The sequence below is a fragment of the Rhipicephalus sanguineus genome, chromosome 9 (genome assembly GCF_013339695.2).
Source record: "Rhipicephalus sanguineus isolate Rsan-2018 chromosome 9, BIME_Rsan_1.4, whole genome shotgun sequence".
NCBI lineage: Eukaryota > Metazoa > Arthropoda > Arachnida > Ixodida > Ixodidae > Rhipicephalus > Rhipicephalus sanguineus.
In genome coordinates this window covers 29,223,947-29,296,035 of record NC_051184.2, presented here as the reverse complement: position 1 = coordinate 29,296,035, position 72,089 = coordinate 29,223,947, and positions in this window count along the sequence as shown.

Here is a 72,089-nt window from a genome sequence, read left to right as displayed (position 1 = left end):
CCCTTTCTCTCTATTTCTCTCTCTCTTCCATTGCCGGTCGTCCTACTTTTCTTCTATCTAGATGCGTATGCTTTTCTCTGTTCATTTCGCTCCGTCCTGAACGTCTACCTTGTTTGCGAAAATTCTCTATGCAGATTTCATCACGCTCGCCACCGTCAACAACAAGAGAAGGCTTTGCAAATATTTCTGCTCATTCCGCCGGAACAAAACACGAAAAGAGGTTTTCTTTTTTTTTCTTGTCTTTGACCCCACCGTAGATTGCTTCGGGCGCACCCGTATGCTGAGGGGGCCTTGTTTTCGTTGGAAATGCATAATATATGAAGTTGGTCAACAGCTGCCGCGGCTCTGTTCGCTCTACGAATTTGCTCCGTTGTTTTGCGATACATGCGGACGAGAAATGAAGTTTTTCTTGTTGCGGTTAATGAGGTGGTCGGGGGAGGCAATGATTGATCGCCGGCGCTCGCAAAGTGGATCGCGACGTTTGAGAAATGTTCCCCAATGTAGTAGACCCAAAGTTAGCATTCATGATAACAGGTTACGCATGAGATTATTCTGTATAATAGTGTTCCATCTATGAGTTCTACTATTTATCTGCGTTACTACACGTTAGTATTTGTTAGTACAGTATTTGTTTTCCTTTTAACCTCCCTGCCTTTCTGCACCACGCTTCTCTCTGTCTCTTTCTAGAAGTTATTTTGTGGACTTGTTTGCTGCACCTGCGTTTGTATTAACCTGACTTATTTTGTTCGTTTAAGCTCACACAAGATGTAGTTTCAGTATATTTTGATATCTTGTTTTAGTTTGTTTGTTATCTAGTGTTATTACTTGTCGAAACTTCTTTCTTTCCTCTTAGCAAGTTGCTTTATCTTGATTTGTTTTATTTTTAATTAGCACAGGAGGTCCCCTTGCAGTCTAGAACTTTGGGTCTCCTGCTGTATATTATATTTCTGTGTAACATTTTCATCATTAAATGAATAAAATTCTTCTTCTATTCTCTGTTTCAACCTAAAAAAAATCACGCTATCTCCCGCTAAAGGGGACCCTGAGACGATGCGAAGCAGCATTTCGGCATGTAGAGCCCGCGTTTCAGAGGAGGAGTGGAGAGGGGAGGGGGAAGGAGAAGTGGAGAGGAGAGGGCAGATGGGAATTGGAGAGGAGGATGGTAGAGGAGGTGTGGAGAGGGAAAGGAGGTGTGTGGAGATGGCTTGCGCATGCGCAGTAAGGGGGGTCACGCCGCACACCACCACCGGATTGAACTCCGCTATAAGATGCTTCACATCTAAAAAAGATGTTGGCTCCGCCCTAAGAACGGCGCGCCTGCCATTCACGTATGAAAGACAGTCCTGGTTGCTGGTTTCTGCTCGAACCGGAAGTGCTTTTTCTCGGTAACGTAAATATTACGCATAATGAGAGTTAAAGGTTCGTCATTACTACCGAAAACACTACGTTTGGCTGAGCAGCATTGTTAGAATCCCTGGCGAAATTTACCGGGGCGTTCGAGTTTATGATCTAAAGCCAGTGACGCAAACGTGCGTCTGTGTGGAAAAGTCAACTGTCTGAATTGCTCGAGAAGTGTCTGACGTCACGAAAAGGATTAAGCGCTATTGGTTGGAACACTTATGCTAATTTTCTGTGGGAGGGACAGCGACGGCTGTGGGCGGAGCTTACATCTTTTTTTAGGTTGTAACCGACTATAACTTCTTTTTTTGTTTCTAATATCAGCAAAACGTTTTCTGAATGCGTTAAAACAAAAGATAATAATATAAAAACCGTTGCCGATCTGTAGACAATTCTACCTTAAACTAACACGCGAATGAACGGAGAGATTTCGCTGGCCCGGAATCCACCAGCCGTCGGCGAATTGCTGAGGTGCCAGTGACGTAAACGTGAGCGGACGGGTTGGTGGCGCGACCTGCTGGCGTAGGTTTCACTTAAAGAGGCACGTAGCTATTGCTGCAATAGCTCATATGTAAGCTGCTTCACCGGTGTGTAAATGTTCGGCAGTGGCTGTAATCTTGAGGGCATGTTGTATTTCGGATGTCTTCCTTTTGTTTTTACTCACAAACTTTCGTTAAGTCGAGTGTTTCTCAAAAATGCCAATAGCGCTTTTGTTTTCGCATCGCACAACCGCTGTCTATATACGTGCGTTGGTGACTGTACTTACTGTTTGTGTGTCCATCGTATATCATATATAGTCATCACCCGACACCTGGAGTAGCAAGCCAGGCGATCAACCTGTGTAACATCTCCGTGAATTTCATTAAATGTTAAATTAAATCTCTCTTTTGTTTCACATTAACACACTGCAGCGTGCAACCGCATTCACTCATCCGAGAGAATGCGGTTAACGGACACCTTCCTTTAAATGTATGTAATAGCGACGGGATCGTAGTTGTGGATGAACATACAAATGCATTTTGGGTGCCTCGGGACCGGTTGTCGATGAGTCCCGACTCAACACAACACACATTGTACGCCACAACCGATCTAACAACCGGTTTAACCGGTCTAACCGGTCAATAATAACAACCGGTCATCCACAAGCGGTACGCAATTTTTAAAAATCGCGCTGTACATTATCGGTTTCAAAACAGATGTACACGTTACAGGTCGCGTTTTACTTGCGAACCGCATTATACGGGCCTCCCGGAACTCGTTATGAGCTTTACTTTCGCGTGCATCGCTGAGCCTTCGCTTTATTTTCTTTATTCTTCGCCAGGAATGAGTTCGTCCCGTTATATATTATTCACGACGCTTGTGCTTCGCGCTTTCATCGGGCTTCCTTTTGCTGTAGCCCGCTTCTTTCTCGCGTCGCGAACTGAACCTTCAATTATTTATGAATGAGCAGTAAACGCTGCACTCGTTCGTGCATTACACGGTGTAGAAACAGGAAGGTACACACGGGATATTGATATGAAAAGTATAGGGGAGCGTTATGCATTGAGGGTAGCGCTCATTGAATGAGCTTCAAATGAGGTGCGCACGGCATTTTCTTTACAGCGAAAGCTGTTATGAGATCATTTCAGCGGCCGTTTTTGGCGCCGTAGTTGTAGGATGGAACGAGGTTCGAACATGGGCCCTCTGCGTGGGAGCTCAGCATTCAACCTCTGAGCCATGCCGGTGCTTGAAACTGCTTTGCAAAAAGGTCCTATACAGGCTTCATGTCGGGACGGAACCACATTAAGATATGCAATATACCGTAGTAGAAGAGTAAAATAAGCACCAAGCGTCGCACAACGCGAATTCTGTAACCAGGCGTCACACAATGCGAATTGCGCAACGAGTAGATTGTTGAATGCTTCCAACCCATTACAAAGGGATCCGCCATAATACTTCATCGTCATCAGGCACAGCATCAACAAAACGCATAATGCCTTACATGAGTTGAGCAGGTACCACGGCTCTCCGTAGAATGACGAAAAATGGCATAGTGCCTGCTTCCCTGCTTCTCAAAAATTACATTGATTTATAGCGTAGTGGGTTCCTCGCAAGTGCACTTGTATTGGTTGCCAAGGAAGCCCATAAGCGCATGATCCATTTCCTCGGGGTCTCAGTAAAGATCTTCGCCCCCCCCCCCCCCTCCTCGCGCTCCCACGTCAACGTATGTTATACAGCATGGCGGGAGAGGGAAATAGGCTTCCCAAGCAACGCTTAGCCGCGCTGCTGCTCTTGACAGGCAGCGCCATCTCTGGCAGAAAAAGAGAAACTGGGTGTTAGCAGCGCGCGTTTTCCCTTCTCTCCGCAGCGTTGCCGCTCGCTTTGCACGTGCAGAGCTCTCGCGGTGCACTTGCGCCGCCTCACAATGTACCGCTTGCAGTGCGGCTTCAAAAGGATTTTCAAGCTTGACTGGCACTTCCGAAAAGCGAACTTGAAAAGGAGAAAGGCTCGTCAATCACGTTGACGGTGAAGAGCAGACGATCGACGACAACGACGCCCGACTCAAAGCGAAATGCATTTCCCAAGTCGCTATTACACCGTGTAGGACGTATACCTCGAGGTAAGTCTCATTCTGTCATCTTAAAGATCAATAACGGTCCACATGCACTCCGAAATGAAGCCGTACACGCTATCGATGTTCTGCGGCGTGTACTACGAATCACATGATTGTTGTTTTGATATGGCATGCTTACAGTAGCAGCCGTGTACTTTCGTGAACAAACGTTTGCGGCGTGCGAAAAAAAGATTATACGGCCATGGCACTGCTTCCTGAGAAGGTTAGAGTCAAGTCCTCCGTGCCGCTGGAGAATCACCCGCCGATTAAACGCGAGGCAGCTAGCTGAGCTTTAACCACTGTGAAGCAAGATGAAATGCTCGCCTCGTTTTTTCGGCTCTCGCGTCATGCTTGCAGTCTCTTTTTATGATAACGACTTGACAGGCGTATAAAACCTGCTGCGTGAACGCGGCTAGAAAATCGCACAAAGTCAGAAGGTGGTTACTTCAAGGTTGCAATTGCAAAGCATGTATTAAGTGCCAGTTATATTTAGCGGCTTAAATATATATCACCCTAATAAAGTGACAAAAACAAAGCAAACCTGCAGAACGATGTCAAAGCTTGCTGCAAGTGCACAGACGTCCGTTCCGGCGTGATAAAGCCGCCTTCCCGACGCGTGAAATGCAGGCGCCGAACTTCTGACGATGTGCCGAGTTCAGTTGAATTCAACCAACCGCGCAATGCTAACGGTATAACGCGAATGTGAACGTTCAACAACGACTGGTAGGTCTCACGAACACGGGGAATCAAAACACAAAGTTGCTTCACCTACAACCGTAACTGGACTTTGACAATACGAGAAGACAGCGAGTAATAATTAATGTAGTCGCTGCGTGCATGCGCCGCGTTACTTACCGATTCAGGTAGTCGGAACGAACGAAAGCCATGAACTCAGACAGCCAACATAGAAGGCGAGACAGCGCTGTCAGCTATCCACGCTTGCCGCCTTTATTTCTCCTACGACACGCCCGGGAAACGATACAGTTTAACACGTGAATCGCGTGCCTTGGTGTTGTCTGCACTGTTGTGGCTGGCCGCTAAACCGCAATACTTCGGACCACGCTTGCGCTTCCGCGCGGTCGCTTCTGCCATCGCTGAAATGCGCAGCTTCGCACAGCAAGTAGCCACCATACAGCAAGCCTCTCGGTTCAACGTACCCAGCTGACGGCCCCCTAGTTAACCGCACCGAGAGAAGAACGCGTGCGCACGTGCGCTACCGCTACCGTGAAAGGGGCTGAGTCGGCCGCGCCGAAGGTTCAGAGCTTTCTGACAGAGCCGCAGCGCGGCTGGCGCGGCGCTGTCGTCGCGCCGCAAACTTGAGCTCGGGTTCCCTATAACGACCGGGCGTCACCCAATGCAAATTGCATAACTGGTGGACCGTTTAAAGCTTCCAACCCATTACAAAGGGCTGAGCCATAATTCTTCATCGTCATCAGTCGTCGCGTCAAGAAAGTGCACATAATGCCTTACAGACGTGTAGCTGGTGCCTCGCTTCTCCGCAGAATGACCAATAATGGCTTAGTAGGTGCTTCCCAAGTTCACAAAAATTGTGATTTATGGCGTAGTGGGTACCTTACTTGTATTTATGGCGTAGTGGATACTTGTATTATTAGCCCCAAGAGAGTTTATAGCGGGCTCTAGAAATGCCGCTCTTCCAGCTTTCGCTGTGACTGTGCTGCGGTTTCAGCGCAGGCCTGGCGTTTTTTCTTTATTTATTGTATTGTGTGTGTCTGAGGATGGCGATTTTATATACCCTACTTTTGAACTATTTTTTGATAATCAGACTTGTTCTGTAGATTACGAGTTATCTTATTCAGTATCTCTCATTTTCGGCGCGGATTATGGATATGAGCAAATCAAGTTTGTGCCCGATTGTTTCTTTTTTGCTTAATTTTGTTCGCCTCTCCTGACGTTGTTGAGTATTTTTGATCACTAATTCAATATAACCGTGTTGCAGAGCTCCGCGCCGGATTGTTTTTAAGCCCTCCTAAGTTTGTTAGAAGTTGTGCGACGCGGTGAGCTTCCCTGCGGCGCCAAAATGGTCGACTTTTCTCCCATTTTGCTTCCGGTGATATAGTTTTTTTTTTGTGTGTGTGGAGAAGTCTAGTATGTTGGCCTAGCAACGAACGAAGTCGTCAAACCAAGGCTGCTGTTAGATTAGCCGTTATCCGCTAGCATAGTGCTTTATGTTTAACACTATAGTTTGTTTTAAAGCGGTCTCTTTATGTGATGACGTCATCGGTGAGGCCGCTGTCTTCCTAACCACATTTTAGCAGAGTAATTAATCTTTACTTCGTCGATCTGGGTTCCGTCGGGGAACGCGGTGAAAATTGAAATAAAAAAAAGCAACAACAAAGCGAACAGCCTGTGGGAACACAAGGACAAAGTGTGCTAACAAGAAAAGAATGTAGATAAAAATTGTCGGCACAACGCGATGGAAGTCGCGTTGTGCCAACACAACGCGATTTTCTTAAAGGCCCCCTTGAGGGGGCCTTGAAGGAAATAAAAGCGAAGTGGAAGTCTATGGAAGTCTTGCATTAGTAGCTCAAAGGATGTTGGTTAAAACGACGATGATGCAATCCGGGCGAAGGCAAAAACTTCCAGTATACCTTATGCATTCGCCTAAGACGACTCTCAAGACTAAAGCCATCTTATTTTTTTTTCTTTTTCTTCTCAGTCATTGTACTGATACTGCCCCGCCAATCTCCGAAAGCTTTCTGCACCTAACGTGAATCTCCGTTGTCCCCGGGATCGGAGGCATCGCGAGGTTTCCGCAGCTCACCTTGTTTTGCACTCCCTCCGTGATCGGCGCACCTTTGACCAAGCGACAATGCCATGCGATGACCTCACGAATTTTCTCGATATGTGACGTCATGAGGACGTCTTATTGTGACGTCATCACGTGGTGATTTTTTTGCACCCTTCGTGTTGACGTCGACAGTCAAATTTCGCGTGTGATGAGGCATGTAAGGCTTTCGCCTTAAAGGTGATGTCACATGAATGACGAGATCCTCCGTTTCTTTCCTGCCTAGGTTGCTGCCATTGGTTTCTTCATGACACGTTTTAGACAAACGCACGAGGTTTCTCAGTGATTCATTCGTCGTACCGTTCCTCAACACTCCGCCGCGCACCATCGATCAGGGAGGACTATCTGCGCTCGTCCACCTTTGGGAGTGTTCACAGCGACTCCAGAAGGGATATTGCGTACCGAAATCCGCGTACACGCTCGCGACTTGACTCCTTTCTTTCTTTCAGTCGCTGCGCAATCCCGCTGAGGTACTTTCCTGGTTCACTATTTCTGGTCGAGCAAGCAGCGAACGTATATTAGGTGCCCTTGGATCTCTCTACGTCCTATGTTCCCTTCTATCTATCTCTCCCTCCTTCCTCTTTTCCCTCTCCTCCCACTCGCTCCTCTTACCTCCTTATGATACCGTTTCTCTTCCTCTCATCTCATTTCTCCGTCTCACTGGTTCATGCAATCTTTCTCTTACTTTCTCTCTCCCTGAACCCATCTATGTCTCACTCTTTCTTTCATTCCACCTCCTCTCTTTCCCCTCTCGCGCCTTTTACCTCCCTATAATACTATTCCTCTCGCTCTCACCTCATCTCTCTACCACTCTCACTGATTTCATCTCTCCCTTACTGTCTGTCTGTCTTCACCCATCTGTGCCGCTCTCTTTCTTTCTCTCTCGCATTCCTCCTCCTCCTCTTCATACCCTCTGATCCTTTCTGCCTGATCTCTCTAATACTCCTCTCTCTCTTCCTTTGATTCCATCTCTCTCCCTCTCTATCTGTTTCTCTGACCTGACCTCACTCATATTATACCTCTCCCTCAATCTGATCCTCCCAACCTCCCTCTGATACCACTTCTTTCGCTCTCAACTCATCTCTCTATCCCTATCACTGATACCATCTCTGTCTCTCCGAACCTATCTATGTCTATCTCTCTATTTTTCGCATTCCTCCTCCTTTCTCTGATCTTATCTGTCTCTCTTTCCCATCTCATCTCTTTCCCTCCCTCTAATCCTCCCTTCTCTCTCTATCTATCTATTTCTTTGACCTCACCTCTCTCATTATATCTCCCCCTCTTTCTGATCCTCCCACCCTTTTCATTTCCCCCTCTCGCTCCTTTTACCTCCCTATAATAATATTCATCTCACCCTCATCTCATCTCTCTATCTCTCGCTGATACCATCTCTCTGTTACCTTCTATGTCTCCGCACCCATCCATGTCTATCTCTCCCTCTCTCGCATTCCTCCTTCCTCTCTGATCCTGTCTGCCCCTCTGCAAGACTTTTCTGATTTCATCCCTTTCTCTCTCTAATCCTCCCTTCTCCCTCTTGCTTTGACTTTATCTCACTCTATCTGTTTCTGTGACCTAAGCCTTCTCTCAATATATCTCTCCCTCTCCCTATGCTTGATGCTCTCTCCCTTTACATCTCTAATCTCCTCGAGAAAAGAACCGCGAAAACGTGGGCAGCTCCTCTCGACACCGTCGCGGCCTTTAATATCGGCCTCGGGGCAACGCCGATAGCACGTACAGTGGCTCCTTTGGAACGAACTTCGTTCGGCCCGGCAAGCCAGGGGAGGTAAATACAGGCTCTCCTCTCTATTTTTTGCTTCTGAGCTGTTCGGCGACGAAAATTGCTCGTAAATGAAGCCGCCCGATGAACTGCGGAGCAAGACGCGTGATGGCCTTTTCGCGCGCCGGGCGTTTATAGTGTGGCCGTATGAATGAATGAACAAATGAATAAAGAAAAAAGGGCTGGTAACGTAATGTAGGAGAGCTTTAGCTTGTCTTTGTAATGTGTATGGACGTTTCATTCTGTTACTACGCAGTTACCGGGTAATAGGTGACGTCAGCGGGATGAAAAGGCGCCGTTGACTTACTCGAATCAAGTCAAAATGAGCTTCGTTCGAACAGTGAAAATAATGCGTGTTAGTTGTTGTACCAGGAGGCTATTTGGCTGGTACCCATTATTCCAATACGCGTACGTTATAATGGTCAACAACGTACATATTTACACGACGAATGAGGTGTTTTCTTTTTTTTTCGCTTAGTATTCTGTACATGATCAAGCATTCATTCGTTACTGCATTGGGATTACATGAGATTTGATGCACCTCTTGCATTGCTGAGTCGTTCACGACGAATAAATGGTTCTGTGACTGACAATTGTGTGTATGTACACACACACACACACACATATATATATATATATATATATATATATATATATATACTGGCGTTGGATAATTTTGGCTAAAAGAGGCTATACGATTGCTGGTGTTCACTACAATGCCGGCCAAATGTCTACTAGTGTTGCCGTGTATTGGGTAAACGATAAGTGCTGGCTAAGGTTGAATAATGCAGTATTGCTAACATATGCTATCTGCATTTATAACTGAGGAATTATCTTAAGTTAACCTCAGTCCAATGGTGCTCTTGCGTATGCGTACACAGCCGGCGTTGGTCTTTCTTTCTTTCTTTCTTTCTTTCTTTCTTTCTTTCTTTCTTTCTTTCTTTCTTTCTTTCTTTCTTTCTTTCTTTCTTCTATCTTTCTTTCTTTCTTTCTTTCTTTCTTTCTTTCTTTCTTTCTTTCTTTCTTTCTTTCTTTCTTTTCTGTCTTTCTTTCTTATTCACTTGATAGAAAGCTGCAAATTGGAAACCCTTGCCTAACTCTGCAAACAGTATCTTAGTAAATGTATCTTAGTAAAAAAAAATTCGGCAGATCCCACGTACCGTGGGAGTCGATGTTATGCGAAGCATGTGGCGGGTAGGTGACTGTGGCGTAACTTTTTTTACTGAGCGACACGTTACAAAATGACGCTAAAGATTTGTATATATTTTATACGCACACATATATATGTTGAAAAGCTGCATATGTGTTATATAAGCAGTTGTTTACGGTTGGGTAACGCTGCCAATGACAACGTGGGTATTACCAACACCAGAAGTGGTAAGCTGCTATGTAGTGCTTATACGTGTGCCGAGAACGCACGCGCGTTTCACGAACCCGTGTGCATGTGTGCAAGAAGTTCTTGACAGTTCTTGGACAAGGGCGTCATCACCGTGATCAGTGAGCACCAGCAGCTGGTCATGACTTGTTATAGGATCCGGTCGTGATCGTGGTGAAGAGGGGTCCATGTGTATTGAAGTATGTGGTATAGTAGAGCTGTTGGAATTCGTGGATGTCTCGGTCATTTCGTCGGCAAATTGTCTGTCGACAGAGCCGGCGACATGTCGGAACCTGAAGCCACCCTTCGCGTTGGTGAGGCATAGGCCGTCGAGGCTGGTAGGCCTGGATAGTGCTACGTAGACCAACATCAGTGGATGGTGTTTGTCCTATTAGTAGATTACCTGGGCGTATGTGGCCTACGTAGCCTAATCTACAAATGGCTGTCAATCAATCTGACAACATCCTCGGTCAGCATGAGGCCATCGCCCAGCCTCTTAAGAAATGAAGAGGACACTTCGTCGTTCTGGTGGACGAAGTGCGCTTTACGATGCGGTGATGTGGATATCATATGTAACTTTCGTTAATGTATTCCTCCGGGGTCGAGCAATGCTTCAATACAGCTTGCTGAATCATAGAAATACAAACGTAATGTTTATTAGACTGCTATAAAAGCGGAGCCAACGCTGGAACTACAGACGCCAATCTGATATGACGCCCGTATCGTAGGAGTACACATCGTAGGAGTATCATGTAGTGTTTATTGCTTTCTTGTAAAATTAGATAGCCAGCACCACAACCACAATTGACGTTCCACCGATATTACGCCTGTGTAGGCTGTTTTTCCAAACCAATTTATAGACCTGGCGTGGCTCAGTGGTAGAATACCCGATTGCCACGCAGAATGCTTGGGTTCGATTCATGCTGGGATCCTAATTTTCATTATTTCCATTCGTTGCGTCAACGCTGCCGATGTTGGTTTTACTTAACTCTCTAGCATTTAAGTTACCAATGTCTGTTCTCGCCGTTCCTGGGCAGATATAAACTGTCAATCACCTGTATGGCGCATACCCGTACACTGCGGCCCGTGGTAAACGGGTATGTGCCACACGTGTCTAGTGGAAAGGGTTTGACGACGTACGCGATAGGATTTTAACGTTATTTATGTCATGACCCGGTAGTCACATTCGTCAAATCCTCTTACCCTCCCATGCAAATTTTGGTCTACACCAAGTTAAGGAGGCGATCATGAGAGCACCCAGACGTAGGCGGCTAGATAGATAGATAGATAGATAGATAGATAGATAGATAGATAGATAGATACGTAGATAGAAACGCTCAAAGTGCCAGAGGTTCGCTAAGAAATGCTTCGCATTTAAAACACTTAGTAAATGCACTCTTTGCTTTCATACAGGGTGCTGAAGAAGCATAATGATATGCTTTCGCTTTAGAACATTAAAAAAAAAAAGACGTGTTTTCTCCCAAATTTCCAACGCCTCCTGGTAATTTGCTTTTCCTATCCAGCGTCCAAGTTTTCCAGAACCTCGGTTACGTCGATCCAATTACACGTCTTTATGCTTTTTGTCTTTCTAATCATAATAAGTTTATCTGGAATCTCATTACGACTGTCGTAATAAAAGTGAAATTCTCTCACATTAAGAGTCTTCCTAAACTATCGATGTCTACTTCTCATTTTTCAAGCGTATAGTTACGTTGTGAGTGTTGCGCGTAGTCGCCTATCCTCTTGTCCTTCATTTCCTTAATTTTTCTTATCATCTTTCTGTCGTTCTTTTTTTTTTTTTTTTTTTGCTCTAGCTTTGATTTTGTAAACTCGCTTCGGTTCGCTTGAAGGCGCAAATTCATTTTACCCTTTACGGCGTTGAAATCCAGTTTTCTCTCGCGCTGCTCTCTGCTTTTCGGTTATAAGTAGTTTGATGACGAGAGAGTTCTGTATAAAAGAAAAATTCTTCCACTGTACCATTATGCTTTCGGCTGCAATAAACAAACGAATAAATTTATAAAGATCCTGACAACAAACTTATCGAAATTCAGTTCAAATCAAAGATTTCTTTCTTTATGTTTGCGTCATATTGGTCTTCGCATGCATTTTGAATTGTGCAATACTTTTAACCGTAATGTAATGACTTTCAGTTAGAGTGCCCCGTGCTCATAACGCCGCTTCCATTGCCCCTGCTTGTCTCTTTCGCGGTGATCACTATTTTTATATTCAGCGATTATGCGTTTGTAACGGTGGAGCGCAAGCCGTTAGCCTATGGGCAGCCTACTGGGATGGATAATAACATTCTATTTTATTCTGTAACTACACATTACTGTAATCGCGTACCTTCGTAGAACACTGACGCGGCCGTGCAGAGCGGTACACTTCAGGTTGTTCAGAAGAGCGTGCGCCTTCGCCTTCCTGGCGATCGTGTTCTTCTCGTTTAATGATTAGTGGTTTGTCAGTGCAAACGATGTGCACTGCGAGTCCTCGTGCGTTGCCAGGATGTATTTGAATCTCGCTACGTCTTGTTACCGTGGCGAGTTCTTTCGTGTTTCGGCCAGGGTTTTGGTCTTTATCTATTCAAGAGCGAAGCCGTTTAAACTGTCGGTAACTTGTGCTCCGTCGTAAAAAAAAACACTATCATTATCGTGAAGCGAGACGCGCTCTCTTCATTTTCTTTACAGTTAAACTGTTTAAGCTATCGGCGACTTGTGCTACGTCGTGCAAAGCTCCTCAGGTGGGTCCGCGCCACAGGAATTGGGCAAGACCCGCTACCGTGTACAGCTAGGGGCTTTATGTACAGCAGGTGCGAGGGTCAAACGAAAACTAACACGTGAAACAGAGACGAGAAAGAAAGCGATAGAAAGAAAGAGGAAGAGAAAATTATAGAGAAATTATGGGAATAACGACAGAAGAACATAGACAGACAGAGAAAGAGAGCTAGGAAGAGACAGAAAGAAAGAAGAACCGAGAAATTGAGAGAGAGGGAGAGAAATAAGGAAAGGGAAGATAGAAAGAAAAAGTAATATAGAAAGAGCGAGGAAAAGAAAGAAATAGAATGAGAAAGAAGGAAATAGAAGCATATGCAAAAAATGTATACAAGAAACAGAGAGAAAGAGAAGAAAAAGAAAGAGAAAAATAAAGAAAAGAAAAGGAAGGCCGCCCCCAGCTCCGCTCTTCCTTCACGCTCGGCACCACTGGCGCGTAGCTGCCAGAATTTGTTTTTTTTTTTCCTTCAGGTGGGAGGCACGGCGCCGCTGTTGTTTTGCGATCTATTCGCTTTTCTGTGCTTGGCTCGGTGTGCAGCGGCATCTCTCTGTAAGACGCGTCCTCTGAATGTTCTTGCAAGGCACTACGCTTGCAATGTTTTTCATAGAGAGAGAGAGAGAGACGGGGGGGGGGGGATACAGAAAAAGCAGGGAGGTCAGCTGGACTATGCCCGGTTCGCTACCATGCTCGTGGGGAGGGTAATGAGGGTATAAGATAGAGAGAGAGAGAAAACGTGAGTGCAGGCAATTCACAACGCACACGCACAGTGAGGCGTATCTACATGTGAGAGAGAGAGAGAGAACAACTTTATTGTGGTCCGTTACAGACGTGGGGAAGAGCGTCCCCCGCGCCCACCCGGCTATTCCCACGTGGGGACTGACAGGTCTAGCCTGTGGGCCCTGTCGCGGGCGTATCGGACGGCCAGGATTTGGTCTCGATCCAATCCTCTTCAAAAACTGCATAAGGGCTGGTGTGGCTCTCTGGGCTGATAAGGTGCGAGGCCAGGCTCCCTTCAGTAAAAGGCCGATCAAGTCTCCTCAAGGCACACTGGAGAGTCCAGCGACGTTGGTCTAATTGGGGACAGCGTTACGCGAGGTGATCTGTAAGTCTCGACACAGGTGCAGTTATCGCACATTGGTGAATCCGCCATACCAATGCGATCGTTGAATGAGTTGGTGAACGTCTTCTCGATGGGAATCGATTCAAGTTTCTCCGCCATTTTTATCCTGATCGTGGCTCATCGTTCAACAAGTCGCGACTTGCCTATACCGTCCCCAAAGTGATACCGTGTAGAGGGACCGCGATGTCTCTAAAGATGTCACCACTTCGTGACATCGTGGAATCAAAGTGACACCGTGTTTAAGTGCTTCCTACTACATAGGAAGCTCTATGCTAGTTCGTCGTGCACTTAATGCAACCGTCTCAGTAACGCGTGGGCATAGCTGTGACTTGGTCACTGTTCCAACGTGGTGGGCTGGCTCTATGTACACCTCAGAGTGCTTGAACGTCATCCTAATAATCATCATCATAATCACCATCATCATCATCATCAGCAGCAGCAGCAGCCTGACTACCCCCACTGCAGCGCAAGTGCCTCTCCCATGTTTCGACAATGAACCCGGTCTTGTGCTTGCTGCTGCCACGTTATAGCCGCGAACGTCTTAATCTCATCTGTCCACCTAACTTTCTGTTTCCCCCTCGCGCGTTTGCCTTCTCTTCGAATGCAGTCCGTTACTCTTAATGACCAGCAGTTACCTTGCCTACGCGCTACATGCCTTGCCCATGTACATTTCTTCTTTTTGATCTCGACTAAGATGTCCTTAACACCCGTTTGTTCCCTGACCCGCTCTGCTCTCTCCTTGGCCCTCAAAAAAATAGTGTTCCTCACTTGCTGTCATGGCTACAAGCGGCGTTGACCAACACTCCCAGGTTCGCATGCACAAAAATACCCGATAAAGTGGACTGGAGGGCGACCGCCGCCGTAGCTCAATTGGCATAGGCATCGGGCGCGTTATCCGAAGGTTGCACGTTCGGTCCCTGCCGGCGGCAAGTTGTCTTTTCGTCCACTTTAAATTTACATAATTGCTACAATGCATTCAAATGACTACAAATAACGCCCCCTATACCTTCCTTGGCTTCGTTTTCTGTTGGTTTTCTTTAATGGGTTGTGTCTAACAAAGCAAAATGAGCCCTTAAAATTCCCATCTTTCGTTCCTTGTACCTTCAGGTTACACCTATAATTTCTTTTTCATAATACGCTGCGTCATCCCGTTTCCCCGTACCACCCTTTAGCATCGCAGAGACTTGGGTCCTTCGCAACTCAGCACAAAGGCAGTTACTGAGAACCGTTGCCTCTAACTCGGTTGCGGCGCTCAGCTTGACGTTGTAGTGTCGGAACTGGGATCCGAATCGAGGCCCCGTTAGGAACAGGCAGGTCAGTCTCGTACATCAAACTCAGTCTTGACAAGGCAAAAGTTACGAGTGATTCGGCCATCGTACGCGCAGGACGAGGCAAAGAACTGCAGCGCTAGGGGCAACGTACGCGAGATCGTAACCACGTTACCTGATCTCTCAGGCGTCAAAAAAAAAATTTTTTTTTTTTGACCGGAAGCGTCTTGACTTTATCCCCGTTTTCTGTTATCTAAGCGTGATCCTTCGCACGATCGTCCATCTGCTCTTGAGACAGGTTTCCACGAGCTCGTAAACCCCCTCGGGTCCCAGATTAAAGTATGGAACACCTCGCGTTCAGGACGATGAGCAACGAGGCCCCATCCATCACGCGTAGTACTCCAAACGATGAACGACGAAAAAAAGAAAGAAAGGAGGAAATAAAGAAAGAAAGAAGGGCGCCGAGAGTCAGCGTGTATTGGTTTGGTCGATGTATAGTTCCAACAACTACTCAGCCGCACACAAAACACACAAACCTAGTGTGTGTGTTACGCCCCCGCTCAAAGATGTCTGGAGTCGCTCGATCGCTTAACTAAGCCAACGGTATCGGATCCTGTAGCCTTGGTTTTTTTCCCCCTGGTATTTTGCTTCAGCGCATTGTTTTATCGAATACCTGTTTTCTTTTGTTTTTGTTTTTTTAATAAGCGCGAAAACATCTTCTGCGTCTACTCTTTTTCCATATTTTGTTATCCACAAAAGCTGAAAGGTCTACGAAAGCTGAAATATGCAAAGGTTGTTGAAAGTCGGCGCTTCGCAGTTGCTTGTCTGTTGCGGTGTTCTTACGTTGGTTATCTGCGTTTAATTGCACGTTCTGAGAACAGAGTCACCTAACGTCTTTTGTTATGAAGCTTCTTCCATATAGTTCTCGAAATAAAAGAGCGAGATAGAAAAGGTCGAAAATATTCTAAAGCTCAGCAGGTGCATAGGCGTTTATTATATTTCAGTGCACGTGAAACAATGAATCGTAGAAGGGAGAACGATAAGCAACTACGAAAAAGGGCGATCAATAATCGAAGGAAGTAGGGAACTCATACTCGCGTTGGCTGGAAGCGCTTGTTTTCTTTCTTTCTCGGCCTCTCTCGCTCATCGTGTAAACCCACCCACGAACGTCTTGCGGCTTGCCGAACGCGGCGGCAACAGCTCCTTCATCTTGCGTGAGAACAGCCGCGGCGGCGGTCCTTGTTCCGCGTCATATTTTATTCACGTCTCTCTCTCGAAACTACCCTGCGGTCGCTTCGCTTTGCGCGGCCGTCGCGAAGTCCCCTCCGAGCTGCTTCTTCTTCGCGGGCCTTTTTTTTTTTTTTTCGCGTTCGCAACGCCTTCTTCGGGAAGAAAAAAAAGCGTGACGCTATGCCATAATCGATGATGGCCGTGTTGCTTGCGCCACTCGCGCTTTTCGATGTCCCCGCGAAAGCCGTGACGAGAGACGGGAAAACTTTTACGGCGAAGCTGACGCCGTCGTCGCCGTCGTAGTAGTAGTAGTAGTAGTAGTAGTAGTAATAGTAGTAGTAGTACCATAATGAAAAAACCCAGCCAACGAAGCCAAGAAAGATAAAGGGAACGTTATTTGTAGTGCTTTAACTGTATTGTAGTAATTATGACGTAAATGTGTTCAAAGTTAGTAAAGTGGACGAAAAGACAACTTGCCGCCGGCAGGAGCCGAACCTACGACTTTCGGATAACGCGTCCCATGCTCTGCCGCTGGTGGGGACCGAACCTGCAACCTTTTGATAACGCGTCCCACGATCTGCTCTGTAGAGCATCGGTCTCTTTATCCGATGGTTGCGGGTTCCTTCCCTGCCAGTGACAAGTACGGTCTGTTCGCATACTTTGCTTTCTTCATCTTTATATCGTGATCACAACAACACAGCTAAAGCACTAAAAATAACGCGTCATTACCTTCCTTGGCTACGTTGTCTGTTTGTTTTATTAAGGTTGTGACTAAAAAAACAAAAAAAAGAAACAACGAGCCCTTGTATTCCCCGTCTTTCGTTCATTAGTATAGTAGTAGCAGTAGTAGTCGCGCAGGTCACGTGACCAGAAGGGGGGGGGGGGTGAATAAGGACGATGATGATGCTCGAAATGATAATGATTATGATGCTAAACGATGACGACGATTATGCACGTGATCTCGCTAGCCAGTCACGTACACTCGCGCGCCTATATATCCTCCCTATTCGGCGGTTTTCACGACGTAGAACTGCCTAGAATTTTTCCTTCGTAATTTTCTTCTAACGAAAGTATTGTCGTTGTTATTCGTCTATTTAGTCTCGTGGACGCGGCCGGGTTCGATTCCCGGCCTCGATGGCCGCACTTCCATCTGAGCGGAATGCAAGAAATTTACCGTTCTCGGGCGGCATGGGCATGACGCTTTCCTTAACGTATAAATTAGAACAACTGTAAATATGTCACTGGTGTTGGCTGCGTCCTGTCGCTAATTGCTTCCTATACAAAGTGAAGTTGTTCTTTTTCTTTATTATCACGTTGGACAATACGGACGCAACTGTGACTACATTCTCTAGCGGTAGCATTCGCGCAATTTGGCTTCGTAGCCTTCGCTTCATTGCCAAGAAAAGTTGTCCGCGAATCGGTTTTTTTTTATTGCGATAACAATTATATGGACAATCTCGGCGGGTTTTTGCCGTCGCCGTCATGTTTTGTATAAAGTGCGAGTCGATAAGATCGCCTCGCGTGTCGTGTGTTCGACGTGCGAGAAAAAGCACGCGAGCGCCGTTTTTGTATACTTGTGATCATTTTGTTTACTAAACCTGGCGACAACTTTCTGTGGCAGCACAGCCAAGACTACGCAACCGAATCACGCACTTTTTTTACTACGCTTCTCCATGTAGTCCGCGAACGCTAGCTTTTGTAGACTACGTAGCAGAAAAGAAAACATAAAAAGAAAAGAAATACGTATTACGTTCAAGATTGCTGGCATTGAAAGCAAGAATGATTATCCCATAAAGGATTTCTATTTTTGCTCTTTCGAGTTTTCAGGTTTTCTGGTGTCCATTTCGCGTTTTCCGACCCCACTAAACAACGATGGCGTCGTTCGGTTGCGACAGGTGCACATCGAAGCTTGTAAGCGAGCATAAGCGCCTGTTTGTTACGTCATCTGTGTTCATCGACCAGAAAGAAACGAAGACAGTGGTGCGTTGTGAATTATCTTGTTGATTTACCCATACTATCACCGAGAAAGAAGTGTGCAAGTGATACCACCAGCGCAAGTGGGTCTCTGATCGCGATAGCTACCTTGACGATGACGCCGGCGACCTGCAAGCCTTTAGCAAGAACAGCCACTTGAAAGCAAAACTGCGATTGGAAACAGTACGTAAAATAAGTGGCCCATTTCTCAAATATCGTTGCATACATGGTTGATATTTTGGTTGTCTGCTATTGCTGATACAATAATGCTGTAAATTGCGTACTGTAACACCGTGCCCGTCGGCATCTACGGCGGGAGGTGTTTTTGGCGCTTTGCGATGAGAGCGATTTACGGTGATCAAATAACCTGTGCACAGCTTCGCCTCGACAACAGGCGCATTCATGTCTATTATGCGTCTTACAGCGTTATTTTCAATGCGCAAAAAAATCATTCTTGACCACGGGAGCAAGTAGCGCGTTTCACACGCTCGTAATTACAAACGTGAGACGCCCGCTCCTTGACCGGTCGTGGCCGAGATATCTGCTGCCTCTCGATGCCTTCGCGTCCCCTGACAAAATAACGTGAGCGTCTCCAGAAAGTTCTTGCGCCTCGAAATGTAGGAAAACGACGATGTCGACTCTGTACGCACCGAAATTCAGGAAATGGCTTCTTGCCCTTGCGTAAGATTCCCAATTGCGCCGTTACTACTGGGCCATGCCTTTTTTATTTTTTTCTTCAAAAGTAAAACTGACCGCTTCGATAAAGGTGGTTCCTGCGTTCCTTCGAAATACAAAATATTTTATCGCTTTCCCAAAGAAGAAATGTAAACAATACTAAATGGTGCTCGCTTTACACGCGGACTTGAACCGCTAGCACATTAGCGATATATAATTTGATTTGCAGAAGAGCTCAGCAATGACTCCAGGTATTTGTGCTGCATCCATAATATATCAATGCTTGTGGTGGATTTTGATTACATCTGCCTATAAATTATCTGCATAAATTCCCAAATAACACCATAAGCCGTGAATATTCGTATGAAAACTCGCATGTTGGATGCGCTTGCGAAACCAAAACCGAAATCGCCGGCGAACGAACTACTTGGCGCAGGAACACATGTGCAGAAGCTCCGCCCACGTAGCTTTGGCTGTGCTGCCACAGAAAGTTGTCGCCAGGTATAAAACACGATTTCTTGTAAAGCCACGAGTTCTCTTCTTTCTGGCCACATGTCGTTGAGAAAATCTTCCGCTCAGGCCGGGTTGCTCATATTTCTCGAAACCGTGAACCTCTCTTTGAGTGAAAGAGTGGCGAAGAGTGCAAAGAGGCCGCTGTAAAGCCCGCCGTCCTTACTTGATAACTGCTTTGAAGTCAGTGATTGGGCGTTGGTCGCTGTTTATAACTGGATATAGACCGAGCGCTGGCGTTTGTTATGAATGACTGCTGAAGGCAGTCGCGATCGCCTGTCTTAAATTTGTTCGTCAGGTCGTCTTGTTGCACACTGATCGAGTCTGCTCCTGCTATCAAGATCATAATTCCGTGCTTGTGTTCAAAAAACAATTGGCTCATAGTTCTCCCTATACTCCGTTTCATACACCGGGTGCAACGCCGAGGAAGCTATGCAAAAAGTTCGGCCAGCAAGATGTGCGAGAACGCGCGTGCCAAGCTCTGCTTTCGTCGCTGTAAACTGAATCGCCCTCTCCGTAGGAGAGGAGAGGGCGATACATATCACGTACTGTCGCAGCGCATTTGTCTTTAGGGAGCCTTCATGTGTGCATGCCCCCTCCGTTTTTAAGACTGGTTACACACTACTACGACGGGGACGAACGGGTGCCGCTATAAGGAGCTTCGCCCCTAAAATCATTGGACTATTTCTTGGTGCGAACGCATCTGCTGCGAGAAGTCTCGGTGGCTTCCACAGCGTTCCACGCGATGTATCAAACGCAATGTACGAAGAGTGCACGGTGCTCTAAATCGTTCAGATTTCTTTTTTTTTTCAGTCAGCAGTTACTGTCAGCATCAGATAACATTGCCCATTGCGCAAAGTAGGCGAGTATGTACGGCAGCTAGCCAAGGAAGGCCGCCATACGAGACTTTTGAATTGACTCAGTAATTATCGTCGGCGTCGTCGTAACGCGTTACAAATACTGAGTAAGAGAATCCCCTGAAGGCATTGGCTTAAAAAATTAAACAAATAAATATCTCTGGGAAATTGAAGCGCGTGTCCGTTTCAAGCAAGTTTCCAATCTTCGGCGTGACTGCATTATAACGTGCAGCCGTCACAAGAAAAATGATAAATAAATAAATATGCAAATAAATAAATAAATAAATAAATAAATAAATAAATAAATAAATAAATAAAAAAAGAGTCGAGGCCAGTTACATTGTCGAACTACCGATGCGAAAGTGCGTCGCGGCAAGTTTGCGCCGTAGAGCAGGTTCCTTTCAAAACCACATATACGGGTGTTTTATTTATTATTTTTCTTTTCCTGCATGCATTGTTTATTTGCTGTCCCTTCATAGCTCTCAAACGGCGCTCATTTCCCGGGGCTCGATTTCGGCTGCCCCAAGTCCATAAACGGTTTCGAGATTTCCCCGCTACACTGCGTCGTTCAAGAGCGTACGATTTCCCATTAAAAAAAAATGAAAAACACGTGCTTGCTCATTCGATCGCGTATATGGAGGCCAGTCTTCACCTCGCACCCTTTACAGCACCGCGAGACATTTTGGTTTTGCATACCGAAACTGTAGTGACTGCACGCGGTATGGAACGCACGAAAATGGCCGCTGTACTCGTCGTGAGAAGATGTTTTTGTATCCTATTATTTCGGTCTTGTAGCGAGCACCGACTCCTACTGCATACTATAGCCTTTACGTTGTTTATTTTTATTTTTGGTTACCCCTCATCGGCACTCAAATTCTCGCCACGCCAGCACTTTCTTCGCGCCCATGCACAGGATCGTTTAGCTATAGTGAGCTCTTTTCTAATTTTTCTCGCAACCCAAAACCGACGACTCAGCGAAACACTCAGACAGCGAGCATACAAGCAAGCTAGTAGGCAAGAAAAGAAAACATAAGAAGAGCGTACAGAAAGCCTTGTACGAGGACTTCCATGAAAGTTGTTCTCACCCGACCAGAAACGGCGCGAAAGTTTTTTTCTTTTTTTCGTTGGTACGCGAGTCAGCACTGTAGAGTTGAGTCTTGTGGGAAAACGGCGCGTGTTCTCGAAGTGCGTGGACTTATAATGTGCGTGAGAAAGATTTTTCCTACTCTCTTCTCTTCTACTCGAATTTTCGTTGTTTCTGAGCTCGTGTTTGTCGATGTTTTCCTTTCTGTATCACGCTCTTTCCCGGCGGCGGACGGTAGCGTATCAACGCTCCTCGTCCACTACTTCTGCTTTTTGTGTTTTTTCTAGCAGACGACAACGTTACGGACACTTCTTAAGTTAGTGTTTTGCTTTTTGTCCTAGCAGACGACGCGCACTTTTGCCTAACAGACGACGGCTCTTCGCACTTTCCCGGTGTTTCGTATTTTTTTGGCCTCGTCTACATTGGCTGAAACCGAGAACTTTGTACTCCTCCGTCGTAATGGTTGCAAATAGAGGAGCGTTGATGTGACACAACTAGAAAGAAAAAAAAAAAAAACATATTGGCTCACTTTATTTTCTTTTTTTTTTGGTTTCGTGCTGTTCGCGTGGCTGTGTGAAAACACCCGTAGCATCAGCGAAGTATAATGAAGCGAACACGAATAAAACGTGAGAAGACGAGAGTTGATGCGCGTTACTCTCGCTGTAACGCACAAAAAAAAAAAAAAAGAAAGAAACAGAAAAAAAAAACACGAGGCGAGGAGTCGCCATTGCGGATGGTGATTGTGCATTACCATCGATACTTTATCATTATTTATTTTTTCGTTAGAGGCGTAGACCTCCTAGTATAGGGAATGGTGGTTCTGAATATAGAGGTATGGGCCGAACGCCAAATTTTTAAAAGTTTATTTTCACGCGTTTTTCTCGTCTTTTTCGTATTGAGACCTTCAGGAATATTCCGCTATGTCGTTTTGCTTTCGGCGATTTGTCGTTCGACGGGATGTGGCGGCGGTTCGATACGAGACATTTCTCGTAGCATTTCAATGGGATCAAAAATAAAACCACCGCTGATTATAGCGAACGAACTATTTAAAAACTTGACATCTTGGTCTTAACTCGAGATTCTTGATGTAAACAGGAAAAAGAAAGAACTAAGCAAATACGAACAACATGAAAGGTGCTACTTTATTTAATGTTCTGGGTCTTCATACTCAACTTGGGAACAGAATATCAACATGAACGAGGCGATGAATGTAAGAAATTCGCTACTCCGGTGACCTCTGATAAGCAGCGATCTGTCAACACGTCTATTTATTTACTATTTTAATAGAGAAGCTGTTCATAGTCGACCCTTCACCGGCACCGGCGGTGTAACGCCGGTCACGTGGCCTTGCGGTGTGGCGAGAGTGCGGCTGGTAGGAAGGGGGGAGTGCTGCGCCGTGTCGAAAGAGGCCTGGCGGAAAAAAGGAAGGTAGTGCTGCGCCGAGAGGGGCGAGAGTTAAGATTGGTGGAAAGGGGGAACCAGTGGGAATTGCTCCAAGAGGGGCGAGGTGAGGCTAGGTGGAAAGGGCGAACAAATCAGAACCGCGCCAAGAGGGCCGAGGGTGAGGCTCGGCGGAAAGAGCATCAGAACCAAGCTGTTTGCGAGAAGTAGGTCATTGAGGGGCTCTGTGCCGTATGAAGGTGGGTGTCGGTTCTTCGGGAGTTCGCTCTTCTAGAATGCCCAAGACTTCTTGTACTCCCGAGGAAGAAGCCGCCCGATGTAGGCAATAGTAATGCAATAACCTGAAGGAGAGGAATATGAGCTTCGCTGTTTCGGCGGCTTTCACTTGAGTGGAGCTGGCCGAATTTTTTGTCCCTGGTATATTGATATCGTAATGCACGAATTATTTTTTTCGTTTGTGATTTATTCACTAAACAAAGTGACGCGGTCCCTAATGCATTCGCCCGAGACGACTCGAAGGCGAAAGCTACGTTTTTCTTCTTGTTTTTCTCAGTCAATTATCGCCCCCTTCGCCTATTCAATCATTTATCCCACCCCACTCAATCACTAAAATAATTTCATTGTTACATTATCCGCAGTTTAACGTTATTTAGCTAACATTTGCCAGTGCTTGTAGCATGCGATTGCATACAGTAGTTACATCTGGTCGTTGACCTTCATGCCTCTTTAAACAATACGGACGCGACGGTCCCTGGAAAAGATTGTTTTTAAAAACACAAACAATACGCAACTCCAGCGCGGTGTCCTATGTTTAAATCCACATCCCTTCGATGTGAGATTTGCAAACTCTGCTAAAAAGAAGCCTAAGCAACGCCTCGCTTTCAGGTTCCGAGTTACGACTGTCCGTTGTAGGGGACTTTGTGGAGTTGTTGTCAGCGGCAAAGTTGTCCGAACCGTATTCCCAGTTCCCAGATGTCCCTGTGTGCGAGTGCAACTTTCCCTCTAATAGCGCCTCGTGTTTTGCTCGCACCTTTTTTTCTTTTCTTCTTCTTTTTTTTGTAATTCCTCTTCCTCTGCGCACTTCCCCTTTTCGTGATGGGAGGAAGTTGTCCCTCGTGTAGTAAGGGCACTGCGAGTAGAAGCCGATGCCGAACTTTCAGTTGGCGCAGCGAAAAAGAAAGGAGCAATTCTTGTTGTCCATGCCCCCCAGGCGTTTGTGCTCGGGCTCCCTCATTCAGTGGCTTCTCGCAGCTTTCCCTCGGTTTTCTCCCTTTATGTACACACTCGTTAAGCAATTGGAATGGGGACTTGTTTTGTTTGTTTATTTGCCACTTTGTTTCCTTCTCTCCCGTGGCTTCGCTCTCTCCACAGGCAGCTGCTTTGAGTTCTGGGCTTCTCCTGTCTCGCCTCGTTCCTTCAGATATTTGTGTTCTTTCTGTACAGTCGCCACCTGGCGATTGGAGAAACAGATAAGGGAGGTTAAGCAGGCGCTTGCAGAAAAGGCGATCCTGCTTTCGTTTCCGTCGGGAATAAGCCTGTTTGTGCGCACGAACCGCGGTTTCTCTTTAGCATGTTTTGCTTATTGTCATACGCGAGTTTAACCTATGGCGTTAAATCAATCAGTTAATCAATAAATCAATTAATCAATCAATCAATTATTTAATCAATAAATAAATCAATCAATTCAACGGGCGCCTATGAGCGCAGCTCTTAGGGCCCCTTCCTGCGCTGAGCGGCGGCGCCATTGTTGGCTGGCGTCGGCGTAACCGATAGAGCGAACGAGAACGAAAGAGAGCGAACGCGGAGTCTGTCGATATGACGAGCCACTGACCTCTAACCTCGCTTTCTTCCTCCGTCACGCGCGCTGGCCCCTCGGTTGGTGCTCGTGCGCATGCAGCGCTGGCACGTGGACTGCGGCTGGCTTCGCTTATCGTAACGGGGCTTATCGTGGCGTCGGCTGCTGCCTGGACTCGTCCGACCAAGGCCTTTTGGGCCTGAAGGTCAGAACAGCCAAGCAGCGTCGCCTCCCACTCCTCCCGGGTTGTGTTGGGGATAGGGGGTATAGCAGGATTGGAGGGGCTGGCCCACACCATGTGGTAGACGTCCGAAGACTTCTCACCACAGTGCGAGCAACTGCCGGGAAAGGCGGGATCGAAGTGTTTGAGTGCCGCCGGGCACAGCATAGTGTTTGTCTGGAGTCGGAGTAAAAGCCGCTCCTCCGCTTTACTGAAGCCATTACACGGGCGTGGATAAAGGCTGTGGTCGGATTGGTAATGCTGTACAATATCGCGGAAAGAATACACGAGATTGAAATTGTCGAACTTCGCTTGGTTCGCGACGCCCGCAATACACAGAGTGGTGTGCGTAGCACTTTAGCTCTGGCAGTTTCTGTGGCAATATGTAACGAATGTTACATTGATACAACTGCGGATATCCAAAACTTCAAACACTGTTGGCCTTGCCCCAACACGAAGCTGCGCTCAGAACTCGCATTAGGCAGTATCGTAATCGTCGGTCAATTCTTTACTACGTGCTTCTATACACCTACCGCTGCGTATGACTTGCGTATGTCTCAAGGGATGGATGTATCCGTAAACGTGGGCATCTAATTTAGCCAGAAGACGCATGCCCGATTCCATATTTAGCAATAAGATTCGGCGTGTACTGCAGAGGCAGCTGAAGTTGCATAATGTATCTGAAATATTTTTAGGGTACAGATGAGTAAGATAAAAAAAAGCTTTCAAGATAACCTTGTGCCAGTATTGTGGCTGAAACAAGTGAGCCGTACGCCGGTTAGACTGGTACTAATGGCTCCAACAGCGATGCACTAGGAATTTGTAGCACTTTGCACCAAATGATAGGTGCGCGAGTTTTGGGCAGTATGGTGCTACTAAGCATGCTCTGTTCGGATGTGTTGCTACTAAGGATCTATGACACCTTGTTTGGGGCACCTTTGATACATCGCTGTCGCGAAGGAATAAAGGCCCGTTCGCACAATTCGTATTGTTGGTCACAATGCACGTGAGCTAGAGATGTCGGTGCCAGGCGAAAGCTCGTCGACAACCATAGCGTGCAGCGTTCCCGGCTTTACATCGAGCTTATGCAGTTATTTTGGGATACCTTGCAGGACCTCAATAACGTTTCGCGGTTTCGCAACCAACCTAATTGACGAGCTGGAAGTGAGTGGTGTTGATGCCTTTTTAAGGCGCTGGCACACTTTGGTTTTTCGTGGGGAAAAACTGCAATTTCCGGCAGAACCATGCTGAGTTGAGAAAAAGAAAACGTCACCCAACTCCTAATGCTATCCTCCCCACTTCTTTTTTTTTCTACATCTTTGAGAGGTACGATGCTTTGCTAACACATTTCTCGTTCCATAGTTGCTTGGTAGCCTAGAGTGCATAACTGCAGCTCGTGTAAGATTGCGCCTAGTGTTTGTATAAGTTCCACTTAGGCAATTTATAAGTATTCATTGTATAAGCGCCTCCTGCACTTGCGTGTATTGGTGCGATGAAGTTTGTTTTGTAGTGGCAACAGTTCAAGATAGTCGTTTTGTTTGCCTCTCTTCTGGTTAAGGATAGCGAACAGATCTCCTATGGTACAGTACACAGTGATCGCAATTGTCAGTGTCGAGAGACAGCTACTGAAACTCGACATCATTCTGCATTTTTCGGAACACTCAGTTCGTACCGCTTTCCGTTAGTGGAGCACATCGGGCACTGAATCGCTCCCGTTTTACAGCGAATATGGAAATTATGAGGATCTCATGATTTCCTCGTCGTCAAAAAGTGCGTGTCTTTGTTCAAGCGAAGCTTGTGTTGACTGACCTGTGAAGCCGGTGATGGTGTTTAAAAAAAAAACACCCTTCTCACTTACAGCTAAAGGAAAAACTCACAGGGTCCCTTATGCACACACCGAAGGCGACTGGAAGGCGAAAGCCATCTGATTTTTCTTTTCAGTCGATGTATTGTTCCTGTGCCGCCATCCTGCGAAAGCTTCCAGCACCTAATATGGTTTTGCGTTGCCTCCAAGATCGGATGCACCTCACCTGGTTTTGCACTGCCTCCGTGATGGGCCCAGCGTTGACCAGGCTAAGATGCATGTAATGACGTCATCATGTGACGTCATAATGACGTCACAAATTTCGGTGATCTGTGACGTCATGAGGTCATATGGTGACGTTATCACCGTCATCACGTGATGATGATTTTTTGCATCACTCGTGTGGACGCCGACGGGAGACGCCGGTCAGTTTTCGCGTTTGATGAGGCTTTCGCCTTGATAAAACGAAACAAATTGTCTTTCCGGGGCTGGGGCTTCAACCCGGCTCCACCATGTCCGAAAGGGCGGGTGTTGAACACTAGGTCACGCGTCCATGCTTTCCCAATGTGAACTGAATTGAAGCATATGAAGGTGTTCTACCGACGATGCAAAAAAAAAAGAAACAAGAAAAAAAACGGTACGCTTGTTATAGGCGCTTCATTGAAATATGTCATTTTGACGGACTTAAAGCGAGCTGCTGGACAACGTGTATGGTCGACATCAGGAATTGCACATTTCGAGAAAATTGAATTCCTAAACCGCGTTTCCCTGATCGCGTGATGGTCCTATCGTTGGGCCGTTCTAGAGGCTGGCGAACTGTCACTTGTCCCGTTAATCGGGTTGGCAATCGCCGGGCGGATTCTAAGGGCTGGCGTCACGGCCCTCCGAAAACGCACCACGAAAGCGCGGACAATTTAGGGTTGGTCGTTTGGTGCGCCAGCGAACGCCGGTTGTGGTCCAAAGACCGAGTCAGAGCCGAGAGTCGATAACGCAAACGAAAACGAAATATATTCTCGGTTAAGGCAATACAAATATCACAAGCACGTGCACACTCGGCTGGTACCAGTTACAACTTCACGGTATAACTCAGATGGTGTTTACACAACGGGATCTAAACAAACAGATCACACGCTACCAATGCAATCGCATGCATTACAACTATTCAAGGACAGTTAAAGTCCTGAATAGATAATGGCGTATCCAGTCCGCAATACTTGGACGGTAATCGAATGCTTCTCTTCAAGGAAACACTCACGCCAGCTCCAGCGTTGATCGTCGTAGCTCAACCGTCGTCGTGACTTGTCACGGCTCACACGGCGTCGTCATCGGATTCTTCCAGATCGACTGACCGCACACCATCATAAACACGTCTTCTTTGGCTAACGGAGCCACACTTCGCATAACTTCACCATCACCGGGCCGACTGGCTCGCTCACTCCTTCACTGACTTCACTGGGCCCCCGACTGGTCGTCGTCGCACGCTTTTATCCCTTCTCCCCCGGTTTCTAGAAGCGTCGGGAGGGTTCTTCGGCGTGCAGTACAGCTAAGGCTAGAGAAAGGGCGAGAGCTTCCTCGTAGGTTCGAATCGCGGCGGCATCGCTCGGGAATGCGTCACCCTTTTCTTCTAGAAAGATCCAGGCTTTGCCGGGCGTTCGATCGTGTTGCCTGCGTTTGGCCCGAGTGGGTGAGGAGGATGCGACGCGCCGGCGTCTTTTGATGCTTGTTTTTTCGTCGTTCGCGCTTCTTGGGCTCGCGGCTCGCGCCGTTCTGTCTCGCAGCTACTTGAAAGCGGCCGCGCGCGTGTTTTATAACGCGCTAATTTGTGACACGAACGCTGGAAAGAACATGAAAGACGACGTGCCGACTCGGCACGAAAACAGCGTTGCGGGGACGGCCGCTACCTGTAATAAAACCGAACGCTTACGTTAGGAGGAAATATTGCGCAATGCGATATAATGAAGGAATATAAAGCAGCAGGTCAGGCACGCCTACGGCTAGCTTCGCTTGTCCCTATTCCACCGATAAGGGAAAGGCTCCCTTATCGTCTATGGACCCATCGGAGGACAATGTACTACATCGTTTCTAAATATTAGGAACTATGTAGGATCTAGTAGACGCCATCAAAATCTATGACGTCACGGTGACTAGTGCGGAAACTTCATTGTGGCGTCGCCAGCTACGTTTTCTTCTGACGCGTCCTCTCGCTTACCAAGCGTCTTCTCGCAGCAAGCGTGGTGTTTTTTGTTATCGTGAACGAGTATAGTTTACTAAAGCGAAGTCAATAGTTCTTCTCTGTATAGTGTCATATTAAGGCTTAAAGAAACAAAAGCTCACGGTTTACTTTTGAGCAATTGAAATCGTTGATAAAGCTGCCCGGGCGAAACAGGTTCGTTAGAACTTGTGCCTCTGGTGCTGGAAACGTCGGGCAACTGTGCATGCTCTTTGTGTAATGTTCTCACTCTCCAACTACTTGTCCTTTCCCTTTACTCTCTCTTCTCTCGTTATTCTTTTCTCTCTCTCTCTTTCTCTTCTGCCCTCGTGGTCGGGCAACCAGTCACGGTTTTGTTCGTTTCCTTTCCGGCCGCCCTGGGCGTTGGCCGTCCGTTTGTGCCTCGTACCCCGAAATTAGCGAGACGACGAACTCTGCAGCGTCAGGGCTCCCGTCCACCAGTGTCCGCTTCCATTAATCTCTCGCCCCATGTCGGCGGCGAACCTTGGGATCGCGATCCGCGATCTGCTATCTGCGTTGCGGAAAGCATGTATACTTGCTACACCGGACTCGTGTGGCCTCTGCACATAAAGAGGAGGGCTCCAGAACAAGACATTAAGATGGAGGATCCCGCAGAAATTACACGTTTCTCATACCAACGGAAGGGTTGGTTTGTGGGGTTTGTGGGGTTTAACGTCCCAAACGCGCTCAGGTTATGACAGACGCTGTAGTAACCGCGTTTGCATGAGCGCGACGACTGGCGCATCGCATCAACTTTCTAGCGCATCGCATCCATGTATACCGGAGTAATGAGCTAGAAAGGTGCATCTCACTATTGCGCCATACAGGGGTAGATTTCGATTGTTGAGTCCACTCAGGGACTATCAGTCGCACAGGCAGCTGGCCAATGAACCTTCGCACACGTACCTAACGAGATCAAGTCTTTATTTCTAGGCACACACAAGCATTTTTTTTTCGAAATTCCGCTACGTCTGCATCGTTGGAAAACGAAGTTTCATCTTCTCGTGCCACTGAAAAGCTATGATTACCTAATCTTGTTATGAGTTAACATCTGTCTGGATGATTGATAGAGATTCGTAGGCCAGTAAAACAGCGCTTGAAACACCGTGACAAGAGACTGGCCTCTGCGAGTAATGGTCTCTTCACATATAGCCGCTGCAACATTGGATTTGACGTTATGCAAAGGGCTTTTCGAGGGGGCTCAGCATAACGGATACACAGTGACTGCAGCGATTCTTCAAGGTAGATGTATTGCATTATAATCAAGCCCGGTTCTCGGTGTACTGCCTCGTTTATCATTATGCTTCGTCGTCGAATTGGTTTCATTTCGGATTAGTAAACGGAGCCTTGTCTTCAGGTCATTAGTCAAAATGGCGAGCCCGGTTTTTTTTTTCTTTTTTTGCGAGTCTATGGCTGGGATGAATATTGAGGCAGCGTACGGCCACTATACTGGTTGTGGCCGTGTTCGCCGCGAAAGTGACAATTCGTATCGGGAAATTGCAGACTCGTAAAGCGTGCACGAACGAAAGAAAACAGAAATAAAAGAAAGATTCTTGGAAACGTTTATTAATGACTCCCTCCCTGTTCCTCATAACAGTGGCTCCCATGCGAAAACACACGTCGACGACGGACAACCGTAACGATGAAAAATCAGCACGACGCGCGTATGCCGTTTCTTTTTCGTTTTTTTTTTGTTTGCTTCGTTCCGCGGCCATATTACCCCGGCTCCGAGACGAAAACAGAAAACCAATATATCATTAATCTCGATCGCTGTTGCCGTGCGCCGGATGAGATGGGACAGCCGAGGAAACCGTGTTTGGACGAGCCGCAATGGATGTCAAACGAAGTGCCAGCCTGCAGTTTTGTATATCGTTATATATGAAACCGTTCACGTAACGGTTGTAAACTTTTACCCCTTGAATAATCGCCTACCGGGAGCACACCTACCTCTGAAGCTGCAAGACAATTAAACGATGCCCCTTCCCTCTACGGCGCCCGATTTCGCTAAGTCATCACTCTAAGTCATTGTTCTATAAATCATTCCTCTATAAATCATTGCTCTATAGTGATTGCTCTACAGTCATTGATCTATAGTCATTGCTCTAAACGTCGTTGCTCAATAAGTCATTGCTGTGTAGTCATTGCTCTGTATACGTCGCTCTATAAGTCATTGTTATCTAAGTCATACCTCAATATGCCGTTGCTCTGTAGTCATTACTCAAAAAGTCATTGCTATGTATGTCATTGCTCTATAAGTCATTGTTGTATAATTCATTGCTCAATGATCATTGCTATATAAGTCATTGTTATATAAGTCATTGCTTTGTAAGTCGTTGTTCTGTAGTCATTGCTGAATATTAATTGCTCTATTGTCATGAATGCTCTCTGTCTTATCATCAGTAACTCAACGCTGATCTCTGTGAGCGATTATTCGATAGTCACGTCACTCTTTACTCTGAAGCAGTAGAACAATGCGGCATAAGAATAAAAATGTTGCACCCGGCGGGCGCTCTTACGTCGCTCACCGCTCGTTTAACGCCGCCATTGTAGTATGAAAGCCATTGAGGTATATTTAATACAAGATCTTCACGCTCACCCGGACGTTTTTATTAGACCTGAAGAACACAATCTAATACGCTCCTACTCTTGCGATAACATTTCGGGGATTCGTTTTATTCAAATATAAAACCAGTAAACAGCGTAATATACTGTAACGTGATCAGAGCTGACCCGTCTGCGTTAACTTTTATCCGATTGTATTGTGATCGGAAACAGACCGTGGCGAGACATCGACTACCTCCTCGCGTTAAACCCTCCGTGAACATGCGATATGTGGGTAAGATGGTTAAGTGACATTAGTATTTCCTTTCCCGTCTAAATGGTATGACGGGCCCTTATTAGTATCGGTAGTGTAGCTTGTTTATTGTGATAGTGGTGTGCAGCGTGCTTCAATGATCCTGAGCGCAAAAAGGCCGTGGCGCGTACTGCTCTTTCCGTTTCAGTTTCCGCATCTAATCATGAGCTGGCGCAGCGAAGTCCTTACCGAAAACGCCATTTTCAGATCCGGGTTTCTTGGTTCTCTCTACTTTTTTTTTTCTTTTTTCACGCGATGATGTAGCTTTAACGACTAGCTAATCCTGGCGCGTTGGAACCGCCGATCATTCCGCGTGATCTGAGCCGTGAGTGTGAACTTGCTCTGACTCGCTTGCGTGTTAACTGCTTTATTTGGAGTTTTTTGCGTGCAGTTTCTTGCGTGTTAACTGCTTTATTTTCACCCTGAAAGTGCTTATGACCTTCAGTAACTGACAAGTTTTTAGACAGACAGACAGACAGACAGACAGACAGACAGACAGACAGACAGACAGACAGACAGACAGACAGACAGACAGACAGACAGACAGACAGACAGACAAACAGACAGACAGACAGACAGACAGACAGACAGACAGACAGACAGACAGACAGACAGACAGACAGACAGACAGACAGACAGAAGGACGGACGGACGGATGGACGGATACAATTGGCAACAAAGGTGCTAAATATTAAACAAGGGCTACACCGTCGACAAATGATACAATAAAGGGATATTTCAAGATTATACCATGGTCCCTCATTACTTTTTACTGGTCATGAAACTCCCGAGTAACTCAATGGGAGAGCTTCATATACCGGCCGCACTTTCCGTGCCGCGGCGCTGGCATAGATAGAAGGGGGACGAGGAAGCCGGCTGCTGCTGGCCGCCATAAGCAGAGTGTTGACGCAGAGTGGTACTGTTTGTGCTGGTTGCACCCCTTTTTTCTTTTCGCGGTCACCTCGTCGTGACAGCGATGCCCAACACCTGCTGTGTGCTGGGCTGTCGCTCGGGGTACAAGGGCACCGTCGAGAAAGATATTATGGTCCGACTGTGAGAGCTGCGTACATTGGAAGTTATAATGGGAACACGTGCATCGCATCTGATGTGAAAAACAAGTATCGTGGGATGTGACCGGGGTTACTGCTTTTATTCGTGCACTGCGTCACGTAACCTATAGGTCGTATAGTTTCAAAACGATCACTGAAACGCTTCAACTAAAGAAATAAGCGTGGGACTTCAACCGACGTATGATGCAAGTCACCTTCATACTTTTCAACTTACGGATATCGTAATTTCCCTGTGAGTCGATGCCCGTTTTATTTCTTGAACTTTATATTCGTTGCAATTTTGTGCCTTTGTGGAAGCTTTAAGCTTTGTTCCCATAAATGCGTAGATCAAAGCATCTGACGCTATTCCTCGACATCTTTCACTTGGTCTCCATACCCGAAGGAGAGTCATCTTAGAGTTCTGCGTATGACGCGGCGATATCAAGTTCGCCGAGCTGATTTTCTTTTCTCTTTTTTTTTTCTTTCTACTCTGCATGACTTTTCAGCATAGCTGTCTGTTCGGGGCGTGACGCAATCCTATTCTACTACTTCTTGTGAAGAAGAGTATTCTCGCAGTTGTAGGCGATAAAAAATTAGGCTATACATGTATCACCTCTGGATGTTTCGTCTATAAGACGTAATCTTCTTGTTTTGCTCACTTTCGAGCCTCTTCGATCGTGCGCCTTTCTGTGACGCATTCCGTTAGACGTAAAGCAGAATACACGGGCGCCCTTTGTGAACTTTGCGCGAGTTGTTGAGTGGCTGCCCGTTCTGAGATGGCTTCTATGTATAGAACAACTCTGAGCATGGTGCACCTATTCGCATTCATACAGCTCTCCACTGTTACTTTTCGTTCGGTAATTCTTTACTCCAATAGAATGGGAAAGAATGTACTACTCGTTAGTATGTACTCGTGTAGTACCAGGCCGTCCTTCGTGCGTGGGTTTGTTCCGCAACGAAAAGAAGTTCTAAGAATAGCGACTTCTCCGTTAGCGACCTTTCGTGTGGCAGAGCTCACTTCGCTTCTAAATTTGTTTTAAGCATGGAATGCTTTTAGCTCCCGTTGTGGGCGTCCTTCAAGTGATCCTGAGGCAAATGCCAGCACAGTTATCCGGGCATTTAAAACGAGACATCCGTGGACCTCAACCACAACATTCAGACATTCAGACGAGATTATCCGGGCATCGTGGCGAGACTTAAACGAGACATCCGTTTAAGCTTAAAAGCTTAAAAAAGTGCGCTATTTGGCACTCATCCGTTCTTAGAGGACCGCATTAAATACCCCTGCTGCGGTCCGGACAATTTCTTAAAAATATCGGCCAGCGTACAAAAATGCGGCCCCCTAATGTGCGGCAGTCACAGGCGCACTGTAATGCGCCGTTTTCCAAATAATTGATTCTGTCTCGATCGTGGGCTCGTCGGCGATAAGTCATTTCTGATACGGCAATCTGATCTTTTGTCGAGGTCAGTCGTGATTTCACGTTGCCGCATTTCATTGTTGCCTGGATGAGAATGCACGACCGTCGTTGTTGCCTTTAGCAACTCAAACGTTGCGCTGCCGAGCACGCGGATGAAAGTCCAATCACCGACACGGAAGAGGGAAAAGGTTAGGAGGCAGCATTGTACTATGCGAAAGAAAGAAAGAAATGAAGAAAGAAAAAAAGAAAGAGAGAAAGAAAGAAAGAAATTATTCCGATAGGGAAAGGGCTACTGCATCTTTTCTTTCTTACCTCCAACTTTGGCTAACATTATGGTAGGTAATGAAACAGTGCTTTTAGAGAGGACGGAGTAAGGACGTGAGACACAGTGCCGTCTGTCGTCCTTGCTTCGTCCACCCTAAAACTCTGATTCGTTCCCTCACAATAATGCACGAGCCAGCCCAGACAAGCACGCGGCCTACATTAATATTCTCTCGTCCCGATACCGAGCAACAATATTCAGCCCCCTCCCTGCCAGAAACCTCCCACCCCTTTCCTCTCTTGACGATAAACCCGGTTGTCAGCGGCATGCCATAATGATGCCGACGTGACAGCCCCTTGGGACGGTGCCACGCTTCTGTGCGATTCGGGAGTTCGTGTCTTCGAAGAAGTCATCTGCGAAACGCCGGTTACGGCGCCAAGCTTTGATCTGCCTTCACGTCAGAGGAAGAAGGGGGAATTTACATTTGAAGAAAGCGCGATAAAAAAAACGCCAGGCCTGCGCGCAGCGCAGTCACGGCGAAAGCTCGAAGAGCGGCCTTTCTAGAGCCCGTTCTAAACTTTCTTGGGGAAAGTAATACAAGTATACAGGCAAGGTATCCAGTCACAAATCGTAATTTTTTGAAGTAGAGAAACACCCGCTATGCCATTATTCGTCTTTCTGCGGATAAGCGAAGTACCCGCCACACATCTGTAAGGCATTAGGTGCACTTTCTTGATGCTGTATGTGGCTGAGTACGATGAAGAATTGTGTTTGAGCACATTGTAGTGGGTGGGAAGCTTCAAACCACACACTCGTTGCGCAATTAGCTTTCTGTGATGCGTGGTTGTTAGTCTACTCTTCTGCCACGCTATATTACACATGTTAACGAGATTCATTGCCCGGCATGATACCTGTACTGGCACGTAGCCTAGGAGGAGGCCAGGGGAGGGCCAGCCCCCCCCCCCCCCCCGAAAAAAAAAATCCTGGCTACGTGCCTCTACCTGTATATGGTCTTTTTGCAAAGGTGTTTCAAGCCACCAGCGTGGCTCGACGGTAGAATACTCGATGGTCACTCAGTCACGCCTGGGTTCGAATCCCATCCGATCCTGTATAATTTTGTTTATATCTTTTTTTTTTGCTTATTTCGCGCGATAGTGGTTACAGACGGCGGCGGTGGCGGACGACTACCCCGCTGCCGTTGCGATCTGATAAGAGCTTTCGCTATGAATAACGCAACACAGAGAAACGAAGCGGGAAGGACGACGTACTACTAGCAATTTAAGTTTCATCAACAGCGTAGAAAGATATAAACACACAATACTAAAATAACAAGGTTAAATAATCAAGCAACCGCAGAATGAGTAGGCATTTGAAAAAAAAAAAAAACAACAATCAAATAACGCCAAGCACGTTTAGGCCATCAGATTGAGTGACATCAAGGTATTCCACCTCGCGGCTAGATAGCGCCACCGAAGGACGGCTGATGCACGAAACACTCGCTTTCGCGATATTGGCTGATTCAACAATTTTTCGGGTCCTCTGATGTCGGCTTGAAAACAAAATGCACGTTTCCTTAAACGTATGCTGGCACCCACAGGCCTGACAATGAGCAGATAGGTGCGATAGCTTGTCAGTCCTCAAAGACCTTTCGCGCTCACGCAGGCGTACAGTCGAGCGCGATATGAAGATTATCGCGCGAGCTTCGACCAAGAACTACAACAACGCCATGGCCCAGAATCCTCTTTCGAGGAGAGGGAGGTATCGGGCACGCTTGGGGCACGCTTCACTCACTCTTTTCGCTGTTCCTTAAGCAGCGATCACTCCCGTCTGAGAAAAGAAGGCACAATTTTTTTTTTTTTTGTATGACAACGCGATGTATTTGGTTCAACTTAGCAAGCCGTTCAAACGGTGCAGTGCCAAGCACCAGCTTTACCAGATCTTTCCCAGGAATCTTGTTGTCATCCGCGGTGATAAGAGCCAACGAAAAATACACTTGATCGCAACGAATGGAAAGCTTAATATAGAGAGAAAGGGTGTAGAGTTTGTCGTAGGGGCGATTGTTGTAGCATGGAACAGCCAAAGAGGGCGAGAAGAATGCATAATCTTGATTTTCACTGTTCCGAAACGTGCCGCTAGGCCCGTAGGATGCTAGGCCGGTCGACGCTCGCATGATAACCTTCATATGGCGCTCGACTATACTTACATTAACACATCGGCCAGTTTGAACGATGTACAGCCGCGGCCACGTCTTCTATCGCCACGAAACATTCGTGTTTTTATAGCTCCTGTTCTGTGCTGCCTGTGGGTTGAATTACGTTTCCGAATGATTTCGTCGACTATAATTTAAATGGTTGACAGTTGCTGCCTGCTGCGATGAATTCGGCTGCAGAGGGAAGACATTCATACACTTCTCGATTTGGAGTTCATTGGGAGGACTGGACGATCGTCTACTCTCCTTCCGTTCACTACCGCAACTGCGTTCCGAAATTTTGTTCCGGGCCAATTGCTGAACAATTGGCATGACGCTTCAGCCGCGTCTTTATCGCACTGAGGCACTTTAACCGCAACAGCGATTGCATTGCAATGACGTCACCATAGCCGCCATGTTGTATTACCAGTACGTTAGAGAACGTGCCCCTGAGTGACGTCACGCGCACAGTCTCAGTCATATAGTTTCCTAATAATACACTAGGGGGAAATTTGGTGCTAGTGTCTACGAGAACAGCAACGCATGACGCTTCAGCCAGCGTGAGAATGATAAAATTATGGGTAGTACATAGGCTTGCCTTAGCTTCGTCCTTTCGGCTCCGTTTGGCAGCTGCTGCTTTGTTCCATGACGAAGTTCACGAAGTTAAGCAATTGTTCAGCAGTTCCACTTCGCCACCTTGGCCCTTTTTATGTTGACCATTGCAAATCAGCTCACGAAGCTCACAACGATCCATTCTCTTATGCGAAAGAAAAGCCAAAATACAACAAAATAAATGAAGCCACAAGTACGTTCAAAGCCGCAAGCACGAAGACTAGGCAAATCCATGTACTACCCATAATTTCCATGATGACTGAACGATCTCAGTGCCATAGTTCCCTCTAGTAAATATTATAGGAAACTCTGTGGTCTCAATAGGCAGTGCATGCGCTGTTGAACTGGCTTGCTTCTTTGTTCTACGGCGAAACTTTATATCGCTAGGTGCTGGCGGATTGCGTTCGCGGACAAAACACGCGTAGAACAAGAATTTCTGGCGAACCTGTTAACTCAGCTAATGTAGCGTTTTTGCGTCGAAAAAAAAATGGACATGACGTAAAAGTAAACATGAAGGTGTATGATTTCGCCGACATGGCAGAATGACGTAAACAATCTTTGCCTCAAAGACAATACCACTTGCGTAAGAAACGAACGTCATATCATTTTCCTATTTTGGATAGAATGGAATTTCATTTACACTACAGGATTTAATTCTGCGGGCGCCGTTGATTACATAAAAACTTGGGGGACGCTTTAGCTTCGCCCAGGCCCGTAGCCAATGGGGGGGGGGGGAAATTTTTGTGAAATCCCCGAAATTTTTGTGAAGTAGGTGTTTTTACCAAAAATAAATAATAAAAATAGGTGTTTTGTGAAATTTTTGTGAAATCCCCGAAATTTTTGTGAAGTAGGTGTTTTTACCAAAAATAAATAATAAAAATAGGTGTTTTTCTCAAAAAGGTAATGTTTTCAGCAACTGCCCCCCCCCCCCCCCCCCCCACCGAAAAAAATTCCTGGCTACGGGCCTGGCTTCGCCCTCAAGAGTAGAAGGCGGTGGCGTAATCGGACCGTGTTCGTGTCGCCTTCTCAATAGCTAGCCTGGCTTCGCCTGTCGGTGGACACTTCAACCATGCCGCAAGTAACCTCTGTGCGCGTAACGTGGGCCGTTTCAAACTATCGCAGAGAGCCTATCCTGCTAGTACAGCTGTGAAGTGCCCACTACGCCATTATTCTTTCTTTTGCGAATTGCCAAGTACCCGCTACACGTCTGTAGGGCAACACACGCAATTGCGCGGCTGCACACCTTGTTGATGCTTTTGCTGGTGATGATGATTATGACTGTGCGTTTTGGTGAGTCTTTAAACTTAACTACTCGTTACGCAATTCAGACGCTTCCGCGCTTGGTGCGATCTTACGCTTCTGCCACGGAATATCGCTTGCACTGCCTCCGTGATCGGCCCACCGATCACGGAGGCAGTGCAAGACGAACTCTTCGCACTACACAATCATTCTAATAGGGTTTATTTTCGAAACAGTTTTAAGCTCGGGCGTGGCCCTGTGGTAGAACACTTGCTTGCCCAGTGGAAGTCCTTGGCTCGATTCCTGCTCGAACGGAATATTTTGATTTATTTGAATTTACCTCGAATTTCCGCTCGCGGACAACGCTGATTCTTCGCTCACATGCAACGATGCCGACACCGGTGTTTCTGCTAAACGAGCTCTACCAACGCTAGCTGTCGCGCTAATGTGCGTCACACGCACGAGAAACACCGGGACCTTTGAATTTGTCTCTCTGATCGTTCAAGACGGGCAATCATGATAATTTATAAATGCGCTGTAGCAACGTTCACCACATAGGCGTGCGCAGGGTTCTCCATCCGGGGGGGGGGGGGAGGAGGGGGGGCAAAGGTTCATCGCAGCGCCCTCCACCGTACTAAGTCAATGTATGGGGCAGATTTTTGCGCCCCCCCCCCCTCTCTTAGGTGGCCATAAGGGTAAATGTACGGGGCAAGTTTTGCGCCCCCTCTCTTAGGTGAATGGGGGGGCGGCCCCCCCCCCTGCCCCCCCCCCCCCGTGCTCACGCCTGTGGTTCACTATGCCTTCCTTACCCACCATAGTCACAGCTTCACTGGCTGCCATTTTCACAGTATTGGAAGGACTCTGTTGTTTATTTATTTATTTTTTTTTATCGTGCCCTGCCGTTTCCCGAGCATTCTCAATACTAATGGCATCGTTTTGAAGCGTCCTCTTGCCCAACCTCGCGATGCAACAAACTTCTCTTCCCCTCTTCCATCCTACCCTCTCTCCACTCTCTTTATGACTGCTCTTATCTTTTAGCTGCAACCCGTGAGCCTACTTTATCTTTCCCCTGGGATTCAAGCTGGCGTCACCTTTCGCCACGGTGAATTGAGAAAAATGGGGTGGAATCTGAGTGAATTTTCTCGCGCGTCCGCTCTCACTTGCCACCTTTGCGCTTTAGCTTGTGTATTTGTGTATCTCTTTCCGCATCTTATCACTTATTTTATTCCTCCGGAGGCGTTATTTCCACACCCTTTCCAGAGGGTTTGAGCTTGCCTTCTGTATGTATCCGCCGCTATGCTTTCATTTTTTTTAGCATGAACAAAGGAGAGTGCGGCAGTAAGCTTTTATTTCTAACAAATCACACGTAGACTATTAAGAGAAAATAAAAACGAGCATAGGCGTGCGCGCAGGGGGGGGGGGCAGGGGGGGCGATATCTTCGCCGTACATGGACCTTTCTAGTCACCCAAGAGGGGGGGGGGGCGCAAAATCTGCCTTATACATTGACTTAGTAGGGTGGGGGGTGGCGCTGCCACGAACCTTTACCCCCCCCCCCCTAAAGGGGAACCCTGCGCACGCCTATGAAAACGAGTATGTGTGACTCCTTTTGGGGAGTCCTGACTTACCACGTATAGGAATCTCTTCAAAGAGGCACGTTAACTCTCTTGTGGGTCACTCGACTCTCCGAAGAGAGTATATTGACCCCCCCCCAAAAAAAGAGTTGGCGTGCCTCTTTCAATTCAAGAGCGTCATATACATGGCAAGTCAAGACTCTGCAAAATGAGTCAAAAGACTCTCTTTTTTCTCTTGGAATGTGTAACACTGGCTATCCCCACTGCATGAAACGTTGGGATCGCGCAGAAAGCATATAGTCTCACATAGCCCAAATATAATGCACCGTCTTTGCAAAGCTTCACAAATCAAATACCAAAGGGCTCGTCACGGATTTGCTAAGTCTAAGTAACATCTTAGGCTTAGCAAATAACGACAAAAGGTAGAGGCAGACAGCGGTTTGTATACCAACACACTCAACGCTAGAAGAGCCAGGTTAGGGGCCAATTGGTTGCGCATAGTGAAAGTTTTCAGCGCGCTACTAGGAAACGAAAAACGACGTAGACAGAACCACAGGGGACAACACACAAGCGCGAACTAACAACTGCTTATTTTATGAAAAAAAGAGTTGTTAGTAAACGTTTCCTTGTGTGTATATACTTCGTCATGATTTCGTGAGTAGCCCGCTGAAAATTTTCATAATTTTCACGGCTAACGCACTAAAGCACCATTGAGGTGCAGAGCTCAAAGCCTGAACAATTTTTTAGCTTCAATTTTAAACGATGTTCTCAAATGCTCATGGAAAGAGAAAATGACGGCTTCGTTAAAAGCAATATGGGACCCAACTCACAACTTTGTAGCTGGCGATCTCTGCTAATGGTTGGTCGCCTTAACACTGCCTTTCTGCGCGAGCCAACGTTGCTCATATCGGCACTCGAGTAATGGAGTAACAGTCAAAAAGAGTTTGGGGAAAGCAACGTCCTTTTTACGAAAAAGAAAAAAAGGAAATGATAAAACATAAGCAAAAAGAGATGAGAAAAGCTAGAAACGAAAGCTGGAAACGAGACCACGACAAACATCGTCAACGTACTACCTCGGTGTGTTCGTTGACAAGGAGCGCCGGCATCTGGAACAAATGGCCCTTACGACCCCAAAAATATACTGGACGCCGAGTCCAGCGGAATCTGATTTGACGTGACTGGGGCTTGGGCGTTGACGGTGCCAGCGATGTTCTTTTGTTTGTTTTATTTTGTTTTGTCGTACATATTTCGTAACCTTTGTTGAGATTTTACGCTAGTTCTTTTACTCAGTTCCTTTTTTTTCTTTTTTTTTTTGTCGCATTGCGAACTTGATGTATGACTGTTTCGCTATGGAGAAGAGAGCAAAACGTGGCCGGACGGAAAGAACGTCGTCGTCCCTGATTGGCTTGTCTTGGCTCGGTGAGAGTGTTCTTGACTTCCTTGGAGAATAGTCGCTCTGCTCCTGCACCTCTCTTTCTTGCGGCCCGTTTTCTTTTATAAGTATTCCTTTGCGTCTACCGTCACTTGTTTTATCATCACGTCCGAACCATGCGTGTCTGACCTCTTCAACAATGCCAGGAAGCACTTTTTACGTTGAGTAATTTATTGGGTGGCCAAGAAACACGTCCGTTGGTCCGAGGTCTGTTATGAGCAGGTTACGCTGCCTCCCCCTCCAGATACTTCTTTTTCCCTTTTTTTTTTTCTTGACCATGTCGCTATGGTGGGCAGTGCCCACCATAGTGAAGGCTAATTCCCGATAAAGTTAGCGACACTGTGGCTCATGTCGGCTAATGCTGGCTAAATAATGGCTCATGTGGCTGCGAACTGTAGTGTTGTCGTATGCATCTTAACTTTCGTTATTACAAATAATGCCTACGCAATGTCTGACATAGGTGTTTCTTTTTCTTTTGTTTGTGTATTGTTTTTTAACAGCGAAGATGTTTAAGCTGTCGGTAACTTGTGCTCCGTCGTAAAAAAACGATCATCATCATGAACCGGCAAGCGCTCTCTTCATTCTCTTTACAGCAAAGCTGTTTAAGCTACCGGTAAGTTGTGGTGCGTCGTGCAAAACTCCTCAGGTGGTTCTGCGCCACAGGAATTGGGCAAGCCTCGCTACCGTGTACAGAAGGTGCGAGTGCCAAATGAAAACGAACACGATAGCGAAAGAAAGAATGAGATAGAAAGTACAGAGAAATAGATAGAGTAAGAAAGCGATAGAAGAGAAGAGGTAGAGAAAAATAGAGAGAAATAAAGGGAATAAAGACACAAAAAGATAAAAAAGACAGACAGAGACATAGAAAGAGAGAGAAAAATATAGAAAAAAAACAGACACCACAAAGAGATAGAAAAAACAGAGAGCAAGACAGAAAGAGAAAGAAATAAACAAAGAAAAACAAAGAGATAGAGAGAGAGAGAGAAAGTAAGAAAGGGAAGGAAACAGGTGCAAAAAGAGATACAGCAGAAAGAAAGAAAGGCGACCCAGCTGCGCTGTTCCTTCAGGCTTGGCATCACAAGTGCGACGCAGCCATAGTTTTTTGTAATGCCAACTCAGCAGTGAATAAGGATCGATCGGAGAAGACAGCAAAGGACTAGAGACAAGAAAGACATAAAAACAGGGTGCCTTATGCATTCACCTAAGACGACCCGAAGGCGAACGCCATCTTTTGCTTCTCAGTCGTTGTATTGATCCTGCCCCGCCAGCCACCGAAAGCTTTCTGCACCTAACGTGGTTTTGCACTGACTCCGTGATCAGAGGCACCTTACCTGGCTTTTGCATTGCCTCCGTGATCGGACCACCTTTGACCGAGCTACGATGTCATGAGATGACGGACGTCATCATGTGGCGTTACGCCACGTGATGTCACAGCGACGTCGTGGTGACGTCGTAATGACTTAAAGAATTTTGCTCAAGGACAAGCTGGGCCTGTCGGTTCATATTCAAGCCACAAACGTATGGTTGTCCTTGCTAAAGGAAATAACGTCCTCGTTATTTCCTTGAGCAAGGACACCCATACGTTTGTGGCTTGAACATGAACCGACTAGACCAGCAACGTGTACGTCAAGATGTGACGTCATGATGACGTCATGTGGTGACGTCATCACGCGATGATGTATTTTTGCATCACTTGTCCCCGACGCCGACGGTCAATTTTTGCGTTTCATAAGGTATCTAAGGCTGCCGCCTTAAAAAGCCTCGAGAAGCACCGTTTACCACCGTTCGAAGCTGGCACTATGGGCGCCATGCACCGCTTCGGCTGTTATAAGCATAGACATGGAAAGCGACCCAGAAAAAAGGCGAATCCCCTTTGGCAGGCCAAACAAGGGATAAAGAAGTAGAGAACAAAAAGAAACAAAACAAAAAAAAACACCGTCCATCCCTCTAAGCGAGAGGACGATGGAAGTTGCCAGGTGAGCGGAAGAGACGGCAGTGAAAGGTCCACACGGAAACGCGAAAAGGTGGGAACCACGGACACGACGCCTGTGAGCTTCCGCTTCCCGATTCGGAGTGCACCGTCATGTATTCTGCTTGGGTTATTACTGTTTTGTCTTTGCACGCTGTTTGTTTTTATCCCGTACGATGCGTTCCGTGTTAGTCTACATCACTAGGCATTTCTGTCTCGCGCTTGTGTGGGTTGTCTCCTACCTAACCTAGTTCGTTTAATCGTCCTTTTGTTTGCGTTTGTTTGTTTGTTTCTCGCCCTGTGTGCAAAAATAACTAAAATGAAAATGGGGCTACTTCGCAGCACCAGGAAGTTTAACGGGGTTAAGCCAATTTAAAATAAACAATAGGGGAAATATCCTAAAAGAAATTTTTGAAAAAAAAAAGAATCAATTCGTTAAGAAAAGAAAACACCGGAGAGAAAAAAGCCGCCTGTGTGACTGTATAACGGAGTATGTTAAAGATCCCTAGCCTTTTGTTACAAGTGTCTGTGTCGCATTAGAGCCTGAATTTAATGAATCAGTCGCAAGCGAGGTTATTTTGTGTTCGAGAGGTTAGTGGTCGAAGCGTTTAACTGCGGTTTGTTTCTTGTTTCCGGTAGCTCATTTCATCTCGGTTTTCTCCCTACATTCGCTTCTGCGGCTCGTGAAATGTGCAGGGCCGTTCACATCTATGGTCAATAAGCATTCAAGACCACATAGAAGCTGATGGTTCGTGCATACTTCGGGAAAATTATTATTGTGCTTATCGATACCATAGTTACACATCATATAACGAAAATATTCCTTGTGAAGTTAAAAAAAACGTTGTAGCTTTATCGGCTTGAATACTGATGAGATGTTCGCGGTCGACCCTGCACACAACTTGGCAAGACTTCGATCCACTTTGTTATCGATCTCTATGTTGCACCGAATACACATAGCAAGAGGGCAGATAGGTAAAGTATGTAGTCTAGACAGGGGTAGACAGGAAGCTGTGTGGCATAGCCGGTATGATGGGCTAGAATATATGGCTAGTATATATATATATATATATATATATATATATATATATATATATATATGTATATATATATATATATATATATATATATATATATATATATATATATATATATATATATATATATATATTGTGATGATGAGGAGCGGCGCCGAGGCCCCGGCGCGCGAGATCGAGAGCGAAGTAGAGAAAGAGGAAGTAGATAATAGAACAGCCAGCCTAGCGAACAGGCGTTGTGTCTATTTCTCTCGTCATTACAATATATATATATATATATACATATATATATATACATATATATATATGAGGAAGAATGGATAAGTAAACCCATATAGTAAGAAGGCAGACAAAGACAGGAAATCCGGGTTGCAGTTTTTGGTTCCGTTTCTCCTCTATTTTCTTAAAACAGGCCTTTAAGGGGAACTGCAACGTTTTGTTACGGAAGTTATTTGTTGCAGCCCCATTCGCATTTCAAAACGCAACATCTTTTGCACCATTGTAGCTTGTGAATTGCTGATATAAGAACGATGGCACACGAGGAAGACTGCCTGCAATTCCCTGGCTCTTGCATATCTGCAAAGCTTGATGATGTGATTTGGCATCTTATTTCTCAACATTCTTTTATATCGAAGTAACACCGCCACATTGTGAACTGCGTGGTACATGCACGTGTAAAAGAAAATTCCTCCGGCCCATTCGCAAATAGATTATCTACAAAATACTAAAATGCAGTCAAGTAGCAAGTAGCTTTCAAATCAACAGGTGGCACATACAGCATACTCCTGCGTTAACCATGTGTAGACGTATCATAACAGTCAACGTAGCGTAACGAACAATCACATTTACATACAAAACGACATTGCAGTACAAACAACGTTAGAAAATCTTAAAGGGGTACTGACACCTTTTTTCGAAGGCTAGTTTACTTTTCTTTCAGAAGCCACGGATGTGGCTATTTCGCGCAAAGAAAACACAAGGGGAAGGTTAAGGGGAGCGCAATCTTTCGACTGTTTATTCCAAATTTACTGCTGTAGTATATATATATGCAAACGCACGCGCAGAAAGCGAGACAAGCATCGAACAGATAACGTCTTGTGCAATGAAATACATAGGTATAGACATGCGCAATAGGGCAGGCTCACAACAATCGGCTACCATCTTAATCACAACCTGCGATGCAAGAACGTGCTCTATGCAAAATAGCCACATCCGTGGCTTCTGAAAGAACATGAACCTACTAGCCCAACAACGTGTGCTTCGAGTTTACTTTGCCATACCTTTCTCCTGTATGCAGACACTGCTCTGAGCAAGTGTGAAGCTCAGCAAATGCTGATAAGATATTTTAATTTGATATTAAAGTAAATTTTTCCATGGTGCACCTACCGGCATCAACACTAGCTGGACGTCAGGCTACAGTACAAATTCTGGTGACTTCACGCAGCAGTCTGGCTAGTTGTGATGACGTTAGGTACCGAAACTTCCAAGATGGCCGCTTGTGCGTCATCAAAACTTCCAAAATGGCCGCTTGTGCGTCACCAACGGAGCGACGGTGCGGAGCGGCCGTGGAAACGTCACTATATATTGTGCGAACACGTGACGAGAAGCTCATACCGTGGTGTGACGTCAGGGTACAGTAGGAACCGAAACTAGCTTTTAAAAACATACTGTAATTACTTTTTCAGGGCGCGCTCGCGCTTAGCACTACTTTTTCTAGGCTCTTGAGCGCTTGACCTATCATTTGATGTAAAAAAACAATAACTGAAAATAATCGTGTCAGTACCCCTTTAATCACAGTCACTATTGCCGCAGTCGTGCTGAAGACTTTTCAATGCTACTGAAGCACATCTTCTCAAGGCTCTTGTTGGCCGATGATTCAAAAAGTCATACGGCCCTTTACGCATTTGCCAAAGACAACTAAAAAAAGGTGAAAGCAACCTCTTTTTCTTCTTATTCGATTGTGTTGTTCCTCCTTCCCCTCCCCAAAAGTTTTCTGCGCCTAACGTGGTTTTGCAGTGCCTCCGAGATCGGCCCACATTTCATCAAGTGACGATGTCCGGTGATGACGTGATCATCTGACGTCAGGCATCACAGTGACGTCGTGATATCGCAATGTTTTGGCTACATGTGACGTTATCACATGATTTTTAACAGCGAAGTTGTTTAGCGAATCGTTCCTTGTGATTCGATCGATAGCGAATAGTTCCTTGTGATTCGATCGCAGATTCGATCTCAACGGATATGTGCGGCTACCTGAGAACGAGTACAGAGAGAGAGACAAAGAAAGAAAGATAGAAAGAAAGAAAGAGAGAGAGAGAGAAACAAACAGAGAGACGGAAAGAAAACTATAAAGAAATAGAAGGAGAAAAATTCTTCACAAGGCGGGATTCGAACCCGCGTACCCTGGATCCCAAGGCAAGCGTCCTAATCACTCGGCTATCCAGCCACCCTAGCAGAGCATAGCATGGCCTTGTATAGTATAGTGTAGCAAGGTGGTGGAAGGAGAGATGTGATGATGAGGGAGAGGGAAAGGAGGAGGGGAGAGGGTAAAGCGCAGCACAGAAAGGAGAAGAAATAGAGAGAAAGAAATGAAGAGAGAAAAAGAGACAGAGAGATCGCATCGACGATAGAAAGATAAAGAAGTAGAGAGAAAAAAAAGATAGAAAGAGGAAGCTAGCATCGCATTGTCTAGCGACCAGACACCGCACTACCTGGCCAAGCCGCGCATGCGCAGTAGCTAAGCCACGCCCACCGACGGAGACATCACGCGCAACCTCAGCTCTATAGTGCATAGCCTGGCTGCGTACTCTCGCGGAGAAAGTCGCGCGCATCTCGAAGCTAGACGTGTCGGTCGACGGGGAGTATCAGCGGCGACTTGTCCGTGCTTCATTGTGTCAGGCTTTGGTCGACTTAGCGCAAGTTGCCCGCAATTTCTTTATCTTTTTTTTTTTTGCATTACTCGGTTTTCCGATGCCGACAGTCACTTTCCAGGCTAGGTGAGGCATCTAAGGTTTTCGCCTTATTAATTTGTTCAGACCAAATGACCTGCGGTCTAGCGTCGTTATAATAGTCGATCAAAGTCGGTGTGTCTGTGGCTTGCATTATCGTAAACACGCGGTCAACAACATATTCGTTCGTGCTGACCTTTGACGTGACAAAGGCAGATCTTGTAGTCTTGAATAATGCTCGCAGATCGGTAGTAACGCCTATCGCCATCGTATAGAAAAGCGACGTCCTCCCACTACCGCTTGGCAAAGAAACAGTTCGCGGTGTTTTCTTCTCCCTTCGGCTTGGCCCTCCTCGCGTCGTAACTTCTTTACAGCTGTCCTCTAACTTTTATCGTTGCGTACCCTGCTTTACGAGCACCGACTCGGTTGCTGTCTCGCGAGGTTCTTTACGTACGGCCTGCACGAGATGCCGTGCGAAAACCTCGTCAAGACAGCCGCGACCCTGACGTGCGTTGGTAGCTGTGATCTTTTACCGTGCCAACGGGTCTTTTCTTTCTTTCTTTCTTTCTTTCTTTCTTTCTTTCTTTCTTTCTTTCTTTCTTTCTTTCTTTCTTTCTTTCTTTCTTTCTTTCTTTCTTTCTTTCTTTCTTTCTTTCTTTACCCCGCCACGGTGATCTAATGGTTATGGTGCTCGACTGCTTACGCGAAGGTCGCTGGATCGAATCCCGGCGGTAGCGGCCGCATTTCGGTGGAGGCGAGAACGCTGGAGGCCCGTGTACTTAGGTTCATGTGGGCGTTAAAGAACACCAGATGGACAAAATTTCCGGAGCCCTCCACTACGGCGTCCCTCGCACCGTAGTTTTAGGACTTAAAAGCCTAGCAATAATTCTTTCTTTCTTTCTTTTGTCAAACCTTAATCTATCTATCTATCTATGGATGGATGGATAGATAAATATATTTATCTATCCATCCATCCATCCATCCATCCATCCATCCATCCATCCATCCGTCCGTCCGTCCGTCCGTCCGTCAGTCTATCTATCTATCTATCTATCTATCTATCTATCTATCTATCTATCTATCTATCTATCTATCTATCTATCTATCTATCTATCTATCTATCTATCTATCTATCTATCTATCTATCTATCTATCTATCTATCTATCTATCTATCTATCTATCTATCTATCTATCTATCTATCTATCTATCTATCTATCTATCTATCTATCTATCTATCTGTCTGTCTGTCTGTCTGTCTGTCTGTCTGTCTGTCTGTCTGTCTGTCTGTCTGTCTGTCTGTCTGTCTGTCTGTCTGTCTGTCTGTCTGTCTGTCTGTCTGTCTGTCTGTCTGTCTGTCTGTCTGTCTGTCTGTCTGTGAAACATTCCCAATCTTTTCCTTCCTGCACTAATTGGTCAAACGCGTGCTCTTTTTTTTTTCAGTCATTTTGTGTTTTTCTAAAGACGATATCTTCCTGGTCCTTATACGACCGAATTCTTCAACAGGGTACAAATGATATTTCTGCCGAAATTCAACCACCGTATTTTCTCGCACGCCGCCAGCACTCGTCAGCATTGGCTAATGTGGGCTGGACGACGGATATTGCCTACAATCGGGTAATGTTCGCTGAAGATCGCTTCATCCCAAAAATGGGGTCGGTCGTTGAACGCCGAGACGCTTCTTGGAGTAGTATTTTCATTTCCCCACCTGCGCACGGTACCAACCGTCTCGACGCTTCAGGACGCTTCGTGATAGTCTTAACGCTGGTCTCCGCTGTTCACGTTTTATTCTTCGCGATATCTCATTACGACTACGCTGCCGTATCGATGTCGACATCGTTGCTCTACAAACAAATGCAGTGATTCCACTCCTGCGCCAACTGCGCTAAAGTGCGCCGAATTGTATTTACTGCGCCATCCTGATAATATCGACGAAAATTGCGCCAAACTGCGCCAAAGTCTCGGGTTTGGGGGCGTCTATCACCGGCAATCGCACGGCCGGCGCGTCATAACATGTGCAGCTTCATCTTGGGGCTGCCAAAGTCGCAACCATGGACCAAGAATTATTCCGCTCAATAAATAGCGCTCGGGCGTGCGTCCCGAATAAGCCACGATGCCAAGCACGGTGCCAACGCAGCTTCTGTTCTGCAAGTCGGCTCGACAGCAAAACGCGCTCTCCGCAGAGGCTCGTGACGTCTAGGCCTCTCGGTAGCGAGAAAGTGCGACGGCGATTCATCGGCGGACGTCGTCTGTTCTAGAAACGCTGCTGACAGCTCGTTTCAAGCGTCGCACGGCACGTAAGGAAAGCAATGTTCAGTATAATAACTACATGTGTGCTGCTAAAATGTGTCACTTCTGTTTCCGGACATCGCGGAATGAAATCTGGGATCGCTAGCAGTATATATATGGAACAATATCGAATTTTCCTTGCTTCGCGTTTATGGAAGAGCACGCGAACGGTGGAAACGCGTTCACACTTTTCCTCGGATATACTTTATCCATGGATCTTCATTAGGAAGAGCTTTTTCGTAATTGCTTATACCAGCACGTCCGAGTTTAATCACTCTGCGGTGAATAACCCCTAAAAAGCCCTGCTCTTTCGAGCTCACGTGCTAGGGTTCCAATTCGAATTTTTTGCTTGCTTTTTAAAAATGTCATCTCATTAATAAAAGCATATATCCTGGTCGGAGCAGCCGCAAATACGCAGCTGTCAGTAGCGGGCCCGTCGCTGACGGCCCACAGTGAAGCGGCTACCCCATGTTACACGTCCGTCCCTCGCTTTCAGGGGTCAATAGCTGATGGGTAAAAAAACTCAGTTTCGCTTAAGGGCGAAGCAATGAATGCGATACCAACAAATTGTATTGTTAAACGAAGTAAGGCTAGCAGCTAACTCTTTTGGATTCGATCTCGCGTAACTCAACAAAACACTAGTTTAAGGGAATATGGCCGCTCCAGGAACCGAAGCGTTTTCTTGCTCTGAGTTCTCTAAACACGAAGTAAGCGTTGAGAGCACAGCAAGTTTACGAGCCGTCTCCTGATGCCTCGAGATGGCGCACGCGCAAGCGACTGCACCCTTCGAACGATGCGGTCCCCTTCCCCCCCCCCCCCGCTCCTCTGGCGTCCTTTCACGCTCCTTACGAAAGACGGGCGGGGCGTTTCCTCTCTGTTTGATGAGCAATCGACGGCAGGCCCGCACGCGGGAAGATGTTATCTCATGCGCTGTCCGTGCGACGGAGACAGACGGCCGGCTAGCTTAATCTCCGCTTCAGCCGCGTTCGTCGCCAGCGCTCGCGAGCTTTTACCCGCGGCTAGAATGCGCGTGGTGATGTTATTAATTTGGTCTCTATACAGAAAATTACGGCAATGGCGACGACAAAATCCGCGGAGAGCGTCCATATAGTTGAATAAACATTTAAAAAAAGTTGAGGAGCCATTTCACTCTGTGAAGTGGATGACAAGCGAAGCTGTTTCGCGCATGGCAAGGAGGTGACATGGTGGAGGACAGTTTGGTATGTAAGGCCACGTTGTTAACGTTCAATACGCAATATTAATGCGAAAGGATCAGATGCTTTACCAAACACGAAGTTGACCGTCGGCGGCGTCAATCGATTGATGCAAAAAATAATCATGTGATGACGCCATCAAGACGTCATAGATCGTCAAAACTTGTGACGTCATCATGGCGTTATATATCACGTGATGACGCCATCACGACATCGTCGCTTTACACTGCTTCCGTAATCGGTGCGCCGATCATGGAGCTAGCGCAAAACCAGGTGAGGTGCAGAGAGCTTGCAGAGAAGGAGGGGGAGGATCAACCCGTCGATCGAGAAGAAAAAGAACCTGGCTTTCGCCTTGCAGTTTTCTTAGGGGAATGCATTAGGGACAGTGTGGCTCTTTGGCATTGAGGCACTGCTGCACATCACGGCGTTTGTCTACGATGTCTGCTGATAACCACATAGATGTATTTAGAGTGTTATTTCATAAAGTTCAATTTTATTGATCTGGTATTCTGTTTATTTGCTAGTGTCGAAAATAATCGCCGAAGAGGTTAATTCAGAACACTCAACTGCATGAGCCCTAATTTTTTCATTAGCGAGTGAAGTATGGAGTTCTCCTGAGATTATTTTTTTCCATGAGAATGTCGTCTGGCGTGATCGCGAGGCGTCATGTCTCGTGGGCATTCAGTAGAATCGGTAGAGAGGAGGTATGAGTGTTGTTTACCGCCTCCTAGTGGTGATACCGAGCGCACACACGCTCGCATGAGCGCCCACTCATTCGCTGACAGAAGCAATGGCTGCGTCTCGCCCGTCTCGTGCAGTGTATAGTGTTTGTCGTCACTCACACTCCTACAGTTCGCCGGTGTGACTGACCTGCTTGGTTGAATCGCAACCATATAGCCCCACGTCGTATCGTTCGCAGCTCAGTCAAGCAGAATTCGGACTGTGTCCCCCGAGTTTCCATGCAGCGTGGCAAGGGCGAGCGTCAGGCTATCAGTAAATAAGAGTTTTAGAGTTGCATGTGGGGTTTGTTGGTGTAGCACGACGTGGGGTTAGTGTCTCGCCACTGACGCGGGATAAAAGGGGGCACAATAGTGTGTGAGAGAAAGGGAGAAATGTCAAACAACGGGCTTAAGGCAATTACACTATTAAAACAATAGGCGAAACTTCCCAAAGTACATTTTACAAAGAGCGATAAGAAAAAAAAAGTTTAAGGGCTAAGCCAGCACAGCGCAGTGGAAAAGACATAAATGGTAAACGTTACGCAGATTAAACGTAAACCAGATTATATAAATAACAGTCGTATTTTACGTGCGCCAAATTGGTTAAGGCATAGTGTTAAGTAAGGTAGTAACTGTAAAGTTTGTGTGAGTGCGCGCGCGTTTGTGTGTGTGTTCTAACCCTGCACTATATATAGCCAAAGACTACACTGTCAGCAATGTCTAATCTAAAAGAAGCCAGATGAAAACTCGCCTGTTGGGGCCTCGTTAATCGTTTCAACAAACTTAAAACTCACCGTAGCGCGGGAAGCGATTAGATACGAGCCATTGACGTCTTCTACTGCTACTCGGTTCTCGTTAGCTTGTGGGTCCCGTAACATTAGCCTCGCTGCACGGAAATCGTGCCGCGGTGTATAGTGTCTGCTTTGCTTTTTTGGTGCCTCGCCAGCGTGGCAGTTCCGTGCACGACATTGCGTTCGCGTAGCGCTGGAACCTGTCAACTATTGCTTCCAAATGAGCGCGGCGTCTCTCTTCTACACCGAGGGAATGCGGAGGCGGCCGTCGCGCCCTTTCTCGCGTGATTTATGTACCTGAATGTTGCGTCATCTGTGTCGTAGCTGTGCTGCGTTCTTTTAAAGTGGCGCTCTTGTTGTCGATCGTATTGGGGAAACGCGTCGAGGGAAATAGGGAATACGAGTTACGGGGATGGAAGCGTGGGCGGGTTCGACGGGGACTGCAGACTTTCGCCTACGCGCTGTGACAACAGATCGCGTGGGCGAATGTGTTGGGAAAAAAGGAATTCTTTCCGCTCACTCTCAAAATAAACCTACTGTTATTTCTTCGTTGAATTCCCTGGTTCTTGCTTTGAACATCCCTACATATGCGAATATCGTTCGCCTTATACCTATATCGAACACCTATATTGAATGTGTTGGGAAAAAAGGAATTCTTTCCGCTCACTTTCAAAATAAACCTACTGTTATTTCTTCGTTGAATTCCCTGGTTCTTGCTTTGAACATCCTTACATATGCGAATATCGTTCGCCTTAATTCTTGACTTATGTCATAGTGCGTTTTGGGGAGGCAGCGAACGCTCGCCGAATTCGCTGCTGCGTTTGAGCGCGGTCGTCATTGCCGACACGTTCTTAGTAACAGCTCCTACGGGAATCGGGTTGTAGCAGCGTGACATCTGCCGTAGCAAGTCTTCTATCTTACCTACAACCTAGAATCAGAAAATTGCTTGGGTCTCTTAAACATTACTTAAGACGACTAAAAGGAGAAAGCATCAGTGGCGATGCATTAAGAATGGAACGTGACGTCATAATTAATTAGCACGTCGCGTCTCGTTTCGAGCTTGTTGAGCCTTCTCTGGATTTGGGTACTTGGCCCTGCCTCTCGATCTACCAGGCCCTGGCTCAGAGCCTTCAATGGTGCACCATTTCCGCGTCACTCCATAGCCGTCAGTAGTAGGCGGAATCAAGCGAACGCCTTGTTTTTTAAGGCGAAAGCCTTAGATGTCTTATGAAACACTAAAATTGGCCGTCGGCGGCTTCAACGCGTGTGATGCAAGAAAGATCATCACGCGATGACATCACCATGTGACGTCACATGGCGTCACAGATCGCCAATGTTTATGACGTCATCATGACGTCACGTTACTTGACTCGTACATCATGGTGTCATCACATTACGTCGTCGCTTTGTCAAATATGGGCCGATCACGGAGGCAGCCCAAAACAAGTGCAGAAAGCTTGCGATGCTTGCTATCTTGGAGGCAATGAAAAACCACGTTAGGGGCAGAAAATGTTTGAAAGGTCATGTGGGAGGATCAGTACATCGACTGAGAAAAAAAAAAAAAAGAACATGAGCTGCAGAAAGCTTGCAATGCCTCGGATCCTGGAGGCAGGGCAAAACCACGTTAGGTGCGGAAAGCTATCGGAGGTGGTCGCTAGAGGATCAACACATCCGCAGAGAAGAAAAAGAAGACGGCTTTCGCGTTCGACTCGTCTTAGGCGATTTGCATAAGGGACCCTGTGAGTTTTTAGTCACGCGAACGCCCCCCAAGGACGAAGTGAATGGTCATGTAGGTCATGGAATATATATATATATATATATATATATATATATATATATATTCGAGGAAAGGTGTCGCCAGATCCGGGAGTACTAGCAAAAGCAAGGTGTTTGACGCACAAGTGAAAAGAAGCTTTATTTGACGTTTCGGTCGTGGGCCCGGCCTTCGTCAGGACGAAGGCCGGGCCCACGGCCGAAAAGTCAAATAAAGCTTCTTTTCACTTGTGAGTGAAACACTTTGCTTTTGCATATATATATATATATATATATATATATATATATATATATATATATATATATATATATTTGTACCGTTTCCTTCTCACACCGTGAATTCGTTGAGCGCCACCTTTGAATGGACATATAAGACTTTTACCTTAAGAACATGACGCGAACAACATTAATTTCGGACTATGAAGTTACGATCTTATATGTGCTACGTGTGCAGCACTATTTCCGAGCGAGGCAGAGGAGCAAAAATGCACAGGTATTGTTTCTTTACGTTGTTATAAGAGTCGATAACCAACGGTAACCAACCCTAACATAACCTGTCATATTTCGAACAGTCGGCGGCGCTTCGTCCATGCTTATTTAACGCGTTTGTATGACATTCAGCGAACGCAAGGTGAATTTTCTCTTCTGTTTGTTCTCTCTTCAACTTCCATTTTTTCTATGCAAACACAGCTTTTTACTCAGAACATTGTAGGAAATGAAAGAAAAGTCGGAACTGTGAACTCAGCGCCGTTAGTTGGATAGGTGTAATGCGATATCTCATGCCTGCGTGACAATGGACACAGTGAAAGAGCGCGCGAACTAGATAATCGAAAAGACGAGTAAACACCGCCTTCTTTTCTTTTTCTTCTTCTTTTCAAGTGTGCGCCGTGTTTGATTTCCCCAGTGTCCTCTGGTGCGGCGAGCATGCTGGCTGTGCTAACGCACGCGCTTCCTCGAAAAGCGCGAGAAGCTGCTCCCAGCGCACGCGACTTTCGATTACACGCAGTCTGACTCAAAAGAGTGGCTCGCTCGCCTTCTCTGCTTAATAATTTCGGTAATCGAAAAATATTCTTTTACGTGTTTGCCCTTAAAGTATGCCTTCATATCCGCTGAAGCGTTTCCTCGCCTTCTTTATCATTCCTACTTTCTCCGTCATCGACTTTGCTTCGTTATATGTTTCCTTGATGTCATCTTTCATTGCTTCACTCTATATTTTCTTGTCGCTTATTTATTGATTTCATTTTTTCTTATTAATTATCTCCGTTCTTTATTCCTTATTCTTTATACAATTTAATCATTGTATAATGTTTTTTTTAATGTATACACCTATGTATAAGATCTTTTTACACGGACATAAACGACATCTGTAATAAAGACCCCTTCCAAAACTCACGCTGAGTCCTGGTGTCCCAATTCTATAAATATGATGCACTGTACTCTATTAAAGACGATAGTCTTTCTTGGGACATTTAAACGGAGAAATTTTGGCCTGTCTTTCTGTTTGTCGGCACGTCACTCGATTCAGCCACTCGGCCAAAGTTGAACCACTTGCCCAAGGGCCATCCATCTTGAACTGGTCCGGCTGTTCATACTTGCGAACGTTGTCGATCAAAAAGTAAATATCACGCATACCTGAGGCGCAACATCGCTAGGTAAGTATTAGGTGGTGTGTTCCTTTAATAGAAAATGCATACATACACAATTCTAAACACCCTAGTTTCTTAAACTGCGGTGAAAATGCGACTGCGCTGAAACTTGCCTCCCTCCGTGCCCTCTGCACGAGCTCATTGCTGTGTTTCGGTTTCGGTTCTGTATTGCACTGTGCGAAGGCCATGGGGCGCCGCTCTGGCATTCCTGTTTTACGCAGGCGACGTGTAAAAATTACTCCATTTCCCGCTAAAGGGGACCAGGAGGCGATGCGAACCCGCAGCACCTGCACGATCGCGTTCCGTTGGCGTTCTTTGGGCATGCTACCGACCACTGACCTAGTGGAGATCAGTGCTACCGACCTAGCGTCGTGGAACGCGAAGAGGAATGCTACGCGCGTCTTGTCTTCCCTCTAGCGTGGCCGTTAATTCTCACAGGGCGAGCGGGGAACGCAGTCAGCATGCGTACAAGAGGGGGACAGCGTAGGAGAGGAGAGAGGGGGAGGGGACGTGCATGCGCTGGTGCTCATCGCGGCGTTGCGCAGGAGAGAATTTCGGCATGTCTAGCCCGCCTTTCAGAGGAACCGGGGAAAGGGGGAGGGGAGAGGGGGAGTGGTGAGGGGGAGGGGGAAAGGGATAATGGAGATGGGGAAAGGGAGAGGGGAGAGGAGAGGGTATGCGCATGCGCAGTAAGGGTGGTCACACCGCACGCCACCACCACCACCACCGGATTGAACTCCGCCATAAGATACTTCGCATCTAATAAAAGTGTGTGGAGAGTACTCGTTGAGTGCGGACGTTTCTTCTGCTTCAGCGCATCGCGCCAAACCGTGTGTTCTGGCTGGCTGGCGTCACCGCCGGTCTTCGCCTGCTGCTGCGCCGGGACTACCAGCCCGCAACACAGCACTCATGTTTCCCGACGTATTGCCAGACGGCGTCCATATCTCACCCAGCGCCTCTTCTATCGTCTTTAGACGACATTTGCAGCGAAGCACGCAGATACGCGGCCAATTTTTTGTTATGACCCGCCACGGTGGTCTAGTGGTTATGGTGCTCCGCTGCCGACCCGAAGGTCGCTGGATCGAATCCAGGCCGCATTTCGATGGATGCGCAATGCTAGAGGCCCGCGTAATTATATTTAGGGGCACGTTAAAGAACACCAGATCGTCAAAGTTTTCGCTGCCCCCCATTGCGGCGTCCTTCATAATCATATCGTGGTTTTGGATTATTATGGGGGTGTGCAAATATTCGACTCTGAAATTCGAATTTAATATTACCTAGTCGAATAGTCCGATTCGACTTCGAATAGCTAGTATTCGAAGTTTCGAGTAATTCGACAGGACGAATATCTAAACCGCGACAAAGACCAATGGTGCAACTTGGTCAGGGTGGGGTGGCTAAAACTAGCGCTAACGTCGTTACAGTAGGTCTTTATTTAAAACTTTCCCCGATATCCTGGTTCAGAAGCGAGCGCATGTGTATTTTAAAGGAGATTATGTCATTTCCGCACGTCACAACTCCAACAAAGGAGGCCAGGGAGACTTTAGAACTGTTAACGTAAAAAAATAACCAGCACACTGAGCACAAACCTTGCAGTCAAGAGGTTCGAAAACACTTCCATCAGCCCCTGATCCTAAGAAGGGATGATCCTTTTAAATACTGGAAAGAACATGGAGCTGCACTTTATCCAGGTATCGCTCAAATTGCTCTGCGAGACCTTCACATCCGTGCTACTGAGGTGCCCAGTGAGCGCATGCTTTCAACTGCAGGAAACACCGTAACATCACGGCGAGAGAGCCTGAAGCCGGGTCATGTGGAACAGCTTGTGTTTCCGCATGACAGTTTGTAGTCTCGGTAGCAGTAACACACCGCGTTATGCGCTTGAGGACATGAGAATATTTCATTTCTTCGTTCTTTCTTTCAATTAATAATAAAATCTTTTGTATTCGATATTCGATATTTTTGGCCACCATTCGGCACTATTCGATTCCAATTCAATTCGGGACTAAATTTTTCTATTCCCACACCCCTAGATTATTATCTATTTTGTTAATAATAATAGACTGATTGATTGATTGACTAGATGCTATTGGTTTTTTCGTGTGCTCATTTCTATTCCGTTTCTTTTTTTTCTTTTTTTTTGTGCCACTTGCGTTTTGCCTGAGCCACTCACCGCACGGTAATGATTCATTTCTGTCACCACTGCTTTAATGTGTACTTCGTTTAAAAAAATAATTACCCGCAGTTAAAGTTACAAAGCGGGCTTGTTTGGCATATTTCATATTTGATATAAGGCATATATGGCATCTGGAATATATGGCATTTGGCATATATGCCATATTTCTGATTACTATTTTACCGAGAAGCAAAAAGAGAAAGGCGTTGTGCGTGTGACGTCGTGCGGCCTTCTGTATAGTGTTTCTTTGCGCTACCGTAGTAATTATCACAGTTTGGGGATCTCTTACGAAGTGGGTAGGGAGGTGGTGTGGGGAGTTGGTGACCGGAAGGAGGTTGGGGGGGGGGGGTTGATTTTTCACGTGCTCGTTTATTCATATTAGTTTATTCATATCAGAGACGCTTCCTGGTCACGCCTGCCATATCTCACATTTTAGCCTTACGCAATATTGCAGGCGCCGAAAGAAATTTGAATAAACGAAGATAGGAGGGCATTTCGACGAGCTCCGTCCTAATGAGATGTAAACGAGCTTGCCGCTATGTGTTTTGTGTATTTTAGTTAAGTGTGTATTCGTTTCTTTTCTTAATTTTTTTTCCCTGCGAAACAGAGCGTTGCAGTAGATTAAGCGTGAGAGTATCGGAACTTCCCACCTACGCGCTAGTCTCTAAAATTCAATAGACGAGCCGCGCAGCTCGAGGTAGTGTTTTCTTACATTATTCAGGCTGCTTCTTTTGTGTTTGGTAATCGCGGTTGTGTTATGTTTTTTTTTTATCGTAAGGTTTATTAATTTGGTTCTGGCGAAAGTAAAACAGGCGTGTTACTTTGCTGGTCAACTTGACTTAGTTATTGTAGAGGCTGCTAGATGCGTTTGTGGGCGAAGAAACGAAAAAAACAAGAAATTATCGGCGTCGTTTAGTGAAATGTATCATGCTGATTACGCTCAGCAAGTCGAAAACTGTTTCTGGCGCCTTCAGTAACTTACTTCCGATGTCATTTTTCTTTTTTGGTGTCGCTGAAAGGTGGTTTTTTTATACTTGAAAACTTTCGGTTTATTTATGTCTGTGTTTGGGCGACAGTAGCGCTGCTTTTCCGACGTAATCGGGAGTTTCGCAGCACTTATTTGCGAGAGACATAGATCGGTATGTCTCAGTACAAGTTAGTTATGGTCTGGTAACTTCGCACCGTGTCAAAATAGACAGTGGATAGTTTAGCGACTCGCTGTAACGACTGAGCGAACACTGTGGCCTGTACGATAGTATTTGCTGATGTGCAAATAGCTATGGTATAAAGATTGTCAGTTTTGACGTAGCTGTGAACGTGACAGCCACTCGTGTTGCGTGCAGCTTACGAGCATTTAATAAAATAAAAATGATGCTGTTCAGCCGCGCAACACTGCCCGCGTTAGTACACCGGAAGTACAGGGAATTATACAGGGAACACCAGGTCGTACAATTTACCGTCACAACCAGTGCATGCAGGGTCTGCTTCTTTTATTTGGAATATTCATAGAATGATCAAGCGTGAGAAAGGGCTAGCTAGCACGCTGTGGCCGCCGCGCAACGCCTACACACCACACCACGTTAGAAAATGGAGTGTTTAAAAGATATCGTACTTAATGTGCACGAGCGAGTAAAAGTGAGATGTGAGTCATGTTTATGTATTAGAAACTTTGCGCGCTCACTTACAGTGTGATGGGTTGAGGTTTATGTGAAGTAGTTGTTTATGCGTTTCACCCTATTTTCACTTTAGTCTTTGCCGGTATGTTTCCTAGAGCCGGGTACTATTTGCTGTGCTCTGTGTCGGTCTTGTTTGCTGGTTTCTTTGAATCCTGACTATCCCTAGAAAGATACGTTAGCTTTTTTTTATGAAACAAGGAGTAGCGGGCATGACAATGATGCCAAGCCGTTCTGCAGGGACATTTAATTTTTAAATAGACAGGCATACACACATGATGAAACAAGCGCAATATGCACAAAGACTTAGAAAGGACAAACACGTGCTTACCTGATGTATGCCATCGGCTATCATATCGGACTTTCGTTGAATCACGCTGTTTGTGGTTATAAGGGTGGTTTGTGGTGAAGTGCATTCATGTGATGCATATATAAGAATGTTCTTTCCGAAATAAAATTTGCAGTTGCTAGTAAGCGCTCCGTCCTGTGTCCTTTCTAAGTCTCTGTGCATATTGCGCTTGTTTCATCATGAACATTTACCAACGTGCCCAACTGGCAGTCACCCTTAAAGGCATACACAAAAACAAAAGCAAACAAATACTGCTCCGGGCAACAAGTCCGTCTAAGCTACACATGTCACAACCCATTCACCTCGAGTTTTCTTGTTTATTTTTCAAAAAATGTACAAAAATCAAACGTACGATCTCGCTGTTCACTGCAATATTTTTCGTGTCCCTACTTTCTATACGGCTTCCCCGACTCTTCGCGGGCCTCACTTCTTCGCTTCTGAGCCCGAAAGGCAGCAAATCATCGATCTTCGACCGGAAGTCCTCCTGCACCGGCCTTTGAAAAGGAAGGAGCCCGATGCGCTCCAAAGAGGGGTTATTGCAATCGGAAATCTCTTCTCTACACCGTGTTTCTTAACTCGAACCCCGCAGTTGCGTGCAGTACAGCGACACCTACGGGTCGCTTCAGCCTACCCCAACGGAGAAGCGGAACGTTTTAGAGCGACCCTAAAGTGAAATAATTAGTTAGTTTACACTGGTATATCGTGCTCTGAAAAATCATAGTGCCGTTAATTTCACCACCATAGGTTTCGCAACAGATGCGAAAATCAACGTGAAAGTTCACTTTAAATGTTCCCGCTGAAATATGCGACGGTGACGTCACTGATTTCAAATCGTATTTCGGTCTCACTGGCTAAACAAAAGTTTTTGAAACTTGGTGTGTTAAGTTTCTGGCTCCCTCGGAAGACAATGCACTTCATTTTCACGGATTAGGAACTATGTAGGCCCTAGTAGACGCCGTCAAAATCTATGTCGTCACGGCGACGGCTGCTGGAACTTCCAGGTTGCGTTGCCACCCGCATTTTTTTTTTTTGCGCGTATTCTCGCTTAGCAAGCGTCTTCACGCAGCAAGGAGGGCGTATTATGGTATCGTGAAAGAGTGATTTACTAATGCGACAAAAATCGTGTTTCTCTTCAAGGTCTCCTTCGTTGAGCACCTTACTGATTTGCCAATACTAAAATATGACTTACCATTCTTAATATTTTACCATTTAAATGAATGACATTCATTCATTCATTCATTCATTCATTCATTCATTCATTCATTCATTCATTCATTCATTCATTCATTCATTCATTCATTCATTAGGTCTTGTGCGACGTATCATGCGGTACAACTATGCAGTGACAGATCTACACTGTCTACGTTTCACAATCGCTTCTTCATTAAAAAAAATGGTAAGGCGTGTAAGTACGGATGCAAGAGAAGTGTACAAGAAAACTCAAACGCAGAACCGTTTTTTCCTCTTGTGTCTGTATCTGGACGCCTTACCTTATTTTATGATACCAACTTGCTCAGCTGTGCCGGCCTCGTTCTGTACCATCGCGTCCGTTTTGCTTTACTTTTTAATGACAACGTATTTCCTTGCCTCATTCCTTATTTATTTATTGGGATGAAGACTTGCCCTTGAAGGGGCCCTGCAACACTTTTTCAGCATGGTCAGAAAACGCTGCCGATCGGTAGTCGAGGCTCCTGAGAACATGTGGGCCAAACATTATAGGGCAGCACGAGTCCGAGTGAGCTCTAAGGGCGAAATATATTTCATGAGTGCCACGTTTTTTGCTGACATATGGACTAAATATAAACATGCACAAGGAGGTTCGGCGGGGCACCTTCTGAGTGCAGTCTAACAAAGCGTCTTACTTAAATGACGTGACTTCAATTTACTTGTAAGCTAGCAGCACTCGTTAACAATGACTTGTGTTGGCTATGTGTTAGCTCACGTCGGCTGATGCGGGCTAAGGATGGCTAAATAATTGCTGATATAGGGTATTCCCAATTAAAGCATCAACATTTTCTTCATTCGATTTAACTTTAACGACTGATTTGTCTACCACTTTTTCTTATACATATTATGGCGAGAGGTCAGTACTTTCACTAAGGGACCTCTAGTACAGTACTCACGGATTTAGTATAACGATTGTTATGAGCAAGTGCTCGAAACAACAGCGTCATATCGCTGGACACCTGGCCCCTAAACGTATGTTGACTCTGATGTAAGTGTTCGAGTCAAAATTACGCCGATATGACGCGAACTGCAGACGCTGGAAACTAAAGTACAGTCGCGCTCAATATGAGTTGGAACACGATGACCGTGGTTGAAGGGGCACCAAGCCTGAACGGAAACGCCGGCAAAATTTAAATTGAATTCGATAATGCCTGTAAATGAAGCAGTCTTTACTTAACTAATTTTTCGCTACGTCGGTACCGCTTTAAAGTGCTGGCGCCAGTTTGAGCACGGTCAACATGTTAGAAATCATACTGTGCGTGACTGTACGTGCATCGCTTAGCCCTAAATTTTCGCGTTTCGATCCGTGAGTACATTACTTGCTATTTCATACATGTATGTTTTAGATGCGAAGTATCTTAAGGCGGAGCTCAATCCGGTGGTGGTGGTGGTGGTGGTGTGCGGCGTGACCGCCCCTACTGCGCATGCGCATACCCTCTCCACACACCTCCTCACCACTACCCCTCTCCCCTCTCCCTCTCCGCCTACCCTCCCCCTCTCCTATACCCCTCCCCCTTTCCACTTTTCCTCTGAAACGCGGGCTAGACATGCCGCAATTCTCTCATGCGCAACGCCGCGATGAGCTCGAGCGCATGCGCGCTCCTTCCCCTTCTCTCTCCTCTCCTACGCTGCCCCCCTCTCGCCCGCCTGTCGACCGCGTTCCCCGCTCGCCCTGTGAGAAGTAGGCCAGGCTAGATGGAAGATACGACGCGCGTAGCGTCCCTCTTCGCGTTCCACGACGCGAGGTCGGTAGCATGCCCAATGAACGCCAACGGAATGCGATCGTGCATGTGTTCCGGCTTCGCATCGCCTCATGGTCCCCTTTAGTGGGAGATGGTGTAATTTTTCATAAATAAACTCAAAACTGTGGTCTCTTCGTCGGCACAGTGCCGAATGAATGCATCGGTTTTGAAGGAATGAGAAGTGGCTCACGATGAGTAATGTCAACCCCTTCATTTACCTCATAAAGCCAGCGAGTTTTCGTTAATGAATAACTTAACGCGAGGCCCGCAAATACTTCTGCACTGCACCGAATTAACTCAGTGAAGTACTGTCCTTTTTTCTCATAACCTCCTGCCATTGTTCCCCTTGCAGCACTCGCTGCCTCTTGGGATATTTTTTTTTCTTTTTTTCTTTTCCCTTGGTCACCTTTTTCGGCATCCTGCTCTGCGGCGCGTTCTATTGCGACCGTAGAGTGTCGCCATTCTATTCTCTTTGTTTTATAATTATATAGTTATTGTTTCTTTATCTCGCTTTCGAAAGTGCTCGACACGGCGACTATACGACAGCGTGAGCAGCTCTCCACACCGGCGCTCTAATATCGGCCCTGGGGCGACGGGGGTTTTGGAGGGTGTCTCCTTCAGTAGATATTACCAGTTCCTCTGCGCAGGCCAGGAAGGAAATGGCGACTCTACTACCACTTCGTTTCCTCCCTGTTCTGACCGGTAATACACGGCTCGCTGAGGAAGTATATATAGGATAGTCGGCTGGCTTTCTGTCACACTATACGTGCGTGTCTTCCGGTATGTGTGTGCGCGCCCTTTTGACGGTTAATAATGAGGCGTACAGTGGAGAGCGAACGCGATACGGCTTTGACACGTTTCGCGAGTCGGAGCACTTTAGAAAGGCCCTAGGGGCGCCGGCTTCTGAGTTGGCACGGGGTGACTGTTCGTCCAAGCGTCGTGTGTCACTGCTGAGACGACATAATAATCCACAAGCGAAGCGATTGATTGATTGATTGATTGATTGATTGATTGATTGATTGATTGATTGATTGATTGATTGATTGATTGATTGATTGATTGATTGATTGATTGATTGATTGATTTGTTAAGGAAGCACCCGAACACCTCTGAAATCACCAGTATGTTTTTAAAAGCACAGCTGCTCTAGGGCTGCGCCTGACGACAGATGAGGGTCCGCGTCGGATGTCACGCTCCGGTTCCCGGATACACCCGTAGATGGCATAACTGCCTCGGTACTGGACGAAGCGGTAGCCGAACAGTGAATCGGGGAAGCGCGGCTCGAGCGCGAAGAGGGCCTAAAGTCACTGTAGCAAGGGCGGGTGTGGCAGGGGCTGCAACACATCCTTTCCCGTGCATCTGGTCTCTTAAAATAACGTAATCACAGACACCCACACCAAATCACAGTACATGACAGAAAATTACAAGGGAAGCACGGGAGAACAGCAGCTGCGCTGCTTCGGTAGGTTTCACACTGGGCAGAACTGGGGTAAGATTTTCAAAGCTTCAATATGGATTGTAAATGTACTGTGCGCGGATAGATTTTCTCTTGTGTTCTGCCCTTTCCCTATTCCCCATTGCGCGGTAGCCAACCGGACTGTTACCCTGGTTAAGCTTGCTTTCTCCTGTTGTTCTCTCTTTCTTTGTCATTAGGCAAGAGATGAATTGGGCGTGGTAAAAATGATTGCTTGATTTACCCTTTGGCAATTGTTGTTGTGGTGAACTGATATATGGCAGTTATACCGACTCGTTTTTAAGATGACTGATTATTCCGTGGAATTATTAAGCAGATAAGCGTGATCAATTACGTTAAATGAATATTGTTCGTTTAGTCGTTTATTGCTCGAATGTATGAATATTTCGATTATTTTCCCGTCGTGCAGTCGATTCATTCGTTCGTTCACTGATTGGGCAGTGGATTATCTTCTCTTATTCCTAAGCAGGAGAGCAGATGTTGCCATGCGCCCTTATTTATTCACCACGATGTGATCGAATTTCACCCATAAAAACTTTTAGCACCGCTAGGCGCAGGTCGCGCAGCAATGTTTGAGAAGCTTCGCAATTGTTTCAAATTGTTCTGTTAAGATTACGCGCAGGACGCGATTAATCAAGTTTATTCGAGAACTTACGCGAGAATCACTGATGACGCTGGAAGGTTCAATCACTGATGTATCAAAGACGCCACGTTCCGCCGATGATAAGATTACTGACGGCCGACGCTGTGACAACCGCTATCAGTGTACAGGGTGTATTGCTTGTACTTTAACTTTCTTTTATTGAAATAAAAAATTAATGAAGGAGTTCTTGTCGACGGATACCCCCCTTCCCGCTTGGTTGTTAGAATAGACGAAAGTTAAGATAGAAAAAGAATATACATATATATATGCAGCCTTGCTTTTGATAAGTCCAAAAGTTCTCGTTTTAACAGAGCACACACACACAATCGCAGTGAACACTTTCGATGTAGTCCGCTCGTTATTCATCACAAACATTACTGTCTCCAAAACAACGTTCACTTTTTATTTCCCGGGCGCAAGTAAGACTTCAGCACCTCCACCAAATGTCACCACTTAACATTTGGGGCAGGTGCTGAGTAGGTTTCCGTATTCCGGTTGCAAACCTTGCAGCCTACGGCTAGCTCGTTTATCAGGGAGGGCTTTGGTGTCTTCTCACAATGTGGGCTTGGTTCACGGCTCTTCGTGGGCGTCCGGCACATGAAGGAACATGAAGCACCTCCACCAAATGCCTCGTGGTCGTGACGGTGATGAAGGCGGCAGACGGGCTGCTCAAGGCGAAACTATCAGGAAATGAAAAGTTAAAGTACTACAAACGAAACACGCTGTATACACTGATGGCGGGTCACAGTCGTCGGCCGTCGTTAATCTAACCCTCATAGCATCAGGCTACGCGATGTGAAAACTTCCAAAGAGCGAGTTTAAAAAAAAATTTTTAACACGCAAGTGTTTTATGCCGGGGTCCACCAAGACTTTCATTACGTATTTCTGTCACGGAAATACGTCAGCAAAATGAACGCCATCAGATGGCAAAGAAAAAACTAAGAAAAATTCCGTTCACAGGAGTCTTACAGAAAAGCTGTCTTCCTGGTAAAACAAAGCGAGAAAGAAATTAAGTGAAATGGTGGTGATGATGATGATGTTGATGATGATGACGCTACTTGTGTACCTATGCGGCCGGGATAGTAACACGCGTTTCGGCCGAGCGGGCGGGTGCAATGGTCCACGGACGCACTGGAACGCTACTGTAGCGTACCAGCGCGGGCCGTGAATAGGCATATCGTCCGCGAGATCCACGTGGCTAAACTTGAATTGAAAAGAAACAACAAATAAATCCTTAGTGACATTTGCCCAAACTTAGGAGCAAAATGTACCTCTTGACGAAAGGAGGCGATGGCTTCACTGTCCATAAGGTTTTCAGGCGGGGAGCTGGCTAGAATTTCTTTTTCTGCAATTCGCATTTTGTCGTGTAACACGAACGTAACGCACCGACATTGTAACGTTGCGAAACAGAAGTTTCGGTATCAGAACTTTGGAGCCAGCGGCAGAAAGAGAAATAAAACAGCTGTTGTAAAAAGCGGGTAGACCTGCAACAAAGAGCGCAAAAAAGATTGTTCGCGGGCGTCTCGCTCGCTCGGCACGTAAAACGGGCGTCCAGGAATTCCCAAGGGGCCGAGCCGCCGCTCCCCGAAAAGCCCGTCGGCGAACCGGGCGTGCTCTGCGAGCAGCACAGACTACTCCGGGGCGTGGCGCCTATCTCTCTGAAAGGCGGCTGGCATATAAGCTCGATCGCTCGATTTCTCTCTTACCGTCGGCGGGCACTCTTGCCTATATCCACAAAAATTCTCTTTGAAAAATGTTGAATGAGTTCCGTTCTTTGTTCTACTTTTCTGCACTCTCCGAAATCTATCTATCTATCTATCTATCTATCTATCTATCTATCTATCTATCTATCTATCTATCTATCTATCTATCTATCTATCTATCTATCTATCTATCTATCTATCTATCTATCTATCTATCTATCTATCTATCTGTCTGTCTGTCTGTCTGTCTGTCTGTCTGTCTGTCTGTCTGTCTGTCTGTCTGTCTGTCTATCTGTCTATCTATCTATCTATCTATCTATCTATCTATCTATCTATCTATCTATCTATCTATCTATCTGTCTGTCTGTCTGTCTGTCTGTCTGTCTGTCTGTCTGTCTGTCTGTCTGTCTGTCTGTCTGTCTGTCTGTCTATCTATCTATCTATCTATCTATCTATCTATCTATCTATCTATCTATCTGTCTGTCTGTCTGTCTGTCTGTCTGTCTGTCTGTCTGTCTGTCTGTCTGTCTCTGTCTGTCTCTGTCTGTCTGTCTATCTGTCTATCTGTCTATCTATCTATCTATCTATCTATCTATCTATCTATCTATCTATCTATCTATCTATCTATCTATCTATCTATCTATCTATCTATCTATCTGTCTGTCTGTCTGTCTGTCTGTCTGTCTGTCTGTCTGTCTGTCTATCTATCTATCTATCTATCTATCTATCTGTCTGTCTGTCTGTCTGTCTATCTGTCTATCTATCTATCTATCTATCTATCTATCTATCTATCTATCTATCTATCTATCTATCTATCTATCTATCTATCTATCTATCTATCTATCTATCTATCTATCTATCTGTCTGTCTGTCTGTCTGTCTGTGTGTGTGTGTGTGTGTGTGTGTGTGTGTGTGTGTGTGTGTGTGTGTGTGTGTGTGTGTGTGTGTGTGTGTGTTTATGTATGTATTGTCACGCGGATGTGACGGCGAAGGATGTAAAACTCAACCCCGTAAGGATGAAAACTTCTTTAAAATTGGCCGAACTTGTGCCTAGGCAGGAAAAGAATGACTCAAAGTACAAGCAACTGTCACTGTGTACAATAATAACGGCGAGCACGGTCGTCGATAATCTGCTCGTCTGTGAAATTCGTCAGCTTTTATAGATGTCCTGTCGAACCTTCCAGCGCCATTGGTGGTACTCGAGTTAGCTGTATATAGAATAAACTCGGTTACTCGTCTCCTGCGCGTAACACTAAGAGAACAGTCTTGAAACAATCGCGAACTTTCAACACCTTGCGTCGCGATCTGCGACGAGCGGTTGTAACAGGTCCTTGTCGTTCAAGCCCGATTACATGAAAGTAAAACAAATTATGGCGCGTGGCGGTATGCATGTCACTCAGCGAAGCAACAATAAAGATATCCTCAAGACTCCTTCCCGCATGATTCGAGTAGCACAGATTGCCCTTTATAGGGTATTTGAATGTCACGATGCATATGCTATATAACGCGTTAAAGGGTAACCAGAATCAAATTTAACTCAGGCCACATTGATCATGAGTGAGCAGCTTCAGTGTACAGTCTGTGCGTAGCCTGCAGAGCTGCCACTTTGGGCATAACACACTGGTACGCCGTGTTTCACGACTGTAGCGGCGGTTATTTGTTGCCGCCGGTATCCTTCTCCGTGCCAAGGACAGTAAGGCGTTTTCAAGATAAAGCCACATATCTTGTAGCCGCATAAATTCCTTAAAGCGAAGCTCGCTCCCTCCTCCCCTTGGTTTTATTTTTGACCACCCCGAAGGTCGCGATATCGAATCCCGGCCGCGGCGGTCGCATTTCGGTGGAGGCGAAATGGTATACATAACCGTGTACTCTGCGATGTCAGTGCACGTTAAACAACCCCAGGTGGTCGAAATTTCCGGAGGCCTCCACTACGGCGTCCCTCTAATCATATCGTGGTTTTGGGACGTAAAAGCCCAGATATTTTTATTTTTATCGTTTTAAACCACGTGTCCAACAAGACGAGGCTATGCCTGGGATTTCTCGAAAATAATGAAAATAATAAGCAGTTGTTGGTTACGCTTCGAGGCTGCGTCCTACAGAGCAATAGGCCGAATGGGCTATCCGTAAGGCCGCAGATGCGGATACGGTACAGAGTAACGCCACTCCAACCCCCCCTCTTTCCCCTGCAAGACACAGTGTAACAATTTTTGTTCTTTCGTAACAACACCAAAAAAAAGGGCAGACAGAGGTCTTCTCTCAGATAAGCAGGACAAAAACGCATCAAAATTGCAAGAAAGAACCAAGAAAAGAAAGCAGCGAAAGAAGAAAGTATGGAAGGTACGAATGAACGAAGGAAATAAAGAAATAATTAAGAACATAAATAAACGTAACCGAACAAAACTACCTAAGGTATACAGAACTCGGTGGTACATGAGCAACAACATTGTAATCCCAGAAAACACGAGGGTCCCAGTGGACGACAAACGTTGCCGGATACAACAGGGACAATGGCGCACAACAAGGTTTTCGGCTTGGAGGGTGAACGTGTGGAAACGAAGAAACAGAAACAAACAAACAAAAAAGTAAAGAAGGCTATCTAGTCAAAGGCAGGGCTTGGCGAAGCGGAACGCAACACGAGCGTGTAATAGAACAAAGAAAAACGGAACTTTGTCAGCGTCCGTGTGAGGCGAAAGGTATCTGAGGGTGCCGCGAAACCCGTGTTCCATCTCTCGGATCCAAGCCATTCTCCCATAGCCTGGAACGCCCTTACGCTATAAAGCTGAGGGAAATAGTATACCGTATCGACTCGTGTGGTAGCCGCACCTTACGTTTAACAAAACTTGTTCAGATATTATTGTATTTACGTTGCGCTCGCTACAATGTAAGTTGAGGTTTGAGTTAACGTAAGTTCATTGTCTATGAATGGGGGTGACGGCCGCATTTCTGGCCCCATAAAAGTGCGCAAAGACTAGAGAACAGAGTTAGTCCCCACTTTCAAAAGTTCACAAGCCTATCAGAAAATGTATAAACAGCTGTTCAGACTTAAACATGTTGTATTATATGCCAATCACTTTTCTTTTTCAGTCGTCACAATTCAAAACGGCCGCGTCCTTACGTTAAGTCTGGTTACCACCAAACGTTCGTGTCGTCACTAAAGAAGCGATCAACCGTGTCGCGACCGCAGACAGGCAGACCGCTCTGCCAAATTGTCTGCACTACCACACTTTATTGTTAGGTATTTTCGGTTGAGATTTTGTTCTTCAATGCGATGTGCTTGCGAGGTTGACGATCTAACAGTGCTATCTCCACTAAACAACGGTTCGCCATTTCCGCGAACCGTGAATGGTTCACTGCTTCCGAAAACTAAACGTTGCTGCATGCTCTCTACGTGGATGGATGCGGTAGTGTCCTTGCTATTCCCGCGATCGGTCTTGTGGCCGTTGCGAAATGGTCGAACAGGGCGGTTAACAAACAGCGTGAATACTTTCATCCTTCTTAGCTCTTTCTTTAACCTTTTATTTGACCGCTGCATATGTAAACAGAGATTCGCGAATGGCATTCTTTTCTTCTTGCCCGAGATATTCTTCAACAAACATTTACTCTATATATAAATGTTATGTTCCTTGCGAATAGTTCTCGGTGTTGCTTTTGACAGTAATCGGGGTATGAGACTTACAGCTATACGAAAGATACGAAAGTGAAATTTCTGAATGGGCTCGATGCCCATTCAGAAATTTCACTTTTTTTTTTCAGTTTTCTTACAGAAACCCAAAAGGGTCTCGACTAAAAGCACTATCATGTACCTGACCGAGGCCCTCACTCCTGTAGTATCTGTGCTTTGGCGAATCAACATAATTAAAGAACAACAGCATGAGCACCTACTTAAACGTCGTTGTGGTGATTAGTAAAATATTAAAATCAGTCAATCTGCAAGGGTAACATAAGTAATATAACGAACATAAGTAGCAAAGCAACGTATCATTAAGCCTACATGTGTTTGCACTGATAACACAAGAAGCGGTACCTTTACCACCACATGAAAGTAACAATATACTTATCAAACACTAACTTTTAAAAAAATGTGGGCACCTTGCACTGCGCATACACGCGTATGTGCATACATGCGCATACACGCCATGTATGCGCCGGCGAAATAACGGCGAGCTATTTATGTTCACCATTTACCGCTGGTGCTACGCAGATCTCGGAGGAGCTTGAGCGTGTTTTCTATCACGTAACGCTCCTACAATTTCTTTCCATTTGAAAACTGCCCTTGACACGCGCACGACAAAGTGGCCCCTTTCTGTACCAACTCATGATGTGGAACAAAAAAAAAAGAACACCGGGCACACTTTGCGTCAGACACACCCGTGTGGCAGGAGACGCAGAAGGGTCACTCCACGCGCCGCAGTTTAAAAGAAAAAGAAATATCTAAGAGCGTCTGATTCTCCATTGTCGACATGCAGTCTTGGCTAATCCCCCAGAGTGGGTATGTGCCATAATTTTGAGGAACCGACCAACCAACCAACCGAGCGACCGACCGACCTAACAAACAAACAAACAAACAAACAAACAAACAAACAAACAAACAAACATTGTCGACAATTGCAGCGGGCTGCTCGAGCACAAAGACGGTAACGAGCGTGACAGTTGTTAGTTCAAGCTTGTCCTGTGTATACCTGTGCGTTCATTTCGGGCGTCATTTGTGCTTCAGCGGCGCGCTGCAAGTATCGAGCTGCTTGTCGTTCTTCGCGTGACATTTCAATTTCTTGCTATCGCATTCATTGCTTCGCCCTTGCGGCGAAACCGTGTCATTTTTTTTTTTTTTTTGTTCGGAAGCAGTTCTATGCAATGGCGTGTTTGTGTGGTCTGTAGTGAAGTTGAGGAAGAAGCCACGCTCGATCGTCGGTTGCTGTGCGCGTGATCTGCGTTCCTGAATTGGACCGGCGCTACTTCGACTGCACAAGTCGTCACTACCTTAATAAACCGTTATACGACATCTGGTAACACCCGCTTGCCACGCAGGAGGCCTGCGTTCGATTCCCACTCGAACCGAAGTGTTTTATTATCTATTCATCTGCATCTATCGATTTTTCTCTCACAACCAACGACGCCGACACCGGAATTTCTGCGAAACGAGCTCTTTAACGCTTTCGCGTTAAAATGTAATAAACGGTCCTCATTTCTCGAATGTACGTCGCCAAG